Source organism: Wyeomyia smithii, chromosome 2, assembly GCF_029784165.1.
Source record: "Wyeomyia smithii strain HCP4-BCI-WySm-NY-G18 chromosome 2, ASM2978416v1, whole genome shotgun sequence".
Classification (NCBI taxonomy): Eukaryota; Metazoa; Arthropoda; class Insecta; order Diptera; family Culicidae; genus Wyeomyia; species Wyeomyia smithii.
The window spans coordinates 222,453,354-222,525,442 of NC_073695.1; the positions used below are offsets into that span (position 1 = coordinate 222,453,354).

At 36.8% G+C, this 72,089-nt stretch overlaps 1 protein-coding gene across 1 annotated transcript; it reads left to right on the top strand.

The window, feature by feature from the left end:
- The first annotated feature begins 4,803 nt into the window (after positions 1-4,803).
- Positions 4,804-37,245, top strand: LOC129720429 (endothelial lipase-like). The gene is made up of 8 exons (XM_055671911.1): positions 4,804-4,971; positions 28,437-28,740; positions 28,824-29,087; positions 29,155-29,340; positions 29,402-29,479; positions 29,528-29,588; positions 36,561-36,585; positions 37,072-37,245. The coding sequence occupies exons 1-8, from the start codon at positions 4,804-4,806 to the stop codon at positions 37,243-37,245; spliced, it is 1,260 nt and encodes a 419-aa protein (XP_055527886.1).
- Positions 37,246-72,089: the final 34,844 nt, after the last annotated feature.

Sequence of the window (72,089 nt, forward strand, 5' to 3'; positions counted from 1 at the left end):
AAATAAAAATACCATTCAAGCCATTTTGAATATTGAAATCTTGAAATTTTTAAGCTCCTTAAAATCCAAAATCTTAGAGCAAAAAAGCAAATCTAAAATCCTGAGACCATCAATCACAATATTCTACAATTTCATAATGCTAAAATAATCCTAAAACTCCAGAATTCTCAAGTCTAAAACTCTCGAAATTCTAAAAACAATTATCTTAGATCTTTACATTCTGAAATCTTGAAATACTGATTTCTTCAAATCCTGAAATTTTTCAATCATAACTCTAAATTTCTAGTAGCTGGAAAAACTATAATATAAGGTGTTTGAGACTAATATAGACCGTTCCGATAATTATAAATACACTTACGATCAACCGTCATTTCAAATAACGTGCAGTATTAAACCAAACGTTGGCTGCGTCCTGTTGTTTACATCCAAAAGAAACAGATGCTGTCATTTTTTCTAACGAAAAAAAAATTTGAAAATGCGTGGCCTTTCTCCCGAGCAAAGAAAGCGAATTGTGCACAAATGGGGCACCGTGAGTGGTCTTTCTATAAGAAAATTAGCCAGAGAAGAAGGTATAAGTGTCGGAGCAGTTCAAACCGCATTGCGGAAGTATTGTAATGGAATGGAAGTATTTACTGATGCCCCAAGACGTGGTAGAAAACCCGGGCCTGTTGATCTTACAATGGACAAAAAGGTTAATAGGAATACTACAAGCTTGCTACAAGCTTGTAGGAATACTACAAGCGGCATCCTTCAGTATCAGTACGAGATGTGGCGAGAAAGTTTGGAACCTCGGCGAGTAACGTTATGCGTGCCAAGGGAAGAATGGGTCTGCAGACCCGTCGGAAGCAGAAGCAGCCAAAACGAAATCCAAAACAAGCTGAATCTGTGTAACCGAGAGCTCGGAAGCTTCATGACAAACTTCTGACCAAAAAAATGGGGTGTGTTATCATGGATGACGAAACCTACATAAAACTGGACTATAAGACTCTACCAGGACCGCAATTTTATACACCACCGAAGGGAAAGGATGTCCCTGGACCAGTGAAAGCCATTTACACCGAAAAATTCAGCAAGAAGGTAATGGTTTGGCAGGCCATTTGTGAATAAGGGAAAATATCTCGTCCATTCATTACGAATGACACAATGAATGGTAAAATTTAAGTGAAAGAGTGTTTGCAGAAAAGTTGTTACCCATGGTTAAGCGGCATAACAATCCTCCAATCTTTTGGCCTGATCTTGCTTCCTGCCATTACTCTAAGGATGCACTAGGGTGGTATAAAACAAATAATGTCACATGTGTCCCAAAGGAGATGAATCCTCCAAACTGCCCTGAAATTCGCCCTATTGAAACTTTTTGGGCTTTGACCAAGGCAAAGCTGAGGAAATATGTCAAACCAGCGGACAATGTTGAAAAATTTAAAAAAGATTGGCTTAAAGTGGTAAAAATGGTCGGAGAACACACTGTGTGAAAGCTTATGAGTAGTGTTAAGAGAAAAGTTAGAAAACTCGCGTATCCTACGAAAAATAATCCCAACTTGAATTGAAACTGGAAAGAAAACACTTATTATCTATATTTCAGAATAAAATGACCCGAAAAATCCTGTATTTCTTGTTTTATTCAAGATAGAAGATGTATTTATAATTTTCGGAACAGTCTATATCAACGACACTTTACTCGCTGCGGGTCAAAACTATAAACTGTATAAAATGTGAAAGGAATCTCGTACAATTCGTATCGCTTTGTATTAAGAATATAAGATCCAAAGCTTAAGTTGATACAGTGTATACTGATTTAAAAGCTTCCTTTGATAAGGTTAATCATTCTATTCTTTTGCCCAAGTAGGAGAAATTGGCTGCTCTGCACTTTGGAAAATGGTTAGAATCATATCTTGTGCATAAGAAATTATTGGTAGGTATTGGAAACTGGCATTCTGCCATCTTTCCAAATTGTTCAAGAGTACCGCAAGGCAGTAATTTTGGGCCTCTGTTATTTCCCGTTTTGATTAATGTTCAGTTCAGGTGTTTCCGAAACTGCTTGTTCTTGACCACTGAGAAAAGCATTGTTATTAGCTACCATCGTACAAGAAATGCTTTGTCCTTTGATTACTTGATTTCTAATACAAAACCTAAACGAGTTGAACAATTGAAAGATCTGGGTGTAATACTAGTTGAAAAATTACTATTTTAACCCCACATCTCTAATACTATTGACAAAGCAAATCGTCAGTTAGGTTCTATCGTCGAAATCGTTCGAAAATTTATAGACCCGCTGTGTTTCGAAGCGCTGTACTGTGCACTTGTTCGTTCGACGTTTAAATAAATAGAATAGAGAGGGTTCAAATCTCTGTTAATTCGTTCCGTATGCTTTGTCTGCCAGCTGCTCTCGAAGTACGATGCCACGTTTAGCGGACCAAAAAGCCAGTCGTCGTAGGTTCGAGTCTCGACTCGGGAGAAACTGTTAGTGTCAGTAGGATCGTAGCGCTAGCCCCGCAATTGTCATGTACACTTAACAGTTGGCTGCGAAGTCTGTGTATAATAAACAGAAGGTCGAGTTCCGAATCGGAATGACCGCAGAATGTGCCTCCATATGAAGACCGCTGCTGCTTGTTGGGTAGAAAAACGCTAGATCAACACCATCGAATGTCACAAGCCGTTTTCATGTGAAAATTAATAACTACTGAATTCAATCCTCCTGACCTTCTAGCAGAAATCGGGTTCTATGCGTCATCTAGATTGTTACGACCCAAAGCTATGCTGCAAGTGAAATTCAAGCCAACACAGTACGCTGCAAAGTATCCCATCACATCAATGATTCGCCAGTTCAACGATATCAGCGAAAATTGTTTCATGGAACAAGACCCTATAGTTGGTTTAGACTAAAAGATGGTGAGGTTTTTGCCCGCATTTGAGGAAGGTTCTTTTCGACCGCCTCAAGTGAGATTTTACTTACCCACCATTCATGAAGACACAGTTTCAGTAATATAATTTCAAAATTCCTTGTTAGTAAAATTTTAAGCCCCTTAAATCCTAAAGTAATAAATTTTTTAAATCTTATAGTCCTGCGATTTTTGAATTCAAACATCCTAAAATCTTAAAATGCTCGAATTCCAAGATCCTTAAACCAAAATTTCCAAGAAAAAAAATTCTCCTGAAATGTATGGATCGCGAAAATCATAAACTCTTAGGCACCAAAATCCTAAAGTTTTAAATTATGTTTTTGATGGAAGGGATTGTTTGAATTTAGAATTCAATTTTTTTTATCGTTTCAATGCGACGGTGCTATAAATGCTATTCGGAACTTGGAAACAGAACCCACTTCAGTTCACACAATGCTCTCTCAGTTCACACAATACTTCTAATGTCCTTAAGCAAATGTACCATTCGCGCACGAATAAATCAAAGAATTTTTTCTGTCGCCACCTATTGTCTTTCACTACCATTTATATCAATTCATCTGAATTCCCCTTGCCTACAATATATGATGAATGCTATTATCACTTTTATCGAACCAGCAAATAATTCAATATTTATTGACGGAGCATAAATTACCATTACTAGGAAATTGAATAAGCTCGCTTCGTTGACTTCATACGTTGACTATCCGGGCAAGAATATCTGGGTAATAGGATGGCAACATGTGCATCAGCATTGCATAAAAGTGTCACATGAAAGACGGGTTTGATTTCCGGTACAATTGAATTGATTCGTCATACAAAAGCATAACGCCTCAGAGCGTTGACAGCCTATTCTACCTGCCTGCGTCAGGTGACCCAGATTTTTTGCCTGCTCTATTTTCGTCTAATCCACAACTCCATGGTTTAGTTCTGCCGCATTCAATATGAATTAGAAAGTGTCTTCCTCACACAATATATGTATTGCCGGCGAATTGATTGAACAAAGTTTCTCGATGGGTTGCCTTTCTGACAGTCTCAATCTTTTATGTGGTGCGTTATATCCCTTTATGTCAACTTGTCACATCCTCGTTATGCCTGGGCCCGGAACAATATTGACTTTGAAAATTAAACTTCAACACAATGTCCATATTACAACGTGCAGTTCCGGGTTGGTACTAAACGGATTAGGCCACTCCGTTGTCAGCTCGGTCATCCAGTTCGAAAAGTATGGGGTCGTTTTTTTTCTCTTTATACTGTGGACGATTTTTCTTCGTAATTGCCTATCCCACAAGGATAATAATATGATAATGCGATTTATAATGTTATTTTATCTTTATTGTTGAAAGGAGCCCTTGGAAATTCGTTACGGAACGAAAAGTTTATTACGTAAAATTTTGAATTGAGACATGACCTTTAAACGTTTTAATGCGTATCTAGAGTAACTTCATGAACTCAATAATCGATAAATTTATTCTCCACCAACTAACCGCAATCAGTGAAATAGCAATTATTTCCACTCCCGGACGATGCTAAATGCATCCTAAACGTATTCCGCTTAAACCAAACCCTCGACCTTCGATTGTCAAACGCACATCAAAATGCTACAGTTGTCGGTTTCTTCAGTCTTGGCACATCCTTCTGCATCCTGCCTGTTGCAATTCCAGTGGTTTTCTGTGAGCTCAGATTGGAATGCGATAATGCTGCCCTACCGTAGCGTAGAGTATCTTCTATTTAGTGATTTTCGAAGTAGTTAGCAAGTTATCAGAAACAATTTTGGACCTTTTATTTTCACGGTACGGTCGCCATGAGATTACCAAGAAATCAATAACACCCAATCCAACGCTAATTAATGGTGCAATGACACTGAAGATTGCATAACATCGTGTCAGCGTGGCTCGTCTGTGTCAAGATGTCATCGGAATTACTCCACACCACCCTTGGAACACCGGTTGACTCCACCCTGCCAAGGGCACCACTGACTGAACATCGGGCCATCGGAATTATTGACGACGATGCCATGATTACTGTGGAATGTGTGCCATCCACGATGCCGCATTTCAGGAAACTTCGACCGGAGGTAATGTACGCAAATTGCATAGTTTTCCTCTTCGCTTGGTAACGTGAGTCGACGTTTTCCAGCTGCGTAGACATGGAAGTAGAAGTAAAGTTATGAATATTGTTATTCGATCGAACGACAGACCATCTGGTGCCACTAGGATACTGTGGTTAAATCGTAAATCAAAAGTTGAGTCCAATACGCCAGATGTGAATTAGAACGAGATTTGTTCGACGAAAAACTTATGCCGTCCCCAGTCTCTTTCTGCTTCGCGAGAAATTTCCTCTCCGATAAATTATGCAGATGTTCTAACTTTTCCCGTCCAAAAGTTGTCGCTAAAGTTTCATTCCTTTGTTGGTCAACCTAACACAAGACCGGGCTCGGGCATGCATATTGATGATTCTATGAAATAATACTCGTTCCCAAGAGCGATATTAAATATAAAACCAAAACGTTACAACTGTATTAATTTGAAGACAGAATTACTCCAGATTTGTCACTAAATATTATGTTCTTATCATGTTGCTCTTCTGGAGTTAGAAAAGATACTACTTAATTACCGTTAGCCTTGATTCAGTAATGCAGACGATTTTACCACAACCACACGCAATTTCGTAATTAGTTGCAAGTCCATTGAAAGCCGTGTTGTTGCAGCTCAACTTCGAAACTGAGATGGATACGAGGCAACAGGGCGACATTTTATGTGATTGAAATTTAATGATGATTGCCATGAATTTATTAGGAAGTCGCTTGCCTGGGAAGAGAAACTTCACGAAATCCCCCGCAGATTAGACTGCGTCTCTGATGTGATGGCGAAATAAAATTAATTATTGTGTTAGAAGTTATCGTTCGTTCATCAATTACACGTAGCATTGTATACTGATTCAAGTGCTCTTAGTAAACCGAGAGCTCAGTAGAAAAAATAATTACCATCAAAGCACTTTTTCCTTCAATTTATTACGGACAGAGTCTTGATTAGCTCAATTCACGAGAAAAAATAATATAAAATGTTTCTCGCCAGCTTTTAGCTGTGAAGTAATTACATCGGAGTGCTGAGAAAATGAGGAAATTTAATATCGCATGCAGTAGATGAACGTCATAATTTAATGGCAGAATGCTCGCCTGCCACATAGTTTGTGATGTGTGATGATTTTCATCCATTGCAAACTCGAATGCATTTTAGTCACGATATCAATTATACGTTCGACCTGCAAAAGACAGGCGAGTTATAACCTACAAAACGCTAGTGGTTTACCTTACCAGCTAGGAGCAGGGAATTCTCTAAGAATTTTTCTAAGAATTAGAAATTAATTATTACGCACAGTTTGAATACATAGCGTAGGTAGGCAGCATTGTTTCACTAAATATATCATAATGCTAACATTCCAAAACATAGAAAATAAAAACTAAAAAGTACCTGAAATTAAGGCTAAAACGCGAGAAGTTCATATATTTAAGAGATCGACCCATAGAAGTATTAAAGAATCTGGTAAATATCAACACCATTTAACCGGGAAATAATTAAATTTTTGAAAATCCTAATGAAAATTTCAGAGCTCGAAATTTTTAGTTATAGTCATACTAAACCTTGTTAAGCTACCAAAGAAAAAAAAATATAGGCAGAATCAAAGCAATTAGGTGACGGAAAATGGGATTTGAACTCTTAAGGTCTTCTTATCAGTCGGAGGTAGGTTTTCTTCATTTTTTCAAGGTGAAAAAAGCGTTTGCTATAAGAATGAAGAAAATCCTCTGGAAACAAACTAAGTTTCAATTTTCGTGACGCTCTTGATGTTTTTATTTTCCTTAAAGAAATTATTCTTTGAAAAAGAAATTTCTCAAGTACTTTTGTCATTCAATCAACAAAAGTGGGTATCAAGCCGAATGCTATCGCCAACTGAACACAGTCAAAAGATGGGAAATTTTATGGTGGATACCTTTGCCAAAGATTGTATGGCTCCAAAATAACGTGATTAAGAGTTATACGTGATTTACTGTGGAGTAAAAAGTTGCAATTCTATGTTTTCCTACACTAAAATGTTTATTTGCCGTATCAGATAATAATATAAATTCAAATAAACTAATTTTTTCACTAGAAAGCAAAAAAAGAACTAATGATCAAGGGCAAATAATAAAATAAACAATATCAAGTTTAGTAAAGGGGGCAATGTATGTAATTTTACGAGGTTGCGAAAATAAACAAGGACGGAAAGTGTGCATAAACTTAGAAATTGTTTTTTTTTATCAAGACGGGACTCGAACCTACAATCTCCGCATGGTGTATTGAGCAATTACCGGGTCTGCAGGCTGCATTTATGGTATCTTTCAAAGCTCAATGTTAGCCTGGTAGTTATATGATGTCTCGAAGAGAAAGTTGGTACAAAACTAGAGGAAACAAAGCAGTGAAATCCACATTTCAAGAGTGCAATTTTTTTCGTATGTTCAGGTCACGGAAAAATGATTACATTTTTTTTTGATATACTGCGGCTTGATAGCTTGATATTTTTATTTTAAACTAGGACGATCCCAAGGCCTTTTTGCTGTCTAATTTGAAAAAAAAAACCCAGCTGAATTAGTCATACAATTGATACGGCAGATAAGTATTTTAGTGTAGGAAATCATAGAATGCAACCTTTTATTTCACAATTATTCACGAGTAACTCAAGACCATGTTATTTTAGACCCATGCAGTATTTCGGAAAGGTTTTCTTCATGAAATTTCCCATTTTTTACGGTATTTTGTTGGTGATAGCATTTTGCTTAGTACCTAATACTAATTAATTAATAATTTTTTGAGAAAATTAATTGACGATAAACAAACCGAAGCAAATTTTTTCCTTATAGTTTTGGCCCTCAGGAACCTGCCGAAAATATAAAAGGATCAGGTCTCTTGGGAATTCAAATAAATAGACATGTTTTTTGAATTAAACATAAGCAAAACCGATTTTTTTTTTCTAAAAAGTCATCGGGGCCAGTTGAAAACATTATTTTCTAGAGCTGCCTCCGAAGAAAAGTTTGTTGGTAACACCATTTCCTATGATATGAAGGGTGAGCCCCCGGAGTTCCAGACTTAATGCAATTTTTGGGCCCTACTATACATGTGTTGCCGTAGGACGTAATTCTACGTCAATAAGAATGCAGTTTCATTTAAAAAAAAATGCTACTTATGAGCCATCCAGATTGCCTATCACTACAATTTTTATCTTTATAGTAAAGTTCGAATACCGTTACGATAAAGGTGTTCGTCATTTATTTGAATCTAGCTATTTTTCGATGTTTCCAAAATAACAGAACTGCTGATAAGCCAGACCATGTGCCATCGGACGTAACAAGTGATAATGGGCGGTGCAATGTCTGGGGAATATGGCGGATATAGAAGTTCCTATACGAGCGTCTCTATGCAATTTTCAACAACTTTGGCAGCATATGGCCGAGTGTTGTCATGCAGTAGGATCAATATTTTATGCTTCTGCTCGTATTGTGGCAGTTTTTCACACAATGCTCGGTTTAATCGCATCAATTGAAGCTGATACTTTTCACCAGCAATGAATTCACCAATACCTTCGCAGCGTGATTTTCGGCCGAACCAACAACGTAGAAACATGATCGGGTAGTTCCAATAACTTGTTTTTTTTTGGGTTGCTATAATGAATCTTTTTTTTTGCCGCGGGAGCAGTTGTTCACAGGCGAAAACGATGCTCGTAACGATTCCAAATTCCTTGTCTTTGGATCATTCTCAAGGCATTCAATCGCATGAAAATGACTCGACGGCTACCTCATAAAATTGGAGCAAGCTGTTCCTGCGTTCGGCAAGGACCCTCATTGAGCAAATCTTCCAATTCAGTGTCTTCGAAGGTTTTTGATCTTCCCTCACGCGGATAGTCGTCATCATTAAAATTACCGTCTTCAAAGCGACAGAATCATCCATGGCCCGTTGTTTCACTTAGAACAGCATCTCCGTAAACTTTTTTTAACACTCGATGCGCTTCGCCGGACTGTCGATTTACAGAAAGGTGGTGACTCAAAATCGTGACAATTTGCAAAATAAGTCGACCAGACAACGATTGCGATAGCTTTACGTGATGCTGAGGAAATTTACATTTATATACATTTTTGTTCGACTAGTTTTTGACCGTAACGCCGTTAATTAGATGGTGGTATTTGACTATGTTTAGCTGTTTCTGGAAACCGTTAGTCACTATTTTGTAATTCCTTGTATATCATCCCGATTCCGAAAACATTAAAACTAGATGGTATTTAACGAACTTTTCAGTTTTGATTTATTTAAACCAGGCTTGACATCTTCAAATAGTTTTCATTTTACATCCTTTAGAACCTTCTTTAAAGACGTAGTTCTACTTCAGAATAAAATACCGATACTATGCTAGCAGGCTTTCGGGTCATTGTGCGATATCTAGAACAGCATTATTAACTGAGTGGTGTGTATGCTAAAGAACCAAATCAATTCCTTCCAACAAAATAAAAATAGGTATTTCCTTTTTTGGGTTTAACCCGAATCAACCCAATGATTGAACATTCCTCGACTTAATATGGAATTCAATTGCATTTCCTTCATTTGGCGATACTTTTTCGAACTCCAATATATGCCACTTGACAGAAAAAATCACATCTAGTTAATTAAGTTTTGTACGTGGGCGCAGTAGCTATTCAAAGTTCAAATTCTGGGAATTCTGGGCTGATTCCGGTTAACGATATATTAATGTTATTTTTTTATTTATTCAGTTATTTATTTATTTATTTGTTTATTTCTTTATTTATTTGTTTATTTATTTATTTATTTACTTATTGATTGATTTATTTATTCATTTATATCTTTTATTTTTTTTTATTCTCGCTTATTTTCCGTCGGTCTAGTTCGGCGACTCCACCCAGGACCCTAACTCACGACCTGTTTATTAACGGACCGGCGCCAACGGCTTTACTTCCTCATGCGATGGAAGGCGTGATCCCAGAGATTTTTCGCCTCAGAAAATCTCCCGGTGTCGGCTAGGATTGAATCTAGACCAGTTTGGGTTGGTTGTGAGTGGATCACGTCACCTCACAACCATCGACACCTATGTCGGCGGTGGGACTCGAACCCAGGCGTCGAGCGTGGTTGGCGGAGACGTTACCAACCACACTAGGCCCCCGCTATATATTTATATCTTTTATTTATTTATTTATTTATTTCAATATATTCATTCAATTATTTATTGATTTATTTATTGATTTATTGATTTATTTATTTATTCATTCATTTATTTATTTATTTATTTCCAGTAGGGAATGCGAAAAATAAGCGGACTGGAAATATGATACAGATTTGGAAAAATATACCGCATCCCGGCGAGACTTGAACCCGCAATCTCCCTGTCTCCGGCACGGTGTTTTGACCAATTAAACTACGGGGGACGGTGGTACTGTTCAACAATCTATATCGTATCACATTCAACTGCCGACTTATTCTATAGCTCATTCCTAACTACACACACTGCTGTGCAAGCGTTATTTATACTCTGAAAGGAATGTCTCACCACACACAGAAGAGTCAGCTGATGCTGAGAACTCTCATAGATCTGTGTGGTCGAGACCAAAGTCAGTCTGAGTCGTGCTTGCAAGTGCGACACAACAACGGAAGGTGCTCCGTAGGGCTAAATTTTTCGAACTGAATTTCTATTTTTAACAACGGCTTTTACCCGTTAACACACAAGTTCATTAAGCAGACAGTATGAGCAGTAGGGAAAGCGAAAAATAAGTGGACTGAAAATATGATACAGATTTGGAAAAACGAAAAAGAAGTAGGGAAACAGAAAAATATAAAAAAGAAGAACTTTCTATAAGAAGAAAACCAGAAAAACCGAAAAGCAAAAGTTGAAGAATATAACAACAGATAAACGATAAAAAATAGTAACTAAATAAATGAAGAAATGCAACAGAAAGGAAAATTAAACAAAAAGAACGACAGAAAACAGAAAAATGCAAAAAAAAAACATACTTGTAGATACTAACAAACAAGATAGTGAGAAACACGTATCGAAAAATCAAAGAATAAGAATTTCGGAAAACAAGAAATAGAAAACTAATGAGCAACAGAAGCAGTTAGCAAAAACTAAAACTCAGATATAAAGATAAAAATTAACACAAAACAGAAGAAGAACAGAAAACTGGAGCATCAATAACCAGGAAAGCCTGAAAGCGTTCAAAAACGGGAAAACAGAACAACAGAAAAATAAACACAAAAATAATAGAAAAATAAAAAACTGCAAAATATAAATTCAGTAGAATAGTAGAAGAAAAGTAAAACTAATGATTAGAAAAATAGGAAAACACATGACAAATAGAAAAATATATTTAAAAAAAAAAACAGAAAATAAGAATGCAGAAATGAAAACGTATATATAGAAACAAAGAATCTAAAGAGAGAAAGTCACGAAACCACAAAACTAGAAATAGAAAAACAAAACACTTTTCTATGTTTGAATATCTAGAAAAAATTTTAGTAAACAAAACTAAATATAACATTCAAATTAAAACATAAGAAAAAAGGACGAGGAAAAAAAGAAATTGGACTGAAATTTAACCAGCAATAAGCTGAAAGTGAACTGAATCTAAACAAAAACTAAGCATAAACTGTAAAATTAAAACAACTGTGATTGAACTGAAACTTCATTGGAACTAAATTGAAACTGAAATAAAACCTAATTGAAATAGAAACTGGTTTGAAACTGAGTTTGAATCGAACTGAAACTATACTAAACTGCTCTGAAACGTACCAAAGACTAAGCTTAAACAAAACTGGCTGAAAACTTAACTTTAATTGGACTTATTAGTTCAAAAACTTATCAAAAAGTAAGCTGGAACTGAATTGGAATTTAACAAAAACTGAGCATAAACTGAAAAAATAATTCAACTGAGATTTACCTGAAACTTTATCGAACCTGAACCGAACGTAAACTGAAACTGAAATAAAACATAATTTAAACTGAAACTGTATTGTAACTGAACTGTTACTTATTGGAAGCTGAACCTGAAACTAAATTATACCTAGGCAGAAACCAGACTAAAGCTGTAAATAAACTAAATTCAAATTTAAACTGAACTAAATCCAAACTAATTTTTTCCTTAATTAAAAATTGGTTTCAATTAAACCAAACTGTAATTTAGAAAAAATGAATCTGAAACTAATAAGCATCTAACCTACAACTAAAATGAAATTGAATCAAATCTGGACTGAAACTAACGTGACACCGAAACTTATTTGAAATTGAACTGAAACTGAATTGAAACCAAACTATAACTATATTTTATCCAAAATAAAACTGAACTCAAACTAAAAACAAATACTGATAATACACTGCATTGAAACTTAACTGAAAATATTAAGAAACTGACATTAGAAATAATCATAATAAATCCACAAAATTGCCATCTAAAATTATCGACAGACAATTACCGTCAGGAAATTGCCACCAAAAAATGTCCATACAAAAAGTGTCATTAAAATTTATCGTCAAGAATTTCCACCAAAATGTTGCTATCAAAAATGCCACAAAAAAAAATTGCAAAACTTTTCATCAAAATCAGCCCTGATATAGTTGCAAATAATTAAGTGCCCTGATACAACGTGCTCCTAAAAAATGCGCTCCAAAAATTGTCGTCGAAAAATTGCCATAATGGAATCGCTACCAAAAAACTACTTTTTTCTATATTTTTGAATCTCTCCTCTCTCCGTAATACGGTGTCGTACATAAATTACGTAACGCTCAAAATCCAGATTTCAATATAAACCCCCCCCCCCCTCAAAACTACGTACCGCTAAACCCCCAAAAGTTTTCGATTTTTAAGTAAAATCACAGTTACGTAAATGTTCCAACTATAAACCCCCCCCCCCCTCCCCCGTATGACAAGTAACAAAAAGTAACGCAAACTTAACGCAAACTTAATCTCCCCCTTCATGCATTATGTAATCTGTGTACCACGCCTAAGGCATCGGAAGATTTCCCAATACTTCCCCCCATCCCCCACAATCTTATAAGAGATTTTTAGGAAAAAATTTAAACATATTTTTTTTATTTTTATATTTTCTAAAATTCTTCTTTCTCTTCTCGTTAGCATCCGTAAGAAATTTGCATACCCCCCTTTCTCCTTAAGCCCTTACCTAATTTGTGGATGACCCCAAAAACAGAGAATAGGGAACGGAGAAAATGAAATCCGAATGCAAGTACAAGAAAAACAGGTAATAAATTAGCAGAACAGCAGCGATAGAATCCGATTAAAAGAAAATAATATATGACCTCAGATAACCCAGAGGAGAAAATAATAGAAAACAGGAGAAGAACAAAACATGGGTCATTCCATACGAAGTGACCACGGAAAAAAAATTAACTTGGACACGACCATCACGGATTTGGCTCAAAGCTGGGGGAATTATTCATCTCGGTTCACTATGAAAAAATCCCAATTTTGGTGTCGATTGGAATACCCCCCGCTCTGTGGGACCCCCTCCTCGTGACAAAGTCAGGCAATTTTTGTTCAAAACTCCGTTTTTCTTTTTCTTACAATTCATAGATGTAGGACGTCCACAAAATACTGACAGATGATTTTTGAAGAAAACAAACCAAGGAATCCAAAAACAAATATAATTTTTGACTGGAAGTGTTGCCAGATAGATTATTTTTGGATTTGAAAACTAAATTTACATTTTTCGACAAATGCAGCCATTTTTATTTTGAATTTGATAATTTCATCGTGTTCCTTGGAAAATTTCATGTAAGAAACAACTATCATCCCGAGGTAATATGAGCCAATCTCGAGATATAACATTTTTCGAAAATAGTTGTAAATTTCGTATTCAATTTATTTTATAGTTTATAGCCGTAAGACACCCGAAAAATAGTGATGAGTGAATTTTAAAGAAAACGAACCAAGGAATCCAGGAAAAATATTGTTTTATGACCGGAAGTGTTGCCAGATAGATTAGTTTTCTATTTTAAAACTAAATTTGCATTTTTCGGCAAATGTAGCTGAGTTTATTTTAGATTTGAAGGATTCATCGTATTTCTCGGAAAATGTTACATAATAAACACTTATCACCCCGTGGTAATAAGAGTCAATCTCGAGATATAGCATTTTTACGAAAAACTAATTATGAAAAACTAATTACGAAATTTAAAACCATTTTTGTAAAAATGCTATATCTCGAGATTGGCTCATATTACCACGAAATGATAAGTGTTTCTAATGTAACATTTTCCGAGAAACACGATGAAACCTTCAAATAAATAAACTCAGCTACATTTGCCGAAAAATGCAAATTTAGTTTTAAAATAGAAAAATAGTCTATCTGGCAACACTTCCGGTCAAAAATAATATTTTTTCTGGATTCCTTGGTTTATTTTCTTCAAAATTCACTCGTCACTATTTTTCGGGTGTCTTACGGCTATAAACTATAAAATAAATTAACCCTCTCCCGCTCACAAGGTTTATCACTAAAATTTATAGCTTCACGAGAAAATTCAAACCGAACACTTTGTAGACTAACTAAAATTACTGTCAACTGTAGTATTTTGAAGAAAATGCCCTATGATGCTCTGAGGCAGAATATAAAAGTTTATGGAACAATCGTTAGCACAACAAACTATTTTATGTCAAGATATGATGATTATAATTTTTGGTGCTTTAAAGTCACCATGAGCGGGAAAGGGTTAATTACGAAATTTACAACTATTTTCGTAAAAATGTTATATCTCGAGATTGGCTCATATTACCTCGGGATGATAGTTGTTTCATGCGTGAAATTTTCCAAGGAACACGATGAAGTTATCAAATTTAAAATAAAAATGGCTGCATTTGTCGAAAAATGTAAATTTAGTTTTCAAATCCAAAAATAATCTATCTGGCAACACTTCCAGTCAAAAATTATATTTGTTTTTGGATTCCTTGGTTTGTTTTCTTCAAAAATCATCTGTCAGTATTTTGTGGACGTCCTACATCTATGAATTGTAAGAAAAAGAAAAATGGAATTTTGAACAAAAATTGCCTGACTTTGTCACAAAGAGGGGGGTCCCACAGAGCGGGGGGTATTCGAATCGACACCAAAATTGGGATTTTTTCATTGTGAACCTAGATGAATAATTCCCTCAGCTTTGAGCCAAATCCGTGATGGTCGTGTCCAAGTGGCATGTACACTTCGTATGGAATGACCCATATAACAAAAATGTAAAACAAGAGCAAAAAAAATTCAATATAAAATAAAAAATACAAAAGCGAAAAAAATACAGCAACAGAGAACTAGAACAACAGGTAATAGAAAGACAGGAACAAAGCAGAAAGCTAGTGACAGAAAAAAAAACAAAAAAATAGAGCTGAACCACCATCAGTCAGAAAGAAAGGATGGTACCTGACTTGCCTCAAGGTAGGAGTACTACATTGACTGTAATATATTTTTTTCTAATTAATATTTTTATTTATATTTCCCATCTAATCCGACGTATCTTTTCTTTAGAACAATGTTCTACTACTTTATGTTTTTCTTTTATGTGAGGATATTGAGCATTTGATATTTTTTGTTAAAAAATGTATGATTTATTTGTTGAACAATGATTACACTGATCAACACAGGTGCACTCCAAAAGCTTTTTCCAAGACCAGTGTTATTAATTGGTATCCCTGCTTTTCTACGATTTCTGATTGCTAGCGGGTTGGTACTTTAAACTAGGCCACAGTGTTTTCAGATGATGCTATGCTCAAATTTACGTGCAGCCGAAATTTCAATGGTTCCCCATATACTGACGGAGCTTGTCGATCGGAAATGATTGAAAGCAAATTACTACCCCGTAGTGCGTGTGCCAGCCTCTCTGTGTGTACTGTATCTGCATTGGTGTTGGTTAACCGAGTGCATTGCAAATCTCCGGCATAACCTGTTTCGTTTCAATTTATGTAGGCTCAAAATTGATTTTCGATTCGCAAATTAGAATTTCCACCCACCGTCTGCTGTATCCGTTAGCGAAACACTTCGATAATTGGTTAAAATCTTCTGTAGCACGTTCGATTGCCAGTTGTGGCGCATAGCGGGGATTCAATTTGCCACACTGCACCGCACTGTACATACCTAGCTGTCATTGAATCTGTTTCGGTAGATCTCAAGTAGCGTGAATTTTCGAACTAAATTTTAGCCATTCTGGTGGTTTTGTTGGAAAGAGAAGCGGTCGGATACAAATTTGATGAAAGTGCGATAAGCACTAAGAGACACCATAAAATGGGGTTAATAGATTACTAACATCTCTCAGCTAGTCTCGAGGAACGATGCTGACCTAACAGGCCACTCGTTGTATGTTCGAGTCTAGAGCCCCGCGATTGTCCTGTACATTAACAGTTGACTGAGAAGTCTGTGCCAAATTAACAGAACAGCACGAGCCACCTCGGCTCTAATTCTGAATAAGAAGAAAAAGTTGATTGAGATTTTTTTTTGATTACCAACGATGACAATTTAATCAGATGATCATGATTTATAAATACTATTTGTTACTGATAGCATCGTATGTCTTTAATTTCCACCAAGGAAACAATAAATTCACGAAAACTATTTTATCTGCATTTATTCTGCAGTAGATTTTTTCAAGGACAAGAGAGTAAAATGACTCTAATTCTGTTTTACTCCACTGTCGAGCGAAAATTGCACGTCGTTACTTTCCATGGTATTTACTCGGCATTTTTCATTTACTACAAGTGCATCCAAAGAAGAAGCCTATAATTACGGTTCCCCTCGAGCTCCGAACTTCGAGCAATAATACTATTGCCACTGCGTAAACTAACCGACGCTACGTGGTGCACGTTTCGACCACGCTCTGTGGCACTAACTGTCGTTGAACTTCTGTCACGTGTGACACTATCGCGACTCGAGTCGTAAAAATTACTGGCTTCGGACCAAACTCGCCGTAAACTATCCGGCTGAAGCCCAGAGATTGGATTGAAGAATATAAAAAAAATAAAACGGCGATAGCCTGGTAATTTAGTTTCGAGGCACATTTCCACTCTCGGTAATGCCACCACAAGAGCCATCACAGTTGCCCCGAATAGTTTCTGTTGCTGTCTGTGGAAAAATGAGTATATAAATAACCGATTCCAGTGTCTACACTGCTGAAATGCTTGCCCGGGTGGCACATTGTGGTGGCATGCAGCGTAGATTTGTGGCTGTCTAGCTTAGTTTTATATTACTGGCGCAGTTTTCGAAAACTTTTTCGGACATACGATAATTTAGTGAGAGCGAAGTTACATCGGAATGGAATTTTTTTCTGTTAATTTTTATTTCTGGTAGACCTCAAAAAGTGCACAAATTTTATTGTCATCTTTTACTATCTTGAATTATAACATTGTATTGGTTTTGAACCACATGACACTTGACTTTACAACAGGAACAGACAGACAGACAAACTAAAAATAAAGGTGTGGTGACGGACCCCCATTGCAGCAGCGCTGTCCGAACGCAACGCTTCTACTGACCATCGCTGACCACTTCAGCTCGCTGACCGACAGAACGGACCAAGAACTGTCATAAAACCGAGATAAAAACAAAACGAGGAGAGCAAAAACGTGCAAAAAAAGTGGACTCGTGCAGCGCTTCATCATAATCATCATATTCATTCAGTTTAATACTTCTTAAATATTATTCCATACCGTAATTGATTAACCTACGTTAAACTTACCGCTATACTTATCCTACGAGAGTAAAAGTAAGTGGATTTACTTAAAATTAATCTAAAACTAAGGAAACAATCTATCTTAACCTAACTTAGCCTAAAATCATCCAGGATCAATTAGAGAAACCGACGACTCACCGCGTTAACCTGTATATAGTCGGTTCACTAAAATTGTAAGTGAATTAAAATTAGGAATGATTAACGTGCAAATAAAATTATTTAATTTTAGCTTAAAGCTAATCGCAGACAACATTTCGCGTTTGCTGTCGAGATTTGGAGAAATCCGTCAAACCCCACAACTTCACCCGTACAAAAAGAATTAAATTTTAGCAATGTATGATTTGAAATTGTGCCACATATTAGAAATGTATTTAATTTTAAAAAGGGTAAAGTTTAAAGAATGCACTAATATTTGGAGCTCTGGCTAATATTCTAATTTAAACTGCTGCGGCCTTAATGAATAAATAGCTAAACAATTCTTATTGTTTGAAATGTTTCTACCCAGGGTACCCCAGGTACTATATGTTTTTCACCAAAAGTTTCAAGCAAAGTTTCATCCAAGCTGACGACCTACTATTGAGAATATTTTCTATGTTGATTAGTTAGGCTCTACAAAAACGAGTAAACTGTTAATGACAAAGCCCAGAATTTTAAAATATCATCATCCGCACAACCACCTTCCGAAGCACGACTCGACAACTGGAAAATGCACGTATAAATCAAAGTTATTTTGTTTTCATTGGTGTTTAGTGATCACTTGCACTGGCGCTCACGTGCCTCAGGTTAGCCGTGTCCTACGGTGTCGGTTTTATTTGCGAATTGCCTCTGGCGCCCGTGCGCTTCCTGTAGCAGCAGCACCCGAAGCCACTGCCGGGGCTGCCTTTGTGCCGGCAAAGGATGAATAATTGCTGCTGTTCATAAAACACACTGAACCCATAAATCGTCGATACAATGGGCAAACATTGGTACAATTTTCCAAAACAAGCGCGTGGCAATTACACGCTGATGAGCTCGTATTGAATTAATACTCATGATAATTCGGAATGATGCATGTGCAGTAACTCGAGTATCCGGTAGGTACCTACATCATTTTCAACCGGCGCTGGTTTATGAATGTGTCCCCTGTGTTTCGTGGTAGATTCAGTGAATTGAATATCTAGATAGGTAATTTGAAATATATGTTTTAAAAAAAAATCGTGACATAGACAGCAATACAAAAAAAACTCGCAGTCCCATTAAACATGACTATAGACGCTTAGTAATCTATTGATAATTGCAATTATTCTAGCTTATATCGTATAGTTGTGCTGTTGAATATAATTAAAATGAACTCGAATAGCGTTATCAAATTTGGCACTGAGATTCACAAACAAATTCGATATCAAGTATCAATGCTCTAACTAACTAATTCGTTATAGCCATCTTTATAAATGAATAGCAAACAAACAAACAATCGCAGAAGTTTCTCCCGGAAAACTTCTCGACTGTACAAAATGTTTTTCTTGTGGAAAGCTCGTACAATCGTTTATAGGTAAACTTTTCCCATGCGGATCATTAACTGCCGGTTCGCAATGGTACATTTCACTTCCATTGGTCCTTTTCTCCACTTCTCCGATCACTCTCATTAACTAGCCTAATGAGAAAACAAGAATGCTGCCACACTCATCAGGTCCAAAATTTATCGATACGCAGGCAGGTTCTCCTTTCACTCAGTCGCGCTTCTTGAGCAGGAATTGCTTTCGAAGGGTTCCACAGTTGGCCATTAGGCCGGAAGTCATGTCCGCCTCGGAGGGGTGACAGTCAGCACACTACTGCCGGTACATGACCGGAATCGCAAAAAAAAACTTGAAGAGTGCCTCCTGTTTGGGAAGGCACGACTCAGCGAGCATCAGCAAGTCTCGTCTGTGTGTCCATCGCCTTTGTAATCATTTGCGTCGCTTTCGTGAAAGCTGGTACGTAGAAAAATTTGCTCGACGATGGCAGCGAAACCCGCAGGAACACGGGCTGGAATAACTGCCTGCCGGTGATAGATGCCATTCTTGCTAGCTATCAGAGACGGAAAACGATGTGGGTTGTTTCGTAAAGCCGTTCGTTTTGTTTTCACTTTGTAATTGTGCTGTCTCGAATGATTTGCATGTTCGATTTTGACAGTTGCTGTACCTATGTGAGGTGTAACTGGGGCGGTTTCTTCGGGCTTTTGCTGGGATGTATGGTTTTGGCCTTAAAAATAGAATTTAACTGCGAAAAAACTGCTTAAAGCATCTTATTGCGGATAAAAATACGTGCTGTGTTTTGTTTACTGAACCAAAACCATTTTTAGACTTGTTGATTGAAATTCATTCTATTTTAAACTATTTTTAGGATAAAAGGTTAAGTTGATGATAAAAGCTGGAAACATAATGCGAATAAAAGACCTGTCTTCATTAAGTTCTTGGTTATGGTAACAAAGGGTTTAATATTTAATTTAACTTAAGAGAATTTTACATCAATCAACTAAAAACTCTTGATAGTTTTACAACACTTTAATCTGGAAAAAAAACAAGAATTATTTAGATTTCCAAAACATATTTTACCTAAGAACTAAGAAAAACTAGAACGTTAGAGAAACCCAATGAAAATTGAGTATTGAAGACTGCGTAATAAGTTGCCCCAAAAAAAATCGATGTTGAAATTCTAAGGTTCTCAACCCTCAATTGAAAGATAATGTTATTTATAGCATTTTTGTAGAACATTTCGACTTTCTAAAAGATAATGTTTTCAGGTTGCCCGATCGTGATTTATAAAAATATGACTATTTTAAGCTACAAAACTACTCTTTTGCACTTCCTCTTCCCACATTTTTCCTTATATTTTTTTTATTTTTGTATGATTATTTTTGAATCTTTTGTATAGTTTATTTCAGCATCGCATTCAGTTGATTCCTTTCGGTTACTGTCATCGAACCATGCTTGTCATTCTCCTCAGTATGTGAAAGGAGAGGAGAAAACATTCACCGCGCACTTCCCTTCCAGCATGTGCCTGCGTGTAGCAAATGCTCTTACCAAACTGCTACTTTCTCCTCTCCAAAGTGTCTCAACCAGCTTACAGAGAGGAAAACACACTTCCAGCTCACCCCACATCTGATAGAAACAAGAGGTGTGAATCACTTTACAGTGAAAACGCAGAAGTACACAACAGTGTTCACTGGCGAGTAGTCCGGAAGGTGAAAAAAAACCTACCGGGCAAAAATGTAGTCTTCGTGTAGCTACACTGCGAAAACGAATTCCACCAGAGTAAATTCAACCGGCACGAGCGGCACGAGCAAAGTAGACTATTTTTTTTTCTCGCAATCTCTTTTCCTCTTCTGCCATGCTCAAGAAACCAACTGCGAAACGCACCGCAGATAGCTCTGCAGTGTAATTATTGTGCGTGATGTCCACACGTGTGAGAAAGTACACCATAGTTCATTGTCTCGCAAGAGAGAGATTTCAGATTTCACCGCAGTGCGTACAGGAAGCTCAGCAGATAAAAATCGTTTGTCGCTCTCTTCTAGCATGAGCGTTGATTTGCTTTTTAGTGTGACGGCAGTTGTTTTCACAGTTCAAGATGTTCTCCTGCATTCTAGAGGTTTTCTGAGGAGAAAATACAAGCATAAATCGAACCACGATGAACATTTTCGCTGTCAAGCAGATTTGATCACGATTTTTTTCCTGTCTGTTGTTAATCGTATCATCTCAAATGAAACTGATAACTGTGTCAATTGACGCAGAGAGTGACTCTCTCCTTGCATTCACCGTGTCAATTGAAATTAGCACCACATCCCGTAGTTTGATGATAGTTTTCTCACACCGCAAGACACAGTCGGAACGAAAATGGCATCCAAAAAATACGTCACGCAAGTTCCGGTCAATATTTCGGAGATATTTTGCTGTTGATCACTAGCTCCCTGTAGCCACTCCGGGCTGTGAAACTGTGTGTGTGTTGGCGTCCTTTGTTTAATATCGTCATGATGTTCTTTCCTCCCTCTACCCTATATATGCTTCGATTACTGTATGGAAGCCCCCTGTCTCCGTCAGCGCTCAATGTCATTCTCAATTGAAAATCATGTGAGAGTTACGCTTATAATGTCCGCTTTCAATTGAAAATCATTGCTTTCCTGCTGTTAAAATCAAAGAAAGAGCTTTCGAGTAGCTTTCATGTGACTCACAAATGCTTAAAGATGAAATGCTTGAATGAAAATAATTGTCAATTGACAAAGACTTTGTTGCTCTGATTGTCACTGCCAACTGATTGGAATTGAGAGTAGTTTTGATTTTTGACTATTAAAATTTGCAACGCTGATGAGCACTGTTCATCTTCTTTGGATTCCTGGACATTCAAATATTATTGCTAACGAATGGGCAGACGAGCTTGCCCGTAATGGAGCATCAAATGATTTCGTGTGTCCTAAGCCTGCGGTGCCTATTCCTGAGTCCAGTTGTCCCAGACTTGCCCAGCTACGTTACAGGATTTTCTGTCGTCTGATTACAGGTCTCTTGACTTTCAAAAACATTCTCCACTTCATTTATTGCATATAAACGATATGCGACGAGTTTTACGTTTGTGTCACTTCTGAAAATTCGAAGTGGTGGCTCGAAGTCGGCCGTCTGTGGATTCAATAACGTTTCACCTTGCAGTAACAACCGTAGCACAAACACAGGCGGATAAAGTTGTTCTACCGGAGCATTGGCAAACATACAAGAAAGACCCTTCAGAGAGGTAACGAATTAGAAAATATTCGACCACGTGCACTCACTGTCGCGATTCGTGACTCTAGGGTTTTCCTTTGTTACCTTTTTTTTACTTACTTTGAGTTTTGTCTTTCCACTTGTGCAACCGATCAGGACCGGCGTCACATTATTTTCCCAAGTGGGTAGGAGGGGCGGGGGTGCCAATTTTTCGAAAAATCGACAGTGCATGGAATGTATAAGGGGCCATCCACAGGCATGGAAAAGTTCACTCACTAGCAATATTTCATGCAAATGTGTTCTTTAATTTAGCAGTTATCGTTCAACTATTTCCACTCGCATACAAGTAATAGAAACGCTGCTGATTGTTTTTCGCTTCTAAGAGCTCCGAATACCATAGAGAATAGATTAATTGATATGTATTCACTGATATGTCGTGTGCAATGAATTTTTGAACGCACTGACTCTCGCATGACAGGTAATAGAAAACTCAATAAAGTTGAGTTTGACATCTGATGACTATTTAGTCAGCCTGAAATAATCATGATTGGTTTGGTCTTATCAATAATTTTAAGACTTTGGATTAGTATGTACATCTACACCTGATGTTTGCACTTAATGTTTTAGATACACCAAGCTTTGCCATTTTTCTATCTTTCCAACAGGATCACACCCAAGGTAATGAGTAGCTCAACTTAGTAATGAGCCAACATGACGCATAGTATGCCTCGAATCCGTCATCTACCACGTTTTTGCACGGTCAGGCTTCAAGTAGGGTTCTATCAGCCAAACATGTGTTCACCTCGAAAGCAATGGTTGTGGATAATACATGAAATCTTATGCTTCACTTTTTCGATTTTTCTAGCTTTTGGGCTGCTTATGTTTTGTATACTATGTTCCAATAATGACAAGGTCGGCATTTTGTTAACAAACTTAAGACTATATTAGCTCGATGGATGGTCAATATGGAAATTTTCATTTTTGAATTATTAAGGCTTTGTATGCATGAAACTTTGCCAATTTTTCTATTTAATAGGCAACATTCGCATCGACAACTAAGAGAGAATCGGCGTGAAATGTCGTAGTGTTTCGATGTAAACCGCGTTTCCGGCTCGGGAGAATTTTACTTATATTAACGTTTTCGGGATATAATGATTTCGAGGGGTATACCCAGATACTTGTTCATGTCTCACTGTGACTGTTCAACCGAAGATTTCGTCCGGTCGATAAATATCGCGATTAACGAAAACGCGATGTATACCTTCCCAAGAATCGCGACGGCCGACGTGCGTTCGTTTCTTCTCGGGATTAGGATTGACTCGGGATCGACAAATAGCTGATTGCTACGAGTAGCATGGGCTACATCGCGTGCGTCGTACGCAGAGGATCGCGACGTTTGGCTAGAAATATACTCATGGTTATTTTCGTAATAAGCGTTTTTCGCGGTATCTTATCGTTTTTTTAGAGCAGATAAAGTATATACGAGAAACGTCGTTGGTCGATCTGTTAGGTAGAAAATGTCCGGTTGACCGAACCCCTAGAGACTCCTCGTCGGTACCTCCATGAGGTCGAATTATCTACATATAGATCAACAACGCGCAACTGATTTCGGTGTAAAGAGGATCACCTTACGAGGAGATATCATAATATTTGAAGTTGTCCCAATTTGATCAAAGGTCCAGTATCCTTGCGTACGATTTATTGTTGCGGTGTTACATTGTCAAACTGAATGACTTCGAATCGCATTATGAATATCGTGACGGATATAATGAACTTGTTCGCGCGATACTTGTTCTAAAGAACCCGACACTCGAAATCAGCGCATCGTTTACCAAAACGAACCCTGCTGTGTACCTTGCCCTTTCTCCAACATCCCAGTGATTTCTCGTGGAAGTGCAGAGGTGTTCTCGGCTTCCAATAAGCGAGTATCACGTCAACATTTTCCTATACAAATTCCTTCTTTGACCTGCATTCGGATGCGGCCGGCGCTGGTATTGCCTAATATAAAGATTAAGGTCACCAGTTTTTACACATTGAGGATGCATGTTGGTCCCAAGCATCATCTGTTGGTTCTCTGTGTAATTACAGCTGATCTGGCAATAACGGAGTAGCAACCGCGGGCGGTCAATCATGCTCATGCTCATGCTCATGCTCTAAGAGCTCCGAATACCATAGAATGAGACTGAATGATTCAAACACGATAGTATTTATTGTATCCAAGTTCACTTGCATTCAACATTATCGCGAGAAGCTTTGAGATATTATCGCCAGTGATACAAAATTATGAATCCAAATGAACGTTAGATTGCGTTCAATTGTTTGCTTGCCGGAGCAAATAGTTAGGTATCATTAATGCTTACGGAAATTGTAGCATGGTGCATTAGCATCTGATACTTGAAATCACCAAGGATCATCGTGGTATATCACGGTGAAAGCACGACGTGGAGTAGCCGAATTACGCCTACAAGCAACCAACATTTTTATAAGAATCATTGCGATCGCTTGAGTGCAATAGTTTACGATTCTTTCGTGAAACACTCGCTATATGTTGCTCGCTCCGCCTAAAGCAGGCAATACTGAAACAAAATCATCAAAGAAAGCTACCATATATTTCTTTGCTCTAAGTTGTCTCTTGCAAGCTTGAGAATGTGTAACTTTTAATAGCAATGGTTTGCTAGGATTGAAAGCATATAAATAGCACGTTCAGATATGATACCCGAATGATTGTTATGCGATACGAGTTTTTCCATCCTTGGCCATCCACATATCAAGTGGACAGCTTTGGGGGGGGGGAGGGGGGGGGGTTGGCTAATGTCCACGGTCCATACAATTTTTTTAGAATTTATATGGGCAGTTGTCCACGGAGGGGGAAAGGGGGGTCAAAATCGTTGAAAATCTGTCCACGTGGTATGTGGATGGCCCCTAAGAGAAGTAAGATTTTCGTTCAGTAGTAATGTTTGCATTAAAAACCAGGACTTTTTTCGGATGGTGATAGAAAAAAATTAAGACATATAATTGAGCTTAATGAATTTTCCATGGAAGGTAACTATATTAGCTTACTAGCAAAAAAATCCACGCACTTGCGAGTGGCCTTCCGAAAGTTTATCGAAACATTCGCCATGGTGGGCTAAAACATGCGTGTAGACATGTTTTTAATTTTTTTTTCGTTTTATTTATTAATTCCTCCTCAATTTTCGCGCAAAATTGCTGGAGTAGGTCTTACGCTTCTGGTTCGCCCAGAAGCTCAGGATGGAACGCAGCTGGGAGGCGTTGGGCGGGTTGGCCGACCTGGGTACCAAATCGATTTTCATCCGCTCCAGCTCCGCCAACGATTGCTTCGTTCACCTCGTCGTCTTGGTGAACACTCAATTTGTGCTGACCGTTATAATTGACCATTTTTTTGTTGTTAAACAATAAAAGGCCATAACTTTAGGCTCACAGAAAAAACTTTATTGTAGTCTCGGAAGACTTAACGCACTTCCGAGGCAGCCAAAATGAACAAAAAATCTTAAAAAGCTACGATCTTCCAGTTTTTCCAGTTTTTGTCGATAAGTGGTTAACACTGAGTCATTGCTACTTCGCAAATCGATTCTGATCGACCATTTCCGATTTCGCTGATACTTTTCACAGTGAGGTCATTTTATTATATCCGCTGGTCATGTTTACTCATGACTGCTGTTTCAAAAGGGTCTACCCAAAAATGTGAATGATTGATAAAATTTTCTATATCAAAAAACGGCTTGTTCAATGGAAATGGTGTCTTCAGCAAAGTTGTAGGTAATTAAATGGTTCTAAAAAACAATAACACAGCAAAATTTTTTTTTTCTGGGCCAAATTTTACAAATTGTCACAAATTATTAAATATCTCAAAAAGTCATTTTCTTCACAGTCTAATTTTCATACACATTGGGGATGATAACATGTACCACCATCTGTCAAGATTTGGTCAAAAAATCAAAAACAAAAAAGTTATGAACGTTTGAGTAATTTGGTATTTTCACTCTGAACTTCTTTTTGAATGTTTTTTTCTAGCTACCCATTACAATGCTGAAAATTTATCACTAAGAGCATGATACCAATTCAACGCGCTGTTTCTGTACCTTAATCGATCATTTTTACACTGGCTCCGTTGGAATTGAATATGAGTAACTCATCGGCGAAACCTGTTATCAGAAGGTTGTAAAAATAAATCGAACACACAAGGTTACCAATTTTGACAGTATGTGCTTATATCATGTAAATCCAGTTTTAGAGATTGAGTAGAGTCAGGTTTCGCTATCAAACTTGCGCCTGAGGCAGTCCACGCTATTAAAATAATGACTTAGTAAACTAAGTATTTTCCTAAAAATTCATTGAACTGAATAATAATTTTTTTAAAAGAGTGCATGCATGTTGGTATAAGTTTTATTCAAAGCATTTTATCTCAGAAATTTTTGGTAGTATTGAAAAACTGTTTGCAAAGAAATTATGAAATCGTAGAAGAAAATATATCCTAAAAACTTTTATTTTTGATTTAAAAAAAACTTGACATTATTCTAGAACTTTCGGTAACAGCTCCGGATGAATATTTGTAGAAGAAATACTTTGCTAGAATTAAGTTACAAAGCATATTTTTAATTTCAATTTTTTAGAGAATAATCAAGTTCCAGTGATGCACGATGATTATGATAGTAGTTTCAAATCATAAAGCTCTTCGTAACTAACTTAAACGCATCCGTTTTCGTAATTAGTTTTAGAAAATTTGAGTTTTAATGAAAATATACCTCTTTCGTGAATATGCGTGCTTTTAAACTTCATTATACATAGTATAAAAATAATATAAAAACAAATCTTGCGGGGCTTTCATGCATTCATTGAGTGAAAATGTATCTAACCTTTAGAAATTTTATTTCAATGCTTGATATTATTTAGGAAATCTTGTTTGCTGCTCTCTGCTGCAAAAAATTACCTATGTTTTTATGGATTTCACGTAGTATTGCCGAGTGCACTAATCATAATATTATAATACTAAAAACAACTACGAATTTAAATAGCCAACCGTGTCATAGATAATGCCGATTTGTTGTTCAGGTTCCTCAAGTCGTACCCAACTTTTGCCATAAACCGACATTAATAAACCTTCTTCCGTGATCACACTATCGGCGTCGTCCGGCTTAGTGAATAAACCGGAAAGTCGTACTAGCAAGCCAGCTAAAGCCGTTGCTTGCAGCTTGCAGGATTGAGAATATTTGCTCTATGCTTTCCAACTTACAGTTATTAAAAGTAATTACTTTCATATTTTTGGAAATTGTATTCGTGTTGTTTTATTACTGCTCGGCATGGTGCTGTTTTCCGCTGTCGGTGCGCTATGTGGCCTCTGTACAGGCCGAACTTGTGGCGTGTTCAAACGTTACGGTTGTTCGCCTGTGTAACTTTCCTTTAATTACTCAAAATTTATTGCATGAAATAATAATGCATTTCCAAGTGGCTTCCCCACTCGACGATTGGCTCTGTCCATAATTCATTATCCGTAGCAATATGGTGGCGTATTTTCGTGTTCCTTCGAATGGAATCGTTTTGCGAGTGATAATTAAATTATTAGGAATCGTGTTTTCGCGAATCGCGGCAGCCACTGATAATGCAAATAACAGTTCTGAAGAATGAAGCGTTCTCTGCTGTGGGGAGGTATCGATTTATTGAAAATTTTAAACATCTCTAAACTAAACGAAATCCTTTCAACTTGAAGAAAAAGTTCAATAAAATGCCTTAATTTTGAGTAGGAGCTACACTATTCTCGCTTGAGTAGGTTGTACAATACAAAAATGGCAAACAAATAATTAACCCGTCTTTGGTTTGATATCCTATAGCACATGACCTTCTGCTTCCGGTAAACTTCACACAAGATTGTAATGCATTCGAAACCACAATAGTGCTGATTGGGCACGACTGCATTGTCTGTCTGTCTGTTTGAATGAACCTCTAAAGGAGGTAGACGAACTTTAGTCGCGCGTAACGGTTTTGCACAGACGGAAGCGAACAAAGGTGCACTTATTGTGGTACAATTGGCATGGATTGTTTAAGTTTGCATTTCACTGCTGCGGTGCAGGTACAAACATGTGATATACTGTGTGTGGTTTGGAAAACGATTCTAGGCAAAATTTTAATCGAATCTGTCATCAAAGTGGTGAACGCACAGCGACGGTGCAGTTTTTACTTCCAAGAACCATGCACTTCAGAGTTGATTAAATTTATGCTCTACACCAGTGATCAACCAAATCAGCCACCGATTCTGCTGGACAACTTTGATCCGATTGTTCCGATTCACGTTAATTTAACATATCAAACCAAGTTGATTGTTCCTGGTTACGCAGAAAATATTTACTTCCATGAGATGAAATCCATTCGCGATGGTTTGTGTTCAATAAAAAATTAGAAATCGGTTTGATCTGACCAGTTATCGCCACCAGATGATTACTGCATCAATATTTTTCAGAATACCTCAAACAGTCGCACACAAACGTGCTAGCAGTAGACTGGCTCCCTCTATCTAGACTTCCATGCTATACTTCAGCGGCGTTTCATGTCAAACTAGGCGGTAAATGTACAGCAGCTTTTCTTGAGGGTCTCCAGGTCAATCATCCAGAGTTTAACCTTAGAGATGTGCACGTTATAGGGTTAAGTTTGGGGGCACACTTGCCCAGTTTCGTTAGTGATGCACTGAAGAAATCCCTTGGTGTGCAGCTGGTGCGAATCACAGGTTAGTCTTTGGTTGGCGTAGTAATGAGCTTATCGAGATTAATCTACAATTTATAAACACCTTGCAGGATTGGATCCTGCTTTGCCATTATTTCGGATTGCCAACAGACGCTGGAAGCTGGACCCAACTGATGCCGACTTTGTCGATGTGATCCACACTAACAATGGGGGTTTTGGGAAATACGAGATGAGCGGCCATGCGGACTTTTACGTTAATGGTGGACAGATGCAGCCAAGCTGTCGGAAAGATGCCTGTAAGGATATGGCGAATAATCATAAAAAAGAGAAAATCTAATGTAATTTATAAAGCTCCAGCTCTCTGCAGCCATCTGTTGGCGTTGACTTATTTTACTGAGTCAATTTCTAGCCAGGTTGGCTTTTGGACTACACGGTGTAATAGTTATTTCGAGTATGTTTTTAGTTCGTGTCGATTCGATACAGATGCTAGCGATGCGAAGTACAACAAAACACAAATACTAATGGGTGAACATTGTCCAAGCAGGTTAGTTAAGCTTCACTAAGGATTATTTCAACTCCTAATAATATGTAAGTCAATACTTTAGATTCTGATTTTTTGTAAACAAAATCCTGTGCTTTGAAACAGCCACCAGTAAATCTACACCTGTAGCTACCTTGATTGAAGAAACAAACAGCCAATAATTTCATTACTACTAACGACGGAGATTCCTTTCATTGATATACAGTACATCAGTGTGGTAACGAGGAATTGATTGCTTTTTCCGCTTTATTTCCCAAACAGTGCCAGAGGAGCATATTTCGTACAGACGCGCATGAAGTCACCATTCGCCATCGGCCTTGGGAGGCACAGCATTGCAGACAGAATAGTAAATAATACAAGGGTATACTTAGATTAGTCAAAACGACTAGAATTCGTATTATCGAATTTCAAACAGCAATTACAATTAAAGCTAACAAAAGTTTCTAGGCAAATTTATTTACTATATATTTCTACATAACGAAACTACCCATTATCATGATTGAAATATAACTGCTTCACAACATCGATTAGTTCGCGTACTCTATAGTGAATATGCTCAATCGCAAGGTACGCAGCAAAGATTCAGAGGATCCGATGAATTTCATAAGCGCGTGTGAAATTTTGACGTAGAATCACGTCTACGGAAATACAAGGGTGCAAATTAAAAAACCGAGAAACAACGAGAGTGTCACGAAAATTGTCCATTTTCAAATGCTTAAAACTCAGTAAGTTCTAAATTGATTTCCTTCATTATTACAGCAGTTGATTGGAAAATTAGCCATAACTAGCGCATGTTTCGACCAATCAGACCTGATAGCAAGGCCAAATATATGGCGAAACACTCAGTCTCAGTCAGTCTAAATCAAACTAAATAACCAATCACTACCTTTTTTCCCCAGAACAGACGACACCAAAAAATACAAACGATTCATTGATTTGTTTTGCTCAGTCGAATGCACAACGACACGCCCAGTACCGTTCAAACCGTTTATAACCGTTTATACCCAGTACCGTTCAAACCGTTTATAAAAATAGCGACGCAGTCAGGGGCTTTGTGTATTTTTCGCACTTGCATGAACAAATAAATAACGTATCTGTTGAACAAATAACTGTTCAAGAAATCTTCGCAACACTAAAAGAACTGGACGCTTCAAAAGGTCCAGGTCCAGATGGAATTCCACCCTCACTTAGGAAAAATCTTGCTCCTACTTTCGTAAAACCCTTGTTTTGGCTTTTCAACTTATCCCTTACGTCCGGTCAATTCCCATCAGTCTGGAAAAAATCTTTTTTTATACCGATTTTCAAGTCAGGTAAGAGATCTGATATCAAAGATTACCGTGGCATTGCAACGATATCATGTATTGATTGCTTTTTGAAGCTATCGTAAACCAAAAAATATTTAATCAGATGAAGAACCGCATAACGTGTAACCAACATGTTTTTTACAAAGGAAGGTCTACGGCTACCAACTTACTTGAATTTGTTGATTTCTTTCTTGCGTCTATGGACGGAAGCAACTTCGTGGACATTCTATACGGATTTTAGTAAAGCTTTTGACAGAGTGGATATTTCCATGCTTATGTTCAAATTAAAAAAAAAACTGGGATTGACTCTTATTTGACGAATAGGACACAAACGGTTAGGTTTAAGGGACACGTTTCTGTACCAGTAAAAGTGACATCTGGAGATCCACAAGGCTCCCATTTAGGCCCTTTGCTCTTATCCTTGTGTTACCCTTGTGTTGAATCGTCTCAAAGTATTGATATATGCCGATGACATGATATTGTACATGGAAATAAAACACAAATCAGACATTTAACAATTCCAACAAGAGGTTTACATTTTCTACATTTGGTGTAAAAAAAATCTTCTTGGACTCAACGTAAAAAAAGTAATATTATATCCTACACAAGGAAAAGAAATCCTGAACATTCCAATTGCACTCTTGCACATCAAGTTGTAGAAAGGTGTTATCAAATTAGAGATTTAGGATTAATTATGGTATCTAAGTTAACATTCATTGATCACTAGAATACGATCATCAATAGAGCCAACAGTATGCTAAGTTTTATAAAAAGGTTCAGTTATCTTTTTGTAGACCCGTACACTATAAAAACTCTCTTCGTTACATATGTTAGATCTATTTTAGAATACTGTGGTGTTGTTTGGTCGCCTCATCAAGACGTCCATTCCAATAGAATCGAATCCGTACAAAAACAGTTTTTGTTGTATGCACTAAAAAAACTAGGTTGGAATTAAATTCCTCTCCCTTGTTATGAATCGCGTTGCATGCTTATTAATAAAGAAACGCTTGAAAAAAGAAGAGAAATTTCTTCGGTAACTCTTGTCAACAATTTAGTTTCACAAAGCATAAGTTCGAAAAATTTCGAGAGTTTTATAAATTAGGTTCGCGATCCTTCTTTTAAGCTTATTTCGCTTGGAACAAAATTAATTTATTATTTACATAGAGCAATTTATGAAACAAACCTCATCGATCTACTCCTTCTCCAAAATGAATGTCATCGTAGTCGTTAATTAAAATGGGTACACGCAAAAGTTGGATGGTGTAAAACCAGTACAAAATTGTTCGTTTTTAGCGCAATTGTTGATGGGATTTGAAACCAGTACAATGATTGCGTTTTGGGCATAACGCAATTAATGCTCTAGCGTTTTTTCAATGTATTTAGCAGCCCCAAACTACTACACTTAAACAATTTCAACTGGTATCAAGCAACATTGCAAAGCGAGCGAAAAGCAAAACCTTTCTCCTTCTTTCTGCTTGAGAACGAGACATATGCTACATTTCTCCAGTCTTCTGCACACACGCTTCCAAGATACTCTTTCTTCTTCATGCATTACCCTGAGTAGCACCAAGCACGCACCAACAGCTTGAGTGAGACTAACAACACTGGTATCAAGTATGTACTACACTGGTGTCTCGCTCATTTCGTAAAGCGACGTGCACGTGACATCGTCTTGCGCGTCGCAATCCAAACCGAAAGAGAAGCGAAAGAGCAACCTGCAAATTGTATGTGATGTGTCTAGTCTCGTCGCACGTACATGGAAATCATACGAGCGAGAGAGAAATTTCTCCGTCGCTTGAAAAAAAGGGCGTGCACAGGATGACAAAATATAATTATTCACAATTTACAAGTGTTGCCATAAAAAATCGGCAACGCTTTTGTGGCTACAGGGTGTGAACAAAATTTTGTTTCGTTTTTTTTGCAAATCATTCAATGGTACTTTTTAATGACCAAATCCCTCAAGATAAATCGATCGAATATTATAGCTATTTAAATCTAGTGAGTTCACAAGTTGTTGTTTGCTGCTTGCACTGCTCCATGAGTAGCACTAATATACTCGACGTAAGAAATAAAGTGTCGGTATATGATACATATTCTAATTTCATTCTTTGTCAATGTATTCGCAGTACAACTGTTGCGTTATGTGTTTCACACATTTATTGTGCGATTTCTGTGCAACATTTGTGCGAATCGGGAAGACACAATGATTATACAAGACTTCAACTTTTGCGTGTAGGTAAATCTTCACGTATTTTCAATTTCATATATGAGAATTTTTAATTGCCGAGTTCAGTGTATACGTGTTATGTGGCAAAAAAGTTTGTAATTTTCAACGCGCTATGATATTACTGCCAAATAAATAATTCATTTAGAAAACAAGAAAAGTATCTGAATTTTTGTTAAGTTCAGGTTTGCTGGACTATGGAAAATTTTACTGAACTTTGTGTTTATCATGGTCAACATTCACTACTAAACTGCCAGAATTATTAGTAGCATTGAGAATCACGGTCTTTTATTACCGTTTAGTTACAAATGGCTATTATTTTGACGGAGTCAATCACAGTCTGTTCGCCAGATTTGTCGATGGTTTTATATTAATCCCTCATAAGATGGCTTCTAACCAAAACTTCTTGTGCAAGACTAATAAGATTTTTTAAGTATCTCGATAAGCTGGCATTTACTTATTGCACTCTCGAAGAAGAATACTTGCGCTTGAATAAAACTTGTTTGAACTTTTCAAGACAAACAAATTTTATCAGCTCCCTCTCCCGTTTGACAGCTGTTTGTTTACAGTCAAGCATCGAGCTGATTATGAGCTCGAATAGATGGAGATATGGCCTGATACTGAAGTGAAAGACAATCTAGTGCCACCTCCAAAGAAACGCAAGCTATCAAAGCTCACAAGCAATAATAATGTAGTGCAGGATTTCAACAGCGTTTACAAGCAAATGGAGGTGACACCGGAAGAATTACTCATAGGAATGATTGCTGCATCCAAGCCCATGGTTAATTGCTTAACTTTCTTGTACCTTTTACATGTGTTTAATTTCTCAAATCGGTTCTGGGCTAGGGCCTTAAAACATGAATGGGCAAAATGAAGAAATGCAACACAATGCATGAAGCAGAGGCACGAATATCATTGTTGATGCTCATTCTCAACGAAAGTATACACGCTTAAATGATTTGACTTAATATGATGTAGGTTGATTTGACTTGACTTGACTTGAGGAGTTAGTTGCTTGAATGAGCTGAAAAATGTTTGTTTATTTTAGATTCTTTTCTTTCACGAATGTTTTCTTTTTCATGAGTAGGATGACCAGACGTACCGTTTTGAACGGGACAGTACCGCTTTCTCGACTATTTTTATCCGCCCCGTCTTTTTGCCATTTTGTACCGTTTTCGGATAATCATTGCAAAAACCTAAATTAATCCATCTAGCGGTCAGACCCAGCCTTTCTCATTCAAACTTTTATTTGTAAAAATAGATTTACATGAACGCTTCAATCCAATAAATGTATATTCAATCTTTAGGTTCTAAAATATTGATGTTGTAATCTATACATATAAAAAAAATGTAGTTCGGTCTGTCTGTTTGATCCATATAGGCTCGAAAACTACCGAACCGATCGACGTGAAAATTTGTATGTAGGGGTTTTTGGTCCCGATAAAGGTAAATAGTTTGTGGCCCCTCCCTCTTCTGGAAAGGAGGGGTCCAATACAAATGAAACATAAATTTCTGCACAACTCAAGGACAAACCAAGCAAATGAAACCGAATTTGGCATGTGGATGTTTTAAAGGGTAACAAATATTTCCACAATGGTTCGACGCCCCTTCCTCTTCTGGAAGCACATGTTTCTGCACAAATTTCTGCACATCTCGCGAACTAGTCAACTAAATGGGACCATATTTGGCAGGTGAATGATTTTAGTGTTAACAAATATGTTCCATAATCGACCTCAGCCAACATTGTGGGTTGTAAGATGGCAACTTCCGGTTTCTGGGAAAAAGCCAAAAATGGACGATTTCCACCCAATGTAATAATATTCGGATAAAGAATGATAAACAGGAGCTAAAATGGACCACAGATACCATTTTGAATTCTTAGATGGCGACTTCCGATTTCGGAAAAACTGCGGCAAACGACCAAATACCATCCAATATGGGTATTTCTGGAATCGTAATGATTATGAATACCATTATGAATTGTAGGATGGCAACTTGTGGTTTCTGGAAAACAGCCAAACATGGCCGATTTCCGTCTAACATGAGTATATCCGGATCTAGAATGATACATAGAAGCTGAAATCGACCGCAGACCTTATTTTAGATTCTAGGTTGGCGACTTCCGGTGCCTGGGAAACAGCCGAAAATGATCGAATTACACCCAATATGGGTGTTTCTTCAGCCAGAATGACGCTCAGAGACTAGAAATTATCTTGAATACCAGTTTGAATCCAAGATGGCGACGCCCGGTTTGTGAAATACAGTCTTAAATAACCAAATACCATCCAATATGAGTATCTCTGGAACCAGAATGATGCAATGAGCTAACAATTGACCTCAGGCACCATTTTGAAACGCTGAATGGCAAGTTATAGGAAACAGTCGAAAATGACCAAATAATACTCAATATGGATATTTCCGTAATTGAGATGATGCATAGAAGCCAAACATTGATCCTTGACACCATTTTGAATTTAAAGACGACCACTTTTAGTTTCTGGAAAACACTCAAAATAACTAAATACCCCCCAATATGAGTATTTCCGATGTCAGATTGATGCCAGAAAATCTGCTGAAAATAACCGAATACCACCCAATATGAATATATTCAGAATTAAGGTGATATACAGAATCCAAAAGTCGAGGATGTTGTCATTTCGATAGAACCAATCATTTCAAACGATTTGTAATTAGACTTTGATCATATCCTATGGCCGATTCGTCGTGCATTTTCAGACTTTAAACACATCGCAAGGAATCAATGAATTTGGAACATTCAAATAGTACGATACCACATTTAATTTATGTTGAGGCCACATATATCGATCAGTTTAGTTTAGTTTAGTTTAGTTTTCGAAATAATGATGTTTCATGATTTTTACATTTTGATACATAACCTCTAAACTAAAAATCCGATTACAATGAAATTTAATAAGGTCTTATGGGACAACGAGACCTTTAATTTGCAATTAATTTCATGAAAATCGGTTCAGCCATCTCTGAGAAAAGTGAGTGAGAATAAAAATCTGCACATACACACACACACACATACACACACACACATACAGAAAATGCTCAGCTCGTCGAGCTGAGTCGAGTGATATATGCCATTCGGCCCTTTGGAGCACTTTTATACTTTCGGTTTTGCAAGTGATTGCTATACCTTTCTAAGAGAAAGGCAAAAACTTAAATAAAGCTTTGCATTGAAATTTTCGTAAATGGGAAATAAGTTTCCAAGTAGCTTTGTTTAATATTACTTAGTACGTTTTGTGGCTTCCTGACCGTACCGCACCACTAGTTAGGACATCCCCTATCGTGGACGGACGAAAAAATCGTGATTGAAAGTTGAGACCATGTTAATTGTTAGTCAAAATCTCAATTATCCATGTGATAAATTTCAGGAACTCATTGCAAAAAATCACACTCTTCTACGCTCAATTTCATCAGATGCTATCGTATCGTACAGGATCGGGTAAGTTCACCAAAGCAATGAATAATTGTTTACATGCTTTGGTTAGTGATAATTTTCAAAAATCAATTTAGCATTTGTCCTGTTTTTGAACCCATTTGTCACGTTTTTATCCCGAGAAATTCTGGTCAGCCTAATCATGAGACAAAATGGGTTTAAGAAAAAAAATTTGGTCACATTTTCAAGATAGATTAATCTTAAAGATAAGTACCATAAAACTATCGTAAAACTCTCATGAAGTTCTATGGAAGTTTCTCATAGGTATTTTAAAAGGGATATTAAGCAGGTTTAAAAACCGCTCCTCAGGTTCATTAGACTTATTGATGAAGAAGTTTTATGGAGGACTCTTCAAGTGTTCGTTTTTTTTCTCTGAAACTGCTGATAAATAAAAACCACAAGTTCTTAAAAAACCGTGTGATAAAACTCGATATATGCAGTAATGTTTTGATAAAACTACCGTAAAATATAAATAAAACTAAATCGCATTAGGATTGTTACCTGGGAAGTGACCGAGGTTTCTACGAAGTTCAAACATTCGACTACGGTGCTTTCACGAAACTGAAGCCCTCGTTTCCGGTGTTTGTCGAAGGCACCGGTGCCGATCGTATAACACTGACACTGGCTTCGGTGTTTCAAGTTTCGCCCTTCGTGCTGACTGTCTGACACCAACATTGAGTAGCAATTGCTAAGCACGCCGTTTCGTGTTTTAAATATATCCCTTAGGGCAGAGCGTGTTTTGGACATGGCTGCTCCAAAGAAGCAGCTGAAATACGAAATGCGGTGTCTCGCTAGCAGTCCTATCGCGAGGCCTTCTAAGGCTGCAGGCCGGAAAAACAAACACTACGAAAACTCAAGAAGTAAACAACAGAAACAATCGGAAATGACCTTGGCGACAAAATAAGGACATCATGCTAGGTAAATGAAACAGTAGGTTGCTAGAGTCGAGGTTAGTTGGAACTTCGACATCGTTACGTTGCCGGAAAGGAGAAAAGGTAAGGAGGATTTGTGACCACAAAACATAGTACTACTAGAGCGCGACACCAGTAAAGAGCTAGGTGACGGTTTTATAGTGATGGACAGAATGCAAGTTCGTGTGGCAAGCGATCAGCGACAGGATATGTATGTTGAAAGTATAAGACTATTCCTTGAATTACATCATCCTCATCGTGCACTGTTTTACGATGGAAGAGCCGATATCGAGAAAGAAACGTGTTACGCGCAGCTGGAGAAACTCTACGACAGCTGTTCGCTTCGAGACATCAAGATCGTTATTGGGGACACGACTTTGGCGCGTTTTAGGCAGCATCCATAAATTACGTAACGCTCGTAGGGGGGAGGGGGAGTATCCTTGAGCGTTACGATTTGTTATATAGGGGAGGGGGGGGGTGGTAAGACCAGCGTTACGTAACAAAAAATCTTTGGAGAGACTTTCCAAAAACGAGCATTTTTATTCAGCAAATTCTTCTACAGCGTTACGTAATTTTTATGGGGGGGAAGGTGATGGCGTTACGTTTTGTTACAGAAGGTCTGAGAATTCGGTTTTTTGCGTTACGTAATTTATGGATGTCACCTTATTGATAAATTTCGGTGTTTTCGATTATTCAAATAAGTGGCTTTAGTAGCAGATTGTAATGAATGTGAACTATTAGTGTTTGCAGTTGAAATTAAGTGGAAAAGTGATTTAGTTGTCAAAGTTGCATATTCAATTTTAGGGTACTTTTTCGCCGCGTGCCGACAGCTCGCTTCATAAGTACAATTTAGAAACACGATGTATAACAAACTTGTAGCCCCTAAGTAGAACTACAAGTTTGTCGAATAGTGAAATGCTCTAACTCTTATGCCTGAAGTGTGAGAGCGCATATTCAGTGCAATATTCAGTCAATATTCGCGGTGAATATCCCGCTGAATATGGGCTCTCACAGTTTAGGCACAAGAGTTAGAGCATTGCTTTCTTCGACAAACTTGTAGCATTACTTTAGGACTGCAAGTTTGTCGTACATCAAGGTAGAAAATTATGCTTGTGGAGCGAGCTATCGGCACGCAGCAAATTGAATGGAATAGACACCCCGAAATTGAATATGCAGCCTTGTTGGTTGTTCGGATTTCCACTTAATATAGTTCGAAGGATTGGCTTAAGAAGAGCCATTTTCGTCCAACCGCGTTCAGTGCCATAGACCATTTTACGTAAGAATGTGTTAGTGTCACTAGTCGAGGAAAATATTTACAAATAGCTGTTTTGTTTGCAATGTTATGTTTTTAATAGCTGGATAAATATTCAGTTGTATACTCATTATATGTTTTAAACTTGTTTCTGAATATTTTTTTTCATTCGTGATCGAAAATCAGAAGAAGCTGCTGAACATAATCGACCAGAAATGGTAAAGAGTGATAAAAGTCGAAGCAACGAGATGCGATGATTTGCAGTTTGGAGGAAACAGAAGCAACTTTACACGGGTTTACACGTTTACTAGTGTGCGTAAGTGAAAAGTCATTTATCTCTATTATCGAACAAATAAGTTTAAATATGCTATAACTGTGTAAGGAAGAGTCCGAGAGATGTGTGGTCCTCAACAAAAACGTGTGTTTTGTATGCCCGAATGCTTCTTTAGAAAAATATTTTTTCGTAAAATGTAACTAACAAAAGTTAAGTACAAAAAAACTAACTTTTAGGTAACTTCTACATAAAATACTCTGTAACTCTGTTCCCTATGAAGATAGGACGTCCTTCCGGAAAGATAAGGATTGAAGACTGGGGGATTTCTAATGGACCTGGCTGAATTCAACCCCACTTACGGAGCTCTCTTCACATGTTCTGTTAGCAGTTACCTCTGCTTTTGCTCAAATGCTATAATTTTTCAAGCTTGTCTACTATTTTGATTGACTTTTTTCGAAAACTAACTCAATCCAAGAAACAAAGTATAAAGTGTTGACAGTGTCAGGAATGAGATATCGCAAAATGTTCCACTCTATTAGATAAAACTCCCTGGATTAGCTCTCAAAAATAAATCCAAACAATAATCTCCATGACACAAACCAGACTTATCTACAGCCGGTGATATTTCAAACAACTTTGTTCCTCGAACTTGGAAAAAATGAGTTTTATTTCGTTAAACCTCAAAAGTTCTTACTAAAAAAGAAAACAAATTCATTATAAAACCTACGTCTGCTGAGTAATTAATTACTCGTTTAAATTCACAACCGTAAAACTTTTAGCCCACGCCTGAAATGAATTAATTTTTCAATACCTTCAAGATCCCATCCTGCTAGACTTCCTCTAAATCTGGGCATGATTTTACCTTCTTTTGTCCGTGGGCTGTGAGCCGCTGTATACTGGAGGTGTAATAAGAATGCTATCAAGCTAAGTATGGTATAGTAGAGGCTCATCTAACATCAAACTGATGTCAGGATGGTGTTGAAGCGTGGCGAGAAGTACACCGTCAGCATCACTTATACCAGCAGCAGATGTTTGTCGCGCGCAAGGATATCAACAACGGGCAAACTTTCATCAATGTTATGTACAACATGGTTTCGGGCCGCCACAGCCCCCACGGGAAATGCCAGCTGGAGGCTCAATTTCGCCGCGCATTAGGATTAACCATTATAACGAACACTTCCTGTTCCGCCGCTCGGTCGGCCGTTGGATCGTGATTCAGCCTGTTTGCTTAGAGACTCTGCCGACTGATACAAAACCCTGGAAGTCGTGAAATGATTCCGGTGTAATAATATGCCGAGATTATTTTGATGGGTCATTAAATCGCTCGAGCGATTAGAGCCATTTTTACCGGTTTGCTCAGCGTCTTCAGGAAGGTAAATTGAAAACAGCCGCCCGCCGGAAAGCCCAACAGGTAGGAATAGCGAGCCTACAGGCGCAAGAAGTCATTAGCGAATTGATGCCTACAAAATTGTTAAATTTAATGATTGTGATGATGATGGAGCAGAAGATTTATGTATGGGCGTATAAAAAACTGCAGCCAATGTTTTCGCTCTACACAGTACTTCAGTACGAGCTGGTATAAAGAATTTGCATAATACAATCTATCTAGCAGTGCCGTTTTGTGTTGCGTCCATATAGGTTTTTCAAGATATCTATTAAGTTTAAGTGGTGGGTATCGAACAATTTTAAGCATTTTTTTTTTCGTTTTGGATTTTCTCGCGAACTGTCGCTCTTCTACAACATCTTCAAGCGAAGATCAAATTAAAATCGCATTTATCGAAACACCAATTTGTACACACGACTTAACACCGCTAGTCTGTGACATTCCATTCATGCTTTATTTCCTCCTTTGATCAGCCAGCTCAAGGACGAATTGTGCTGACCGTAGCCAAGACAATAGCGGGATACTCGAGTAAATTAATCTAACATTTAACGGACGTCTATAAGATCACGACAATTTTTGCCAGTTTGTTGTTGTTTTGCCTTCTGCTGACTCTGCACGGCAGGTCTTCCGGACTATTTAAAGATTTGCTCCACTTCACTTTAGAAAGCAGCAGCACGCTATCCCCAATACAAAATTCTACTTCAACAAAAGAGAAGTTTCCATTATTTTATATTATTAGCTTATTCAGACAACAATTATCAAGCTTTCAGAGCTCCTGAAACTAGTGAATCGTGCACTGCGAAGAAAAATGCTATCATCACTGCTGTTATTCTGCACTGAAAGTACAGTTTCAATATGTGTTTTTCTTCTCTCTTCGAAGTTTAGAAATAAAGAAAAACCAATCAATGGCCATTGCATATAAGCACTGTGCTGAGAATAAAACTGAACTGTTTTTTGCAGCAGTCAGTAATGGGAAAAACTTTTTCTAAAAAAGGGGGCCGTCCGTTCGGACCAATTTGTGCTAGCTAGCTTCTCGCCTCGGTAATAACGATGCTCACTTACCTATTTGCCAAAGAGCCAAACTGGGTGATTGGCAGCAAGGTCAGGGGCGTGCTTGCGTTTGTCTCGAATAAAATAAAAACCACACAATTGGTTCACAAACGATGCCGTTCTATTATCGTAAATTGTTTCCGACTTTGGCAGACACTTTCCAAGAAAGCTGACCGAGAAGGCTGGCGATTTTTTCCTGCGTTCTACAGTGGATACTATCGAGAGCGGATATTTTGCATTTAATTTTAACAGCTGGTAGTGTAGCGTAAAGGAAAACGACAGTAAATGCCGGAAATAATATCATCGGAGAACCTAAAAATTGTCAACAAGGTTTCCTTTTTTCACGTATTTTATTGCACTTGGTAGTAAAGTTTTGACAAGTTTTTTCGTCAGTAATATCTAAAACAAATTGTAAAAGTTTCGCTTTTTATCTGAGTTCTGCTTTAAGATATGTTGTTCTGACTTCTTTGATCGCCATAATTACGAGTCACGCCACGTTACCCGGAAAATTTCAGATTAAATATTTTCAAATAATGAATCACGAACACCAGATGAATCACGTATTACCCCAGAATAAGTTTCGTTAGTAGATATAGTCAGATATTAGTCATGCTTACTGGGTTACTTGTAACTTTATTAAAGATTGGGTCTCAACCGCGGGTGGAGCTTTGGTCTTACATTCACTTAGAAGGGTTTCCGTACGCTTCCATTCTCTCATATTGGGCGGCTTATAACAGCGTCCGATCCGAAGCGAACGGCTGATCTATGAAATGCGGTGTCTCATCAGCCATATCCAAGACGGTGGCCCCATCACGAGACAGGACATCGCAGGTTGCCGTAAGAACGAACAATCCAAAGATCATTATGAATTGGAACAATCTGTTTAGACCCAAGTGAACGAGACAATCAGACAATGAGCTTTTTTACAGAAGACGAGGCGAGTAAAATTTTGAATTGCGGATCGCGAGTAAAACTTGTCTGATGACAACTGAATTACGAACGAGTCGTGTAGTTTCGCAGATGAGCTGCTCACTCAAAATTCAGTCGACTCGTCATTTGTAATACCAAAATTGGTTAGACGAAAAAGTCGCCACTCACCTCGTTTTTTTCTAGTAGACCCGAATAATTGATAACTCAAGTCTTGAAGCGTCAGAACTCTACTCGAACCGGCACTTCGCCAGAGGTATGGTAATATGTAGCACATACCGTTTTGATTCAAACTTCGAACACTTTACAATAAAGATCGAATTATCATAGCGAGTGTAATAAAAAGAATGAATATTATATACTATTGCGTTCCTTGAAATGTCCTTCACCCTCTTTACTGTAGGGCCACTTCCGGGGAATCAGCAGGCGTTGAAAAAGTGACAGACAGTATTCAGACGGTTTGCCTGTCTAACTCTTAGCAATTACGTTGAAGTGTTCGGAGTTTGAATCAAAGCCGCTTTCTAAATTCTCTTTGTTTTTATATACGAAATGTGTGCAAATCTATATAAATAGTACCTCAATGCAACAACAATAAAATAACCTACATGTCTACCTTTAAGACCTACCTTTAAGATCGATGAGAAAGTTCATTTTCCGTTGATTTTTTTAGTGCAAGAAGTTACACCAAAGCTTAAGTGTTCTAAATTTGATGCAGTACGGTATGGCAATACCCTAATGGCGAAGCCTACCGTCGGGTCGACCACATTTTAGTTGGCAGTTGGCATTTCTCAGAAGTCATCGATCTTCTGAGACCCGAACGTCGATTTAGATCACCATCGCGTGATAAAACGATTCGTGCTGGCTAAACGGATTCGGTTGGAAATTCAGAGATGAAATTCTTAAAAAGTTCAGAGAAACTTACAGACTTATCATCTGATTACAGATTTCAAGACGGCATACTCGACGGTCTTGACGGTCTGCATGTAACATTGCTTTGGAGTGTAGTATGGCTCTCTAGTGTGCTGCTTGGCTTTGCATATGAGGTTGATATCGTCGGTATTAACCGTAGAGCAGTGAAAGAGGCATTCGAGCTTTTTAAGAGGGAAACAGCAATAACTAGACTTATCATGAACTTTGAAAAAACAAAGTACATGGTGGCTGGTACAGAGAGCTTAGAAATTACTCGAGTCTTGTCACTGAGATTGTGACCCCCTATGAAGCAATGGATAAAATTGTTGGTACTCTTGTAAGGCAACTGCAAATACTACCTACTACTACATTTGTTTGAGTGTAAGCTACAAACGTCTTAATTTGCATAGGGGCCATCCACATACCACGTGGACAGCTGGGGGGGGGGGGGGTGTATTGGATAATGTCGACGGTCCATACAATTTTTTTTATAATTTATATGGGCAGGTGTCCACATAAGGGGAAGGGGGGGGAGTCAGAATCGTTAAAAATCTGTTCACGTGGTATGTGGATGGCCCCATACGAAATTTTATCCAAGCTATTCCTTTTCTTGTCTCCGTGTTATTTTTTTTACTTTCTTTTTATTTGTATAACGCTAGTCGACAAAAGCGAAAAATGCTGCTCTAAAGCTCCAAATAACTGCACCAGATAGATTATAGCTTTTTAACCATTCCTCTGAATTTTGGTGCCCCTAGCCAGTACCGAAACGCGTTAACTTACGTAAGAGTTCGCATAGTAATTGCTGGCCGGGTTCATCGCTTAAACGTTACGTTTACGAGAAAACTCATTTAGATCTCTAAAAAGTGTTGGTTGCTGAGGGCTTGTGCCTTGTAGAATATATGTTATATTGTTTAAAAAATAATAAAAAAAAAAGAAAAAAAGCGGTAATCAGCGATGTGTGTCTAGAGCGGTCGTAAACGACTTCAGCCGACTTGACAGGCAAGCTAGTGAATAAAATAATGGCTCTTCTAATAAGACATTGGAGGCTGGATCTCTACGGGAGAGATTATGTATGTCGGTGAGTGATGAGGGCTATAATGAACTTGAACGTTGTGTCAATAAAAATGCAGCGGGTGAAGTCCCAATAACTCTTGCAATAGAGCTTTTGGTTGTATGGATCGCCACAAAAACACATAAAAGTGCGTAGCTCTCATTTAGTTTGTTACTTCAGTTTAAGTTTGTTACTATTTGTGTCCAACGCGCGGTCATGAGATACAAAACTTGGTTTAACAACAGGTGATTTTTTGAATTTTTTTTTTACGTAGGACCGTGCTGGATCGAAATCCGTACACCTAAGCACATGATAATCTTCGACGGTCAATATAAAATCAAGAAATCACATATTGCTTTAAACTGACATGTTTACTTATAGGTCTACTTATATTTTATCACTATTTTCAAACAAAATGATAAAAATCACTCTGAAACTCGAAAAAATCATAATTAAATAGAACATGTTTTGAATCGAAATCCGTACACAGTTTTTTGTCTGAATCAAAACCCGTACACTTTTGAATCAAAATCCGCACACACGCGATATAGACTGGATCAAAATCCATACAGCAATGAATCAAAATCCGTATAGATATAAAAGTACATAAATGAACATCTTTTATCTTTAAATTCACGAATAAATATATATTGGGGATCAATTGGTTCCGAAAGTTTCACACGGTTTTCTAATTTTTATATCAGCTGAAAAAGTGCAATTTTCGTAGCGTTTCGTTGCGGCTCCCTTTATTGTAGTAACCGGAACGCAGGAACCTCTCGAAGCATCCCGGTACGACTTTCCTTTGCGCACCTCAGTCACAGCTTCTTCGAAATTGTTTGCCGTGTATTCCTACTTGTTTTCTTCCATTATATGCTGAAAACAAGAAGAAAGTTCAATAATATATGCATGATACACAAGCTGTACGGATTTCGATTCAAGCAATTAACAAGGATTAAAATCCGTACGGCACAGTTTTTGTTGAATAAATACAGTTTACACTATTTACCAAACAATATACAGCTCGAAAAAGACAAAGACTTACCATTTCCATCAATTTCAAATAGTAGGAGGGTGGTATCCAAGACACGACCGCATAGTTGACGTAGGACTACAATAATTTTATATTTTTATTTTGAAGCTATGTTTGATTTGAGCTCGTTTTACTTTTGTAGTGTGCTTGATTTATTTTAACCAATTTAAGCTCAACATCTTCCAAAAGGAAGGTATTTTGGTTCGGGTGGTAATATCAAGTATCTAGGTCATCAGCCCAAATTCATCAAGCGACACCTCAAACGACTTGGAACTAAAACTAGTTCATTGGTGGCCATTTATACTGTTAAGGTCGTCTTTGACCATTTGAAAAATCAAAAAAGTCATGAAAAAAGAACCGTTCATTATTGGCATGGATCGATTTTGGCAACAGAAAAAATTCTGGCGTGTTGCCAAAATCGAATGGGGTCTGTATTTTTATTATTATTTGCAGCAATCTATCTTAGAAGAAAAAATATTCTCTTTAATATTCACAATGGTTCAGAAACCAAATGTAAGGGGAAATTAGGGTCTAGAGCTCTATAGCAATTTTTTCAAGAAAAACTTTTTGTTACAAAGTTACTTAAAATTATTTGAGCTATAAAATTGTAGAACAAGTTTTTCTATTTACAAAAATTAAAAAGTTACATACTTGATAGCATCGAAAATTTTGGTCACCCTAATTTTTGATACTTTTTCAATTTGCGCTTTTTCATATGTAACAACTTTGTAGAAGAAAGTTTTTCTCTAAAATATTGCTATAGAGCTCTAGACCCAAATTTCCCCCTAAATTTGGTTTCTGGGCCATTGATGTATACTTTTCATTCTAATACAGCGAATTTTCTTTAATACGCAAAAAGGCAACCTTCTATAAAATATTTAATTGAGTACGATTTAATAGAAATTAAACTTCCTTCTATATCTATTTGTCTTGTTGAAGTTTGCTCACTCACTGATCACAAAGCGGCAAAGATGTCACATAAATTTTTTTCTTGCAGTTACAAGCTCGTGGAAAAAGTAACGATAACGAATTATAGTAAAAATGTAAAAAAATTTAAATTGACATAGAATTTTATGAACATGTTAACACTCAATTCACATTTATCATTTTATCAGTACAGAATCAATCAGAAAAAAATTGATCAGTTTCAAGATACCAAAGAACAACGAAAAAAGTTATATGTCTGTTATCTTCGAAAATAAACTGGGCTAGAGTGATGCACAACATTAGCCTAAGCAATTAATGTTTGCATAGCGTTGTTCAATTACAAGTAAGGTTATGGAAAGTAATGTTTTCTTGCAAATGCTAATTCAAAAAAATTTTCAATTGAAAAATACAAATACTAATGTCGGAACTCTAATATCAAGCTGAAATGAATTTGGTTTTCCTCTATACCGCCACCGCGGGATGCAATTAATAATGTCATTTTGGACTAAATTCATTTAGCTAGTAAAATATAATCATCAGTACAGCTCGTTTAACTACCTATTCAAAGATCTGGACGGAGCATTTTGGTTTTCTATTGTCTTTTAAATACCCTATATTCAGTTATTTAAATAAATCTGAAAAAAGTAGATTGTAGAGTTTAAAAATAAATAACGCATTTTGTTGTCTCCGACGGTGCAGCGTATTTTGCGGCACTCAAAAAATCATATTAAATTCTGATATTTGCTGCTATACGAAACAAGAAGAAGAGAAGAAGACAATAATAACGGCAATTCGATTGTGTTCCACGCCCCACTGTGCGTCAACAGCGGCAATGTAGTTTTCACTTGGCTTGACTGCACAAAAATGAAAGTCGAGTTTTTCTGCACTGATAGACGACGAGTAACCAACGCTCTGTTCGTCATTGCTCGGTGCAGTACTGTTGCCTGTGCCATCATATTCTAGTTCAAGACATCAGTTTTATTGACATTAACATATTTATTATCAGCAGAACGTAATACTGTCTGATAGTGGAGGTGGTTACGAACTTTCCGAAAAAGCTTCACCTTCAAGACATCAAAATAGTCTAGGCTAATGGAAGCTAACATTAGTCGACCTATTGGGACGGAGAGATTCTGCAAACTTTTTATTTGCCACTGCTATACAGGATATCACAGCAGGCAGTTGGTGTCTATTCATGAAGTCTGTGCCAGACGTGCTCGCATATGATTGGTTATTGTTGGTGAAAATTCGACCTTGAAACTTTTATTCAATTTTCACTGTTTAACAATGAAGTGATAATGAAAATTGAAGAATAACAAAATTGTCCATCATTTTATCAATCCAACGACATATTGATTATTGTGATCCATCATGTGGTTACATCAGTATAACCATTTGAAATCTTTCGTTCCGACGTTACATCTTGGTTTTAGTTTTCGCGGAATGTATCTCGATATAGTGCGGTTAGACGTAGTCCTACGTCAAAAGATTCACAGAATAAAACACTTATATTCCACTTGAAAAACGTAAACGTAAGAACGTTTCCTTAGTAAATTCTCTAACGATACAACGAAATGACAACTGACCGATTCACGATTGATTTTTTATTTTTAATATTTTTATTTCATGGCCTACTGGCGTATAGTTTAATTTAACAGAAGGCCAACAGCTCAACGGACATGTACATGTGACTATCATATGAATTTTCATTTTTATCATGCTTAAAGCTGAAAAAAAACATCGAGGTGTACGGATTTCGATACTGTACGGGTTTCGATCCAGCACGGTACTACGTCTCTCAGGAAGTTCGGTTGCACACTCGGCTACATAGGGATGTAAAATGAAAATCCAAGCGACAGCGGATAGAAGCTGCAGCTTTGGAAATGGATAGCAGCAGCAGCAGCAGCTAGTGGCAAGTGGCCACTAGCGACGGATAGCAGCAGTTGCAGCGGGTTTCAGCTACGATAGTGTTAGGGCCAGCTGGTGCAGCGGCACTTCCTTTAGTAAAATGCTGCCTTTGTGCGGTAGTGGGCAGCATCAACTGTAGATGCATCAGCCGGTGTTTATTCCATTTCTGTTCAGTTATGTATTTATATATGAATATTACAATTCGATAGCTCTGCAACTTCTCATTTGCACAAAATTTTGAAAATATTCCATACTAGTAACGTATCAAACAACCTTGTGTAGTTCTACGTCAACTTTGCGGTCGTGAATTTGCATACAACCCTTGTTGTTATAATCTTTTGCATTTCCTTAAAATAAAGTTGAGACTGATAAAAAGGGAAACAAAATGGGAACTTATTAACAATCTCACATTGTGGCTCGCGGTGTACACATTTCTGGCTCTCTGCTCACTTGTAACACACAACAAAAATATTATCATATTCGGAAGGGTCTTCTTTGTCAACTTCTTTGTCATATGTCCTAATAGAAAAGAACCTTTATGTTGAAGCTATTCCAGTCTAAATTACACTCTCTTCTGCCTCCCAACCATCAAGACAGAACCGTCAGATGAGATGAGTAGTTAAATTGAAACAGTCGAAGTCAGTACGCGTGACAATTTAAACAATCCTTTGTGAGCCAGTTTGTGACCTAGTAGTTCGATTTCAGCAGTATGTAGAAATAAGATTATTCCGCATAATTATCGTGAATAATGAAATAATGTAATACGTTTGTAGAGAACTTCTAATGTTGAATTTAATATAGGACAGATTGATAGAAGGAAGGAAAGTGCATACTAGAGATAGTGGAAAAGGAGACTTGATATTTGTAGGTTAATCATGAAACATTTAAAATTAATCTAAACCAAGAATAAATCATTTGCAGTTGAGCTGCACTGACCAGTCCGCTACAAAAACCTCGTTTCATTCTCCGTGCATCGAACACTTTGAAAACCCGCAATTTTTTTTTAATAATTGTGAAGAAAAATTTGCGTATCTCTATCATCAAAAACAAATAAAATTTTATTTATATAACTTGAATAGTTTTTTTGTGTAATCATATAACCAAATTTATTAAGGGCCACCGTGCGCATTTTGTTTTTGCCTTTCTCCTAGAAAGGTATAGCAATCACTTGCAAAACCGAGAGTATAAAAGTGCTCCAAAGGGCTGAATGGCATATATCACTCGACTCAGCTCGACGAGCTGAGCATTTTCTGTATGTATGTGTGTGTGTATGTGTGTATGTGTGTATGTGTGTGTGTATGTGCAGATTTTTATTCTCACTCACTTTTCTCAGAGATGGCTGGACCGATTTTCATAAATTTAATTGCAAATGAAAGGTCTCGTTGTCCCATAAGAACCGATTGAATTTCATTGCAATCGGATTTTCAGTTTAGAGGTTATGGTTCAAAATGTAAAAATCATGAAACATCATTATCTCAAAAACCACACAACCGATTTGAACAAAATTGATTTAAAATGAACGGGCTACCTGAAATACCCTTAACTTTCGAATTTTATAATAATTGAACTTGTGGTTCAAAAGTTATAACAATAAACGTGTTTTGAAGACTACTTAATCTCACTCATGTTTCTCAGAGATGGCGGAACCGATTTTCATAAAATCAGTGTCAAATGGAAGGTCTAGTTGCCCCATAAGACCTTATTGATTTGTTTTTTAATCAGACTATTACTTTTCCTGTTATGTTTAGAAATGTGAAATCCAGCTTTGAAAAGGAACATATTCCGAAGACTACTTGAACTCACTCACTTTTCTCAGTGATGGCTGACCCAATTTCTACAAAATTAATGTCAACTTATATGTCTAGCTGCCTCATAACACCCTACTGAGTTTTACTGTAATCGGACTATAACTTCGTCTGTAAAGTACCGAAATGTGAAAATCACGAAACTTCATTATCTCAGAAACTACACAACCGATTTGATCAATATTAATATCAGATGAGCGGGCTAGTTAAGGGTTAACTGATGAATTATGATTGAACACGTGGTTTCAAAGTTTGGCTGCAATATACGTTCCCATTTCATTTGATTATAATTGAACTTAAGCCATCGTTATGTATTAAATTGTTAATAAAACAACGAAAGTCTATTATTTCAAAGATTACATGACTAATTTGAACATAACTAGTGACATACGAACAAGTCTTCTCTCAAACTTACTAATAACAAACTTCATAACAATTTGATATGTGGCCCAAATGTTATGAAAAAAAAAGAAATTCAAAGGCTATTTAAAACTATACCTGCTTTGATTGATATATGTGGCCTCAACATAATTTAAATGTGGTTTTGTACTATTTGAACGTTCCAAATTCATTGATTCCTTGCGGTGTGTTTAAAGTCTGCAAATGCACGACGAATCGTTTGAAATGAATGGTTTTATCGAAATGACAAAATCTTCGACTTTTGGCTTTTGGCGCCCTGATTCTGAATATATTCATATTGGGTGGTATTCAGTCATTTTCAGCAGATTTTCTGGCATCAATCTGACACCGGAAACACCCATATAGGGAGGTATTTAGTTATTTTGGTTATTTTCCAGAAACTAACAGTGGTCGTCTTTAAATTCAAAATGGTGTCAAGGGTCAATGTTTGGTTTCTATGCATCATCTCGATTACGGAAACATCCATGTTGAGTATTATTTGGTCATTTTCGACTGTTTCCTATAAGTTGCCGTTTAGAGATTCAAAATGGTGCCTGAGGTCAATTGTTAGGTCATTGCATCATTCTGGTTCCAGAGCTACTCATATTGGATGGTATTTGGTTATTTTAGGCTGTTTTTCACGAACCGGAAGTCGCCATCTTGGATTTCAAAATGGTGTTTAAATAATTTCTGGCCTCTGAGCGTCATTCTGGTTGAAGAAACACCCATATTGGGTGTAATTCGATCATTTTCCGCTGTTTCCCAGGATCCGGAAGTCGCCAACCTAGAATCCAAAATGGGGTCTGTGGTCGATTTCAGCAGCTGTGTATCATTTGTCACCACTAAAAACATTCACCTGCCAAATATGGTTCCATTTAGTTGATTAGTTCGAGAGATGAGCAGAAATATGTGCAGACACCTGTGCTTCCATAAGAGGGAGGGGCGCCGAACCATTATGGACATATTTATTCCCCTTTAAAACATCCACATGCCAAATTCGGTTTCATTTGCTTGGTTTGTTCTTGAGTTGTGCAGAAATGTATGTTTCATTTGTATTGGACCCCTCCTTTCCAGAAGAGGGAGGGGTCTCAAACTATCATAGGAACCTTTATCGGAACCAAAAACCCCTACATACAAATTTTCACGTCGATTGGTTCGGTAGTTTTCGAGCCTATATGGATCGAACAGACTGACAGACCGGACTACATTTTCATATGTATAAATTACAACATCAATATTTTAGAACCTAAAGAGTGAATATACATTTATTGGATTGAAGCGTTCATGTAAATCTATTTTTACAAATAAAAGTTTGAATGAGAAAGGCTAGGTCTGACCGCTAGGTGGATTAATTTAGGTTTTAAGTCCTTTTTTACCTCAATACTACAAGGTATACAGCCCTAGGGTTGCATGAAATGTTGACGTGGGACTAAACACCGTAATTACTGTAATTACAGGCACAATAAATTCGTTTCTTTAGTTATTTACGTATTTTAATTCTCAGCCTCCCCTTCATTTTTTCAGAATTATATTTTATTACACTCAAAATAACTTCATTTATGTTGTTTCTTTAAGACTATATGAATAACAAAGCTTGATATTCCAATAACGAACCAATAAGTTGCATTAAAAATCACAAAAATGACGCTCCACATATACTCTACGGTACTGTTGCTTTTACCAGCATGTTTTCTTTCAAGACACCAGTTTCTATTACGCTCTTACAGCAGGTTTAGAAGTTGTTCAAGAAAAGGGGTTGTTTCAAACTTCTCGAAAAACCTTTACCTTCGATACATCAAAGTAGTCTAGGTTCATGGAAGCAAACATAAATTGACCTATTGGGACGGGGAGACTCTGTCATTTTTTTTTTTGGATATTGATGCATTGAATATCACAGGGAATGGTTGGTGTCTATTCATGACTTTTGTACTAGGAATGCTCGCATGTGATTGGGTCATTGTCCGCTTAAATTTTTACTTAACACTTTTTATCAATTTTCACCTCTTTGCAATAAAAAAATAATGATAACTAGCATATTACAAAATTGTTCAACATTTTGTCTTTTCAGCAACATATTGGTTATTGTTATCCATCATGTGGTTATGCTGTTATTATCGTTTGAAATCTGACGCAACATTTGCCAGTTTCATTTCCAATTTTACAGAATGCATACCAGCATAGAAAACAAAAATGTAGTCCCACGTCAAAAAAAAGTAGGGAAAAACAACTCCGATCGATGAGAGCCTCAAAAAGGGCCGATTAAAAAATCGTGATGTTATTTTAAAATTGTGTTTCCATTCCATTTGTATTTTTTTTTTCTCTGTATGGACTCATCACTGCGACTAGAGACATTTGATTTATTGTAATAATGCCCAAGTGTTGCGTATTTCATATTATTGGCGGTATCACTAACAAAGTAAGTGAAACGCTTATCATTTATGTCCGTGCTGGTTTGTGAGGTTTCATTCACCCTTTCGTTTCAAGCCCACTGCTCTACTATACCGAGCCTCCTTTTACTATAAGACAAGAAAAAGGTGTCTTATCGAAATCTCGTTTCCTGCAAATACCGCGTCACAATCACAATTCCCTAAAGAGGCTCCTAATGGTAAACTTTGGTCAGTTTTATTATAAGAAGGACTAACATTTTGTCAATAGGTGACCCAAGTAACACGGTTAGTCTTTAATAAGTTTAGGTAATTGATATATAACAAATCTCGTCACTGGTACAATAACGTATAAACTTGTTAACAACTCAAAAAGCGCAAGGGGCGGAGCCAATACAACACATATATTCAATTTTAAATGAATTGTTCACACGACTTATATAAAACAACTTTATAAAGACTTGAACCACCACTCTTACATTTCCAGTGCCAACAAATGGTGGCCTGTTATTATTAAGTCATAAATAAACTGCACAAATGAGTTGTAATTTCTCTCATTTCAGAAACTATCAAGACAATTCATTGATAGAATAAGGTGTTGGTATAGTGATTGAATACAATAAATTTACGTGCGATTATAGATTTGTCAAGAATATTTGCCTTGTACTTCGTTAAAATTTACGCGCTTCGAAAATACCACAATATGATAGTAATCAATATCATATTTTTTGAAAAAAATAAAATAAAGAAAAAAGTGACAGATGAACTCCAGAGGAATAAGCCCTAGGTATATATTTTCGATAGGATTATTTTATGAAACGTGCCTTTAACACAGAAAAATGGCGTTGAATATTATTTTAGCACTCCGCTTGCGCTAACGAGGCAGCCATGTTGATTGATAGCATTCGGTGAATGGGTACACCAATTGCCAAAAGATTTTGTCCGTTAGATAACCACTATCTATAAAGTTTATTTCGAAAAAATATCGCAAAAAAATTGAAAAAATGTACATTGAAACATCATCCATACAAGTAAAAGGTGAACTAAAAAGTCAGGCACTGTGTACTATTTATTTGAACTTTCTTACTCTTTAAGCGAACAAAACGAGGAGTAAATTCTGCCACAATTTAGAGATGGAATCGTGAAACCAATTAAGCATAAAGCTACTACAATCTATTTAAAAATCGCCGTCACCATCTTGATAATTGTAGTAGAGAAAATGATATAAAAATTCTCCATTCATTGAGTAATATATTTTGAAATTTAAGTAAAACAGAAATTTTTAAACGTTGATCTGAGGTTATTAACGATGATCAAAATAATAATAATAAAACCGAAGATCGTTGAGCAAAACAAAAACAAATAAAACAAATCACGGCTGATCAGATCGAACGATTTTGTTGTTTACATTCTCTGAGTTTTTAAATATTTTGTAATAATTTTGAATATTATAACAGAATTTTTGATCTGCACTGTTTTTGATGAAGAAGAAATAGTTCACACCATCAAATCACATTTACAACTGATTTAAAACTGAACTAAAACTTTGGCGGCCATTTTTCAATTTCGTCTCCTTTATACGTTTTGCTGTCAAACACATATTCACCACTGTTGTCTCTCTTACATTCTAAAGACAAAAGCTGGTTATAAACATGTTATAAATCAGTTTTTACAGCAATTCAGTATTTATTTACAACTTCAACTTATCATTCCGATTGAAAACATCAATGCGAGTGAATTAAACCCTAGTGTTTTCCCTGTAACTTAGTTATGACTTATTTAAAACTTTTTCCTTTACATTGTTTTCTTAAATGATGTTTCAGGTGTTACTTGGGAAGAGTCTTATCGAAACCTCGTTCTGCCAAGTCAATATCGCACCATAATTACAATTCTCTTAAGAGAACTATTATAGAAGTGACTTATTTTTGTTATAAGGACAGACAACAGATATACTTGAAGGAAGAATTTGTAGCCTGAGAACAAACCCTCGGAGCTGATATTTGTAAATACTCATATGTTTTATATTTTTCATTTCAACGTCAGGAAATTTTGTCAAACGTCAAAACGTTTTATACAGGCAGATATTTTTTAGTAGGTAATTGATTCCAGGATCTCGAAATACATCGAACCTTTGATCATCTTCTTTTTCTAACAAATGTGAGCTCCAACCTCTAGCTCTTTTCGAGCTCGGGTGTAAAATTTAAGCATCAGAAGAATACAAAAAGTGGAGATGGTTCACAATAAAACGGGTATAATCATCAAGAAGCGCAACTAGATTTTTTTTTCTTTTATGTCGTGGTAGTTTAAAAAATAATAGAAAGTGGCTACAAAAGCTTGAGCCTCGCGCGTGGGTTTCAGATATAAATGAATTCTTTTACAATTGAAATTGAAATTGTTATTTGAATGCTTAAAAAAATAATGAGACTGGCTGAAGGTCGAGTTTTGTGCAACTCTATAACTATTTACATATTTACCGGTTTGGATCAAGTAAACAATTTTACAACAGGTCGAAGAAATATTAATACATTCCTACTTGAACTATGTTATATTAGAATGTTTTAGGTAAGGGCCAAATAATTTATTCAATTTGTTTTTCGTTTGTTCATTGGGCAGTGGATTGCAATTATTGCAAAAAGCTACGAACAGTGCTTTAGCGAACCAGTTTATTCAAAATCCCGATTCTTTATCGAAAAACGCAGCCAAAACCACGGATTGGATGGCTTGACACTTTATTTACATTCCGTTCAGCAATTAGGCCCCGGACCATAAAGCCCTGTCTACGCTTTCGTACTCCTCGAGTTTGATTATTAACGAACAAGAAAGTATAATAAACAATATTAAATGCGTCCTCCGGATATTCTAGCAGAACTCAACGCTCACTATTACGGGATTGTGTGCGGGAGATCATTTACCATAGGCAAATTTGCTTGTTCTTTCTTCGAAAGCGAAATATCACATAAATCCTCGGGGAGTACCGATAGCTGCTGCTGCTGCCGCTACTGCTGAAGAACGCGCTAGAACTCAATTTTAATTCATAAGCTTTCCAGCGAGGATTTCAATCGCTGATTTTGGCGGTCGGATTTTTGTTACATTTCCTCGTACTCATAAAACACTGTCACGCCGAAAAGCCACATCGGATGGTTGAGCTCTGCTGGGATTTCGCCCGTAGATTGCTTCAGGGTATCAAAATTTGAAACGCTACTACCTACCGCTGCTACTAACGCCAAAGCCGGTACTGCATTATTGCTTGTTGTTACCGTCGGCTCAAGCGCCCCTCTTTTTTCGGATTTCCATCGCTTGCGGTATGGTATCGAGTAACAATCGTAACCACCAGTACAGCTCGCTTACGGAAAATAGGCCGTGATTCGCCCTGCTGCCGACTGTTTACGCATTGATTTCGATCTGACGTGAAAGCTCTGGTTGCAGGAAATATTCGTAGAAATTTTCAATCGCTAACAAATTTTGCTTAGCATAATACATGATTCGGCATAATAAAGTTAAAAAGATGATTAATCAAATAGAACTTATCCACTTCCAAATGCTTTTCCTCTACTGAGGTGGAACGACAGGACCAACTCTATTTTACAAATAAGAGGAAGTGTTGTGTGAAAGGTAAAAGTGCAAATATTTTTCCATTTGTTCAACATGAAAATTCGAATAAAGTGCTGATATATTTATTGATCTTTGCTTTCATAGCGATGCCCATGTCAGCACATATTACAACCGACGAGGTCGCAGTGTCGTGCATACTGGCGATACGATATAACGATCCAATTACTGATGCTTTGGTAGCGTAATTTGCTTGCATCGATACAGTTTTTTTTTGCACGGTTCAACTCAAAAATCAAACGAATCCCGTAATATCGTTGTGTCCGTAATGACTCACGGACCGAGTCACTGGATCGAAACTGCGCCAACCGCGAGATGTGTCCACCGTCAGTGGTGGGATCAGATGGTTTTGTTCAATGGGATAAAAGTGGCTATCATTCAGTATCTGGATGGCATCGTTGTTGCAGGTCCGACGGTGCATTGGCTGGTACTGGAATGGTAGTGGCGCTCAACCTCGGTACTAGGATAGAGAACGGGGGCCTGGCTTGAAGTTAGGGGGAAATGAGTAGCATTTTCCTAGCAAGTCTGATAGAGCTATCGATTTTCCGGGAACGAGCCGGTCGTATCGCGAACTATTATCGCATGTACTACATACACGGAAAAGCATGGAAAAGTTATTAATAGACCGTGCATCGACGTCGATGATATGACGGTAAGTTTTTTGAACTTTGCATTTATAAATTCTGCATAGATCGATATATGGTTTCTATGGGGCTGGGGTTACTTCAGGGCGCGATGCGATTCTTCATTCATTCGTTGGTTTTCGCTGGGCGTTGAACCGTTGAATTTATATAGAATTTCTTTTTTTCGTACTCTTACTTACAAACATTGCAGCAAACGATTTTAGAAAAAAAATGATACTGAATGACTTGACACTTACACTGATTTCACCATGGCTGCGACTGGCCCCTGATTTAAATAAAATTCGAACCCATGGCCAATCGCTTACCATAGCAGTCCCTGAAACCTTCAAAGCTCCCAAATTAAATTAGTATGAAGTGAAAAGAATGTAAAAAAATGCTTTAAATTTTAATTTCAATAAAACTTAAAAATACATTTTAAGAAACATTTTAGAGTATAGTTTTGCTCTTTAAAAGCTCTTCGTTGATTTTGAAAAATCTCGCAATTGAAAATACTCCACGTCTCTATTTCCTTTGGGGCTCTACTATTTGATGTTATTAAACACCAGATTGACTGTGTTAATCTGATTGCACAAAAGCAGTTCATTGGTTTCAAAAATTGGCTTGATCAGTACAACTAACGAAGCTGGCTATTTGTCTGTGCAATCAGTTTGCGGATCAGCAAACAATGTGCATGTTATTCTTTTAACTAAATCAATTAAAAGCGCCATAACGTCGGAAATAAAATCTTTTTCCAATTTCATCGACCGATTGCTCAACCGATTGCGTTGGTGAGTAATCCGTACACTGTGCCCTGAAAATATTTCAATCATGCCACGGCAACGGTTGTTCTTTACAACTGATATTCCAAAAAGCCAACATGTTACCGACATTGCTTTCCGTCGCAATAGTTAATATTTAATACTACAACCGCTAAAACCGCATTTCTCTTTAGTGCCACGCGCGTACAATTGTCAGTTGTTCAATATTTCCTGTAGCAGCGAGGAGGGTGATGAAACGACATGCGTGCGAACGCACTGCAAAAGTGGCTCCATTTGTGGCAATCGTTTGTGGGATATATTTCGCAAATGAACTTCTAGCCCCACGCTACTTCACCTGCGACAACATTCCGTATCGCATATGGCGACTTCACCAGATTCCTGCTGACGATGACAATTATGACGTCGAATAGTGCGGTTTTGGGATGACATCATGAACCTAAATTTGGTATCTCTTGAGGAATTTTGCTAGTAAATATGTGTTCTAATGTTGTATGAAGGTTGCGTCATAAAGTAATTTTCGACATGAGTGTAGAAGCTGTCGAAAATCATCTATGCAAAATAATCCAACTTCGTGGAATCTTAGCTTCTTTGAATAAATTATCATGGTGAAGCATGGTAGCTAACTAGGAGATAATCAACCACGCGTCTTCAAGATTCGACAAGCGCCGGAGGAGGCGGACGGTCACCACGCTCACTTCTCATCACAACGGAGCGAGTGCTTATCCGATCCGATGTTTTTGTTTATCAATCATTAGCATTGACGCAGAAAATAAATCCTCACCGACAGAGTGACGAAAAAATATCACCGAGCGTTGCGGCGAAAATAAGACCATTAAGCCTACGCCGACTTTGATTATTATGCCTTGCTGTCACCGAAGCAGCCGCAGGAGTAAACGCACGCATTGGAGTAGGTAAAACGTAAACCGCATGCTAAACTGAGGAAAGTCGTCTTGATTGATTACCACCCGCCTCCTCATCAGCAGCGCCGGAGTGTCGAAAACTCCATGATGTGTCTGCGTCGCGCTGATGGACGTTTGGAAAGCTCCGTTGGGAGTAGAAAAAAAAAGACCAGAACGGACCAGGAAGAGATCTATTTTCAGTGGCAAATCATTATCGCTCAAGGCTGGAGCAGAAAATAGGCATGTTTTACCTAGAATATCCAGTGAGAAGAAAAGAGTGGAGAAATAAGAAGAGAAATCCTAAATTAAGATGGAACTTTGTATACTATTTTGTTTAACTTAGGAACTGATGGGTGTTCAGAAAAAATGACTAATAACTAAATTATTTTTGTATTTTATTTAAAATAGGAGAAATCCACATTACAGGAAAAATGATATGTTCAACTATTGCACATACATAAAAAAAATCCGAAAAAAAAACAAATTTCATATTTAAAACATTTTTTAACATAACAGATCCTATTGAAAATTATCAATAGCATTCCCAAAAAAAATAAAAAAAATAAACCTTATAGAATGGTTAAATTAATTTGGTTTTCTTGTCTCACCATTGGTTTACAACAATAGAAAGCAGATAAATTTAAAACAAAAACCATATTCGAAGTTGAATGGGAAGGAAAAAAGCGATGAGAAAAGTGACAATAAATGCAAGTACCTCATATCTTGAAGAGTTAAAATATAATAGGAAAATAATAGTGAGGAACGAAAGGTGAGGAGGAATAAAGAGAAAGGTGAATCAGGAGAAAAAAAGAGTAATTAAAAGAAATGAGAAGTCGGAATCGAGAAGTGAATGTGAAAAGTGAAAGTGAAAAGTGAGAAGTAAGAAGTGAGAAGTGAGAAGTAAGAGAAGTAAGAAGTGAGAAATGAGAAATGAGTGAGGAAAAGTGAAAAGTGATAAGTGAGAAGTCGGAAGTGAGATATGAGTAATGAAAAATGCAAAATAAGAAGGAGTGTATAATAAAAATTGAAAAGTGAAAAGCGAAAAGTAAGAAATGAGAAATGAAAAATGGGGAATGAGAAATGAGAAACTAAAAATGAGAAATGAGAAGTGAGAATAGAGAAATTAAAATTGAGAAATGAAAAATGAAAATTTTTTAGGGTAATGAGAATTGACAAATAAGAAATGAACAATGAAAATGGAGATGAGAAATCCGTAACGAAAAATGAGAAATAAGAAATGAGCAATGAGAAATAAGCAATATGAAATCAGAAATGAGAAATAATAAATGAAAAATTAGAAATGGAAAATGGAAAACGAGAAATCAGACATAAGAAATCAGAAATCGGATATGAGAAATGAAAAATTAGGAAGGAGAAATGAGAAATAAGAACGGAGAAAAGAGTAGTGAAAATTGAGACATGAAAAATGAGATATGAGAAATGAGAAATGAGATATGAGATATGAGATATGAGAAATGAGAAATGAGAAATGAGAATTGAGAAATGAGAAATGAGAAATGAGAAAAGAGAAATGAGAAATGAGAAATGAGAAATGAGAAATGAGAAATGAGAAATGAAAAATGAGAAATGAGAAATGAGAAATGATAAATGAGAAATGAGAAATGAAAAATGAGTAACAAGAGATGAGAAATGAGAGATGAGAGATGAGAAATGAGAAATGAGAAATGAGAAATGAGAAATGAGAAATGAGAAATGAGAAATGAGAATTGAAAATTGAGAAATGAGAAATGAGAAATGAGAAATAAGAAATGAGAAATGAGAAATGAGAAATGAGAAAATGAGAAATGAGAAATGAGAGAGGAGAAATGATAAATTAGAAAGGAGAAATGAGAAATGAAAATTGAGATTTCATGTTTGAAAATAAAGAAATGCGAAACGAGAAATAAGATATGGAAATGAAAATTATGAGAAATGGGAAATATAATATGGTAAACGAGAAATGAGAAATTAGAAAAAACGATATGGGAAATCAGAAACAACTTTTAGAAATGTAATATGGGAAATGAGAAATGAGTACAGGTCGGAATCGATTATCTGGAACATAAAAGAAAATTCATTCCGGATAATCGAATCACAGAAAAAATATTCAAATTAACTATTAACGAACATAAAATAAATATTTCTTTTTTTTATTTTATTTGTATGAAGCAGTGGCATAACGAGAAATATATCAGAAGAGAAAAAAGTGAAATCTTGAGAAGCACCAAAACATAAATTGTACATTGATTATTTTCACTTAATTTGAACATATTCCAAAAATGGTAACAAGTTTGCCTGAAGGGATGGTAAAGGAAAAATTTCGAAAGAAAAATTGAAAACGAACGTCAAAAAAAATGAATTTCCGGATATTCCAATCCCGGATATTTGAGTCCGACATTTATTAAGAAATAGAAAGTAAGAAGTAAGAAGTAAGAAGTAAAAAGTAAGAAGTTAGAAGTAAGAAGTAAGAAGTAAGAAGTAAGAAGTAAGAAGTAAGAAGTAAGAAGTAAGAAGTAAGAAGTAAGAAGTAAGAAGTAAGAAGTAAGAAGTAAGAAGTAAGAAGTAAGAAGTAAGAAGTAAGAAGTAAGAAGTAAGAAGTAAGAAGTAAGAAGTAAGAAGTAAGAAGTAAGAAGTAAGAAGTAAGAAGTAAGAAGTAAGAAGTAAGAAGTAAGAAGTAAGAAGTAAGAAGTAAGAAGTAAGAAGTAAGAAGTAAGAAGTAAGAAGTAAGAAGTAAGAAGTAAGAAGTAAGAAGTAAGAAGTAAGAAGTAAGAAGTAAGAAGTAAGAAGTAAGAAGTAAGAAGTAAGAAGTAAGAAGTAAGAAGTAAGAAGTAAGAAGTAAGAAGTAAGAAGTAAGAAGTAAGAAGTAAGAAGTAAGAAGTAAGAAGTAAGAAGTAAGAAGTTAGAAGTAAAAAGTAAGAAGTAAGAAGTAAGAAGTAAGAAGTAAAAAGTAAGAAGTGAGAAGTAAGAAGTAAGAAGTAAGAAGTAAGAAGTAAGAAGTAAGAAGTAAGAAGTAAGAAGTAAGAAGTAAGAAGTAAGAAGTAAGAAGTAAGAAGTAAGAAGTAAGAAGTAAGAAGTAAGAAGTAAGAAGTAAGAAGTAAGAAGTAAGAAGTAAGAAGTAAGAAGTAAGAAGTAAGAAGTAAGAAGTAAGAAGTAAGAAGTAAGAAGTAAGAAGTAAGAAGTAAGAAGTAAGAAGTAAGAAGTAAGAAGTAAGAAGTAAGAAGTAAGAAGTAAGAAGTAAGAAGTAAGAAGTAAAAAGTAAGAAGTAAGAAGTGAGAAGTAAGGAGTAAAAAGTAAGAAAGTATTAGTAATGAGAAGTGAAAAGTACAACCACAAACGGTAACCTTTCCTGTCGCAGTGACGTTTCTGCTTGAAGCCCTACAGGAATATGAAAAAAATTAACAAGTAGATCAAGAAATAAGAAGCTAGTAAAACCCAAGTTCAACTCAACCAACTTTAAACTGCAATCGTTTCGTTCTCTTTTCCTAGCGAATCAATCACAGTTACTTTCCACGTTAAACAGTCACTCTCGTTTGGGGCAGGACTTTTCAACACGACTGCTTTCTCTGCTATGAAGCTGCAGGGAAGGAAACACCCGACAAACTAACCTACGACCAGCTGCGGCAGCTTATACCATGTTCGATCGATCCTGGAGGACAGCATACTGCGAGAGCAGCACTGAAAGTCAATAAAACGCGTTCGGCCTGGAAGAGCGAAATTCACTCGTGAGTTCTCCAGCTGGGACAGTTCACGTGATAAAACGTATACTAACAAAATTGAAATGAATTGTGAATGAACAGGAAGAAAATACTATGAATGTTACACCGACATTAAAACTGTTATAACGATGGATATTGAATTGTATTTCTACAGCTCACTCTTTTCTTAACTACATTATTTTTTTTTTTAAGAATTTATGACGAACAAATTATCACATGCAACCTACAGAAAGTGGAAAAAGAAAACAGCTTTGTCAATATTTGTAGAGTTCGGTTCACCTACACCTTTCAGGGTGAAATATTTCACTCTGATAATTTGTGAATGAGCTAACGTTTTAAAAATCGATAACATATCACATAACGTCAACACAATAAAGAAGAATTTGACAGTTCGATTTGATTTAATCTCCATATCATTTTCACTAAATATCAAGCGTCTCCATTGAAAATGAAAGTAAATACCTTAGGGTTTATTTATATCATATTACACTACGACACCTGAGCTCGTTACAGCGTCTCAAACTACAATCCGACATTCATCTTCACTGTGGAAAATTATATCTTTGTGTCAATTAGTTGGTTACCAATCAAAAATATAACCATTCTCTCACCCCACAATACACGCTGTATAATCCGCAAAACCGTCACTAATGAAATCATTACACTGTTGCGCTATACTGCCAGTCGTTTCTATCACACCCGTTCACCATCCAACCGTTGAACCAACCTAATGATGCGGTTAAAAGCCAACAAGCACGGGTTGGTCATAATATCTAATGGCTGCAGTGGGTAATGCGATTTCGCTGTCGTTATTATCCGTGGGCGGTTGAAGCCTTTGTCGATATCAATCGGAACAGGAATTGGGCCCTAGTCACCGCCACCGGCAGCTAACTGCACCCGTCCCACTCGAAGTTGCTCTTTCCACTCTTCTGCCCTTTTGTTAATCCGGTCGTCAAACACTTTTCCCTCTGTCGGCTCTTTTGTTTTCGATGTCCGATGGTTTGGTTTGGACCATCGGGAACCAAACAAGCGGAAGCTGCTGCATAGCTAGAACCCGAAAGGTGCCAAATGCACACCTCAATTAACAGAGCTAACAGAAGAATTAACATGCTTGTTCTGTAATCTGCGGCAAGCCAATCTGCGGACAGGCTATTAATTATGTTATTATCCTAACGAGGGACTGATTAATGAAGGTGTTTGTTTTTGAGATACCCGTCCGGTTCTGACAGGTTTTAAAGGAAATTACACCGAAGCTAGGGTAAAGTATAGGATAAAAGAGATGAAAATACTTATGATTGCTCTACCGTATATGCATTATTCTGGTGCGCCTAATAGCTTCACGAAAATAATTGAATGTAAATCAAATAGCTTCAGTCCTCCCTTTCAATAAGAAATAGAATTCAATTTGGCCATAATCACTTAAACGCCAACGGTACCGCGTTCTCTCGCGGAATTCTATTAGGGCCTTTCAATTAGGTCAGCGTTAATTGCTGCTTGAGGAAGCTTTTAACTTCCAGGGGCGAACTTGCATTGCCTTTCAGACCAACTTCGTGTGCCAACAGTTGAAGGAGGTCCTCCTCGATGGCAGGTAGCCAACCACGGCCGGTTGGTACATCTGACCGGTTGTGCTTTCTAGCGAAAACCAAACCAAACGCTGTTGATGCTGGGCTGTGATTTGAAAAATGACTTTTTTTGCTTCTAAGGTCAGATAGTATGATACATTACTTAATGCCTTGTAGTGAACTCTCTTAATAAACAGCCAATTTATACATTAATTAGTCTAAGTTGGCATCTGCTGTTGACTATGTTTCATTACAGTTGGAACATTCCCAAAAAAACGTTGCACGTCTAGGAAGCAGCCATAATTGGCCCGATGTCACAAGCAACAATGAGATAATGCTACTCGTAGAGAAGAACATAAAGAATCGTGCTCATTGAAAAGACTCCAAAAAGGGAAAGTAAACGAAAACAAAAAAAATATTAAGAGATTGGTCTTTAAAATAACTAACTATTGTGGAATCCTATTTTCTATATAACTTTTCTATGGGGTTAAATATTTAGCTTATTGATATAGCATATAATCTTTTACGAATCATTTTTACTGTTTCTACTGTTTACGAATTCCATTTGGTTTCGCTATTTTATTAGCCTTTTACATTTTTTTTGGTGTATTTTTTCTATTTCTTCGATATCGTTTTTATTTCTTACGTTACGTTTTTTTACATTTTTCTTTGCTCTTTTAGCCTTATATTATTCATGAACATCACTTTGAATCTTTTTATTTCTGTTTCTCTTTGCATCTCTGTTATTGTTCTACTTTCCTTTTTTGCACTTTTTTGTTTTAAATTTTTTTCGTTCTTCACTTTTCATGATCTTGCCGTCTTCTGTTCGAATATAAATTTCCAATTTTTAGTCACACTTACCCGTTTCGATTGCCTCTTTTTCTTAAATTTGTTCTGTGCTACTGACGAACTAAACTCAATGTTGCCTACAATAGTAATTGGTGGACCAAAAACTGTAAGAATGGCTTTTTAACAATGAAATTTAGAACCTCTGTTGAACTTTTCGTAACTTTTCCCAATTTTACTAATAAGATAAAAAGTAAGGAAATATGATAAAAAATAATAGATGAATATCGACCGCTTACTAAAGAAAGATGGCAGTTAAAACATTGCAAACCCTAAGTAAAATCCATAAATGACGTAGCATTCAAGGGGCAGGGGGGTGCAATTTTGTGACGAAGTGTAACGAGGGGGAGGCTGGGGGGGTCAAGCCAAATTACGTAGCAAATATGAAACTAGGAAAAAAGTTTAATTTCTTCTAATTGTTTTTTTATCACTTTTTTGTCTGTTTAGGGTCATTTTTATTACTTTCTGGTCTTTTCTTGTTCATTTATGATACAAGGTATGTTTTTGATAATTTGCAAAAATTTACAAAAAATATTCGCGTGAGGGGGTGGAGGGGAGTTGTTATAAAGCTTCGTAATCATCTAGAGGGGGGTCTGATTATGTGACGAAATGCTACGATTAAAGAGGGGGGGGGGGTCAAAAAACCTAAAAATAAACTACGTCATTTTTGGATGATAACTTATTTAATTTTTTTTCCTCTCCACATGACATCCATTTTCTTCATCCTAATTTTACTTCCCAACATTTTATTCTAGTTATTTTTAAATTTTTTTAGTTTTCCCCCTTCATTTTTCACTGTTCATGCACTTTATGTGTTTTTGTTGTGCCTCTTCTCCTTGGTATATTTTCATTTATTAGTTTTTTTAATTGTGGTTATTATTGAATTTATGATAACTCTGCAAAAAAATTTAAAAAATGTCAGAGTTTTAGTATTTTTTTCTAATTGTAATTTTTTCTTTAGCTGAAACTTTCCACAGATGTTCCTATGGGCTAAAGGTGTTATTTTGTAATATTATATGTATGTAACACAGAATAACTGTTAGATTGATGCAACTACACAACTCGGAAAAACCGTTTGATAATTAATTTGAAAGAATGCCATTGGTTTGTGATAGTTCAAAAACAATTGAAAAGGGTGACCAAGAAATAGTGGAGAAATTAGAATATTTACGATCGTTGTGTAGTCCGCAGTCAAAAAGCACTGATTCCGATAGTTGTTAAACGATTTGGAGAGTGAAAGAAGAATATCAACTACTTCAATTAAATGATTTTGGAACACTGAAAGTGCCATTGGTATTTCATAAAAGTGACACCGGTAAGTTTGTTAAATTTATCGTCCTTGCGTATAGTCAATTGCCGATGACACGAGATGATTCTAGTTTTTTTTTTTATTTCTCTTCAAACACTGCATGCAAGCAAACAACACAACTAAATATTAGCAGTGGCCAACAGGCTGAAAGCAAACGTACCAGATCCGAATAGAATCACTGACATGTCCGGACATATACAGCAGTACTACCTACATGCCTGTATGACGGTTCTTCCCACACAGACGGTAGATCCAGAATTCAACACTGTGGAGGATGATCTGTAATCACCAGCACCACCCACCGGTTTCCTCTGTTGGGTCGTCCGCTCTGGAAATCTGCGATATACTTGCCGCTTGTTGCTGGTTCTATAAATCAACCTGGGGTACGCGTACCCCTGGGGGTACTCGAAAGCCTTCAGGAGTTATGAGAAAGAAAAATCAGCAATGGCGGACAAAGCAATTTTTCTTTATGATACTTTATTTGTTGTTCAATCTTGCTATAAAAACATGACTGTAGCAATCGAACAAACCATAATTCAATTTGAAACAAGAACTAGACTACCACAACGTGATCTACCACTCCACTCTCCCACTCTGTAAGAACATTCCAAGCCAGGGGGTACAATCGATATGAAAAATATCGCCAAGGTGTACGCAGACAAAAAAAGTTGAGAACTGCTGCCGTAAATAATTCTCTTGCAACAGTGATCGGATAGACAATGACGGTTGAATTTCTGTATGTTAGCTTAAATACGTAACTGCTGGAAGGTTTACTTCCGGTGGGTGTCATTGGTGCTGATCAACGGGTCGTAAGTTAGAGTCCTAAATGGAGCCGTCCCGATCAGAAGAGCATTACTAAAAAATTACAAAATTCTATCAACACGAGATACAAATAACAAATTTTAATACGATTTTGTATTTTCCCACATGCTTTTGATATCAAAATTGAATCTGAATTAGTTATAGAAACAAATCCTGAAGTGAAGATGTTCTGAGACAAATCTAACATTTTCTTCGTCTCTATTCTGTTATTATGCTGTTCTATATGCTATATAGTTTTGTTAGAAAGCTGATACATTAGTAACAAAGTTTGATATGGGTTTGATATTAGAAGAAAATTTTTTTTGTTATAATTCCTGTTCTTTCAACACCTAACGGGATCAAATTTAAAACACAACCTTAAAGGTTTTTCGCATAACAAACTAACAGCTTCTGTTACATTTTTGTTTTGTCTTCCTGATTGGGGTTTCTCCGGGTTTCGGTGATTAGCACAACAACAGTGGTGGAACTACACCGACGGAAAATATGCGAAAATGAAAAGAAAACCTAAATTAATCCACCTAGCGGTCAGACCCAGCCTTTCTCATTCAACCTTTTTTTTGTAAAAATAGATTTACATAAACGCTTCAATCCAATAAATGTATATTTACTCTTTAGGTTCTAAAATATTGATGTTGTAATTTATACATATAAAAATGTAGTCCGGTCTGTCTGTCTGTTTGATCCATATTAGATCGAAAACTACCGAACCGATCGACGTGAAAATTTGTATGAAGTAGTTTTTGGTTCCGATAAAGGTTCCTATGGTAGTTTGAGACCCCTCCCTTTTCTGGAAGGGAGGGGTCCAATATAAATGAAACATACATTTCTGCACAACACAAGAACAAACCAAGCAAATGAAACCGAATTTGGCATGTGGATGTTTTAAAGGGTAACAAATATGTCCATATTGGTTCGACGCCCCTCCCTCTTATGGAAGCACATGTTTCTGCACAAATTTCTGCACATCTCGCAAACTAATCAACTAAATGGAACCATGTTTGGCAGGTGAATGTTTTTAGTGGTAACAAATATGTTCCATAATCGACCTTAGGCAACATTTTGCATTGTAAGATGGCAACTTCCGGTATCTGGAAAACAGCCAAAAATGGACGAATTCCACCCAATATAATAATATCCGGATAAAGGATAAAGGAGGAGCCAAAATTGACCACAGATACCATTTTGAATTCTAAGATGGTGACTTCCGGTTTCGGAAAACAGCGGCAAACGACCAAATATCACCCAATATGGGTATTTCCGGAATCTTAATGATGCACTGGAGCCACAAATCGACTACAGACACCATTATGAATTTTAGGATGGCAACTTGTGGTTTCTGGAAAACAGCCAAAAATCGATTACAGACCTCATTTTGGACCTCAGGTTGGCGACTTCCGGTTTCTGGGAAACAGCCGAAAACGATCGAGTTACACCCAATATGGGGGTTTCTTCAACCAGAATGACGCTCAGAGGCCAGAAATTATCTTAAATACCATTTTGAAATCCAAGACGGCGACTTCTGGTTTGTGAAAAACCACCTAAAATAGCCAAATATCATCCAATATGAGTATTTCTGGTACCAGAAAATTGAGCTAACAAATGACCTCAGGCACCATTTTGAATCGCTAAATGGCAACTTATAGGAAACAGTCGAAAATAATACTCAATATGGATAATTCCGTAATCGAGAGGATGCATAGAAACCATACATTGACTCTTGACACCATTTTGAATTTAAAGACGACCACTTTTAGTTTCTGGAAAACAAAATAACTAAAATAACTAAATACCTCCCAATATGAGTGTCATTTCGATAAAACCAATCATTTCAAACGATTTGTTATTTGACTTTGATCTTATCCTATGGCCGATTCATCGTGCATTTTCAGACTTTAAACACATCGCAAGGAATCTATGAATTTGGAACGTTCAAATCGTACGATACCACATTTAATTTATGTTGAGGCCACATATATCGACAAAAGCAGGAATAGTTTTAACTAGTCTTTGAATTTCTGTTTTTTCCTTTTGAGCCACATATCAAATTGTTATGAAGTTTGTTATTTGTAAGTTCGAGAGATGACTCGTTCGTATGACACTAGTAATGTTCAAATAAGTCATGTAATCTTTGAGATAATAGACTTTCGTTGTTTTATTAACAATTTAATACATAACGGTTGCTTAAGTTCGATTATAATGAAATGAAATGGGAACGTATAGGGCAGCCAAACTTTGAAACAACGTGTTCAATCATAATTCGTCTGTTTAACCTTAACTAGCCCGCTCATCTTATAATAATATTGATCAAATCGGTTGTGTAGTTACTGAGATAATGAAGTTTCGTGATTTTCACATTTCGGTACATTACAGACGAAGTAACAGTTCGATTACAGTAAAATTTAATAGGGTGTTATAAGGCACCTAGACCTTTTACTTGACACTAATTTTGTGGAAATCGGGTTAGCCATCTCTGAGAAAAGTGAGTGAGTCCAAGTTGTCGTCGGAATGTGTTCCTTTTCATAGATGGATTTCACATTTTTAAACATAACAGGCAAAGTAATAATCAGATTGCAAAACAAATCAATAGGGTCTTATGAGGCAACTAGGCCTTCCATTTGACACTGATTTTATGAAAATCGGTCCAGCCATCTCTGAGAAACATGAGTGAGATTAAACAGTCTTCACAACACGTTTCTTTTCATAACTTTTGAACCACAAGTTCAATCTTCATAAAATTCAAAAGTTAAGGGTTTTCTGGATAGCTCGCTCATTTGAAAGGTTGTGTAGTTTGCGAGATAATGATGTTTCATGGTTTTTACATTTTGATACATAACCTCCAAACTAAAAATCCGATTACAATAAAATTGAATAGGGTCTTATGGGACAACAAGACCTTTCATTTGCAATTATTGTAATGAGAATCGGTCCAGCCATCTCTGAGAAAAGTGAGTGAGAATAAAAATCTGCACATACACACACACATACACACACACATACACACACACATACACACACACACATACATACAGAAAATGCTCAGCTCGCCGAGCTGAGTCGAGTGATATATGCCATTCGGCCCTTTGGAGCACTTTTATACTTTCGGTTTTTTTAGTGATTGCTATACCTTTCTAGGAGAAAGGCAAAAACAACAAATCTAAACGAGTCAAATCGTTTGTATAGTTAAGTGTCTGCTATGCTAGGGAAGAAAGGTAATTATAGGTTGGTTAGTTTGATTTTGACTTGCACTGAGAGTTTCACCTGATACTTGACCTTGGGCTTTACTAATTTCAATTGTTTAATAGTTGGCGTAACAAAGCCCCAATTTTCCACATTTTGCCGTATGTTGCTAATTTTTTAATCGATTGCTATAAAAATGAAGGAAATCCGTTGGAAACTCTCCGGGATTAAAACATTTGCACGCGGATAATATCGTGACGTTCTCGATGATTTCGGTTTTAAAGTTTGCACTTTTATGTTGCCTTAAGACGGAATTCTACGTCACAAAAATATTTCTGGGTTGTTTTTACAGTGTATATTTATTTTAAAAGACACAATTATTATCTACAACTTTGCTGCAGACACGATTCCGATTTTCAAGTTCAAAGAACTATTTATGTTTAGTTAATAGTTTGATGGTTTATTGGAAAAAAATTCAAATTTTTGCAAAGTGAGTTTTTATATATGAAACTAGCTGACCCGGCAAAGTTCGTCTAGCCTATTTTTGTGTTTAATTTAATAATTTAACAACATTTCAAATTCATTGATTCAATTGATTTGTACGGAAATATCCATTGATTTGTTTATATCGTTTGAAATAATTGGTTTTATCGAAATAACAAGAACCTCGACTTTTGGCTTTTGTACGTCACCTCTATTCCGGAAATATATAGTGTGCATTTCAATTACTTTTGTTGTTTTTCAGAAACTGAAAGTGGTTATCTTTGGATCCAAAATGGTGTCCAGGGTCAATGCTTGGCTTCTTTACATCATTTCGATTACGGACATATGCATATGTAGTAGTATTCGGTTATTTTCGGCTGTTTCCCAGAAGTTGCCATTTTACAATTCAAACTGGTGTCAATTTTTGGCTCCTTGCATCATTCTGGATCCGGTGATATATATATTGGATGGTATTTGGTCACTTCAGGCTATTTTTCAGAAACCGTAAGTCGCCATCTTGGATTTTAAAATGGCATTTGGAGATAATTTCTAACCCCTGAGCGTCATTCTGGTTTAAGAAACACCCATATTGGGTGTTATTTGGTCATTTTCGGCTGTTTTTCAGAAACCGGATGTCACCATCTTCGAATTCAAAATGGTGTCTGTGGTCGATTCTAGTTCCTGTGTATCATTCTGTTTCCGAAGACACTCATATTGTATGGAAATCGGCCATTTTTTAGAAACCGGAAGTTGCCATCTCACAATTCATAATGGTGTCTGAGGTCAATTTTTAGCTTTTTGCATCATTCTGGTTCCGGAGATACTCATATTGGGTGGTATTTGGTCACTTTAGGCTGTTTTCCGGACATCGGAAGTCGCCATCTTTTAATTCAAAATGTTGTCTGAGGTCGATTTGTGGCTTCAGTGCATCATAACAATTCCGGAAATACCCATATTGGGTGGTATTTGGTAATTTGCCACTGTTTTTCGGAAACCGGAAGTCGCCATCTTGGATTTCAAAATGGCATTTGGAAACAATTTCTAGCCTCTGAGCGTCATCTGGTTGAAGAAACACCCATATTGGGTGTTATTTGGTCATTTTCGGCTGTTTTCCAGACACCGGAAGTCGGTATCTTACAATTCAAAATTTTGTCTGAGGTCGGTTTGTGGTTTCAGTGCATCATAACAATACTGGAAATACCCATGTTGGATGGTCATTTGGTAATTTGCCACTGTTTTTTAGAAACCGAAAGTCGCCATCTTGGATTTCGAAATGGTATTTGGAGACATGCCAGAAGAAGGAAGAAGAAGGGTGTCGAAACATTATGGACATATTTGTAACACCCAAAAACATTCATTTTCCAAATTTGGTTATATTTGCTTGATTGGTTCTCGAGCTGTGCGAAATTTGAGTTTCATATGTATGGAATCCCTCCCTCACAGAAGAGAGAGGGGAGTCGAACCATTATAGACA

Bases quoted from the DNA above. Each gene is read 5' to 3' on its own strand.
- LOC129720429 (XM_055671911.1), top strand. From the start codon at position 4,804: ATGTCATCGGAATTACTCCACACCACCCTTGGAACACCGGTTGACTCC. The intron at 4,972-28,436 runs GTAATGTACGCA...GCTGCGGTGCAG, and splicing joins TCAGGAAACTTCGACCGGAG to GTACAAACATGTGATATACT. The intron at 29,589-36,560 runs GTTAGTTAAGCT...CAATTTCATCAG, and splicing joins GGTGAACATTGTCCAAGCAG to ATGCTATCGTATCGTACAGG.